This window comes from Pinus tabuliformis, chromosome 8 (genome assembly GCF_031772625.1).
Source record: "Pinus tabuliformis cultivar Carrire ecotype Pingquan chromosome 8, CPIR1, whole genome shotgun sequence".
In the NCBI taxonomy this organism is placed as follows: Eukaryota; Viridiplantae; Streptophyta; class Pinopsida; order Pinales; family Pinaceae; genus Pinus; species Pinus tabuliformis.
The window spans coordinates 1481257272-1481329360 of NC_142294.1; the positions used below are offsets into that span (position 1 = coordinate 1481257272).

At 35.8% G+C, this 72089-nt stretch overlaps 1 protein-coding gene across 1 annotated transcript; it reads left to right on the top strand.

Annotated features, from left to right (window-relative positions):
* The first annotated feature begins 10324 nt into the window (after window positions 1-10324).
* Window positions 10325-18255, top strand: LOC149241418 (uncharacterized). Its single transcript, XM_089367517.1, has 4 exons — window positions 10325-10645; window positions 13973-14119; window positions 14244-14369; window positions 17960-18255. The coding sequence occupies exons 1-4, from the start codon at window positions 10547-10549 to the stop codon at window positions 18155-18157; spliced, it is 570 nt and encodes a 189-aa protein (XP_089223643.1). The 5' UTR covers window positions 10325-10546; the 3' UTR covers window positions 18158-18255.
* Window positions 18256-72089: the final 53834 nt, after the last annotated feature.

A 72089-nucleotide genomic window follows, 5' to 3' on the forward strand; every position in this document is an offset into this window, starting at 1 on the left:
CCAGGTATTGCAATAGGTTTTGCACCAAATTTTATGCCAAGTTTTGTGTCATCCTTTACACCAGGTTTTGTTCCAGGTTTTGCATCAAGTTTGGCACCTAATTTTGTTTGACATACTTTTGCATCCTCATTTGCATCCACTTTTTGCACCTACACTTGCATCAACTTTTGCATCGACTTTTGCATCCTTTTTTAAATCATTTTTTGCATCCATTTTTTCATCCATTTGTGCATCCCTTTTGTGCCAAGTTTTACATCGTGTTTTGTGTCTAGTTTTGCATAAAATTTTGCATCTACTTTTGTTGCATCCACTTTTCCCTCTTGTTTGGCATCCATATTTCCATCCTCTTTTGCATCTATTATTGTACCCACTATTGCATCTAATATTTTTGTGCCACAATTAGAGCCTAGTTTGGCACCTCCTTTTGCACCCACTTTTGATTATAATTTTGCATCCACGTTTGCATCCTCATTTGCGTCTAGGTTTTCATCAACTACTACATCTATTTTTGCATCCCTTTTTGTATCCAATTTTGGACCGGGATTTGCATCGGGTTTTGTGTCTCGTTTTGCATCTACTTTTGCATCGACTTCTATTGCATCCACTTTTGCACACAATTTTGCATCCACTATTGCACCCATTTTAAATTTCACTTTTTGCATCCCTTTTTACATCTTCATTTGCATCATACTTTGATTCTTTTTTTGCATCTATCATTACATCCACTTTTGTTATGCCACAATTTGCACCATGTTTTGCACTCACTGTTGTATCCACGTTTGCTTCCAATTTGCATCCATGTTCACATCCTCTTTTGCATCAAATATTGCATCTATTTTTGCATCCACTTTTATGTCAGGTTTATGCATTGGGTTTTGCATCTCGTTTTGTATCTACTTTTGCATCTACTTACATTATATCCATTTTTTGCATCCAATTTTGTTTTGCCTGTTGCATCAATGTTTGCTTCCACTTTTACATCCATTTTTGCATCTTATTTTGCATATTTTTTGTCTATTGTTACATCCACTTTTGTTGCACCATATCTTGCGCCTACCATTGCAACCACATTTGCTTCCACGTTTGCATCCCCTATTGCATCCACTTATGTTTCATCCATTTTTGCATATACTTTTGTTTCCGTTGTTGCATCCACATTTGTTTGACCACAATTTGTGCCAAGTTTTACACCTACCATTGGACCCATGTTTGCTTCCACTTTTGCCTTCATGTTTGCATCCAAGTTTGCATTGACAACTGCATCTACTTTTGCATCCACTTTTGTGTCAGGTTTTTCATGTTGTTGTGCATCTACTTATGTTGTATCCACTTTTCATCCAATTTTACTTCTATTGTTGCCCCCATTTCTATGTTCGCTTTTGCATCCCTTTTCCAACACTCATCATATTTTCTGCATTGATGATATTCCTTATGGCATTGACAATTATGAACAATTGATGACAATGTCAATAATATTGACAATGATGAAAATGAAGATGATGGCGATGACATGAATTGTGATTATGATGATAAAGACGATAGTGGTTACAATGACAATGATGATGATGGCAATGATTATGATGATGACGATGCTAATGACTTTGGCGAATCTTCCCAATTTTAGATGTTGTCATTGTCATAATCATAAGCATTATCTTTGGTGTCATGATCATCATTTTCATCTAGGTCATCATCAAAAACAATAATGGCATGAATGATGATGATGCATGATTACAACAATGTCGATAGAAATTACATTAATGATGATGATGGGGATGATAAAAATGACAATGACGATGATAATGGTGGTGATGATGATGATCATCGATCATCTGTCAAAAATAGAGTTGTTATTTCTCTTACGTATATCAATGTGTCCTAAACAACCCTTTTCTAGCACTGATCACATTTTTTGGGTTAATGATATTTCTTACAACATCTACAATTATGAACAATTGCAAACAATGTCCATAATGATGATGATGATGGCATGAATGGTGATTATGATGATAATGTAATGATGGCAATAACAATGACAAGGATGATGGTGATGATGATGACAATGATTATGATAATGAGAATGACCTTACAATCTTATGGATTCGTGAACAATTACTAGTTTCAATACCATCTTCTGGATAAGTATTACTATCATACTTTTTAAATTTTCTGTCTCTCTTGAGGTATCTTACTATAATGGTGTTGTCAACACTAGAAAGATATCTTGTTGTAATGGTGGTTCTAATGTTAGCACTAGCAAAGTTTAGTAGGGAGGATGCTACTACAAGAGGAATTCCTTCTAAGTGACTATGGCATTCAAAATGAGGCTTTATGGGCTACTTGTTAACACATGTTCTCATGCTCATATAAAATTAATGTGAAAAGTTGCTTTAATTGGTTCCCATGCATAATTGATATTGATAATGGGGTGGTATAAAATTGTAATGGGCATATCCGTTAGTTAGTTATGATGGGTCAACAACATTGAAACCATCCAAGTGACATTTCACCTTGGAACAATCGTCGCTCGTGCGAAAACACGAAGTTTATGTAAATGAAAGTTGTTATTGTAGTGGAATTAAAACCATTGAGAAATATCAAAGAAGACGCTGCCTACCAGTTTTGAAAGACACCCAAGGCATTGAACAACTATTTGCGTTAGGATGTAGTGAGGGAATCGAAGGAAATTTGGCAGCCCTAAGTTGCCATTACTATTGCCAATCACACATTCAATAGTAACCATAAAAGGTAGCCACATATAAACAGAACCTCGAGGTGTTGACAGTCAGAATCTATTGTAATAGCTTTGACGTATATATAGTTTTGTGTTTAGATGAGAATGAAGTGGGCTTCATCCAGGGTTCGGCTCAATCCTCGTCCATTCCATGCAGTGGTGTTTAATTCGCCAAGCAAGAGAATATTACGTGAGTGTTCAGAGTTAAATCAACAGAAATCAAGGACGTGTGATTGTCAAATTATTGCTCCTCCCTTATGATTGAGCGCTTGATGCGATGGTCATTATCCTTGGGTGATACTTTTATTCCCCATTTTCTATTGAAAAAGTAGCGTTTTTCTGTTCGATTATGATAGGATTGGATGAACGCCGGTTTGGGTGGATCTAGACCCATGTTTTTTTGTGGTGATCTTCAAATGTCTTGAGGATAAGAAAAAGATCCTTGACCAAGGTCCATGGTTTTGGGGATGAGTTGGTCTTCTAGTGAAGCCATGGTTTCCCAACTTCAATCCTCTCACTATGTTGCCGATGACTACTCTAGTATGGGTAAGATTCCCAGTTTTCCCATTCACTTTACCCATCTAGATCTCTTAGAAAAAGTGGGCAATTTCTTAACACAGGGTTCAAAATTATTACAACAATATACTCATTAATCACTAAATATGTCATTTGTAGGAATTGCAGTTAGGTGGGGAGGATAACACTCCTATCCATTTTTAAAGCTACACCCAATTAATAAGTTCTCCATGTGCCACAATAAATGAAATTTTTATGGCTATAGTGACACATCCCTCGAGATTTCCTTCCACACCAACACTTTTATCCATGAACTAAAGAGTGACTATTTCATTATTATATTATACATACATGTTAATATAAGAATTAAAATTTGTATTCCTTTGTAAAAAATGCTAGTCCAAGAGATACATTTGATCACCTTGTCTTGTATCCAATATCCAATGTTGACCCCTATATCCTTAGATCTAGAGTGAAGGTTTCATTTCTAATGTTGTGTTTGAGCTTAAATTCTAATTAAATATTTGGGTTAGGCAAGGTCATTACTTAACTTAATGGCTTTGCAATATACAATGTATCATATTTTTTTTAAGTTCAATTGGTGAGATATGTCTGGGGGATTGAACTTTCGATCACTTGGATACACAAGGGCTTGCCAACATGCTTTTTTTCCAATTGTGCTACTACCCTAAGAAAATATACAATGTATCATATTAACATCCACTTAAACCAAATTGACTTTTGGGACACATTTCTCTTTGATGATGAAGGGAATCCAATTATGTGATGTCAAACACATTCCCTCACAAACACTCACAAAGACCCTACACTTTTTAGGGTTCGAACCTAGGTTGTCTGTTATGAAACCAACTCACAAAAAGATAGAAAAGATAGATCAACAAATTAGAAATCAGCCTCTTCGAGGGGGCAACCTCCTTTACATTACACACAAGAACAATTATTGGATGATACAAATGAAAAAGCCTCATTTCTATATATAGGAGTCTAAGGGGTCACAATATAATCAAAGTCAACATAAAAATAATAATATAAGGGCACAAAAATAACAATAGTGGGCTTCTATGGAGCACAATAATAACAATATGGGGAAAATAAGGGCACAACAATAACAATAAGGGCCACAATGACACTAGTAATGGGGGAATCACTAGTGTTATAGGGACCTAACATTGCCTATATGGAAACACTGTATAGTTTTGAATTTATTTATTGTAGATTTGTACATAGATGGATATTCCTTTCTTTGCATTTATCTTTTAGACTTCTTGCTTTCACCAATTGATTTAGAGCTTATGGAGTCTCAAGTAGCACCAATCCACTTGCTTCTATTGGATTGAATAACATGATTTCTCTTTTGAAATCCATAATATCTCATTCACATGCTTCCTATTTCTCCCATAAGACTTTAGCACAGACTCCATGATCATGTTTGTGTCCCTCTTAATAACGCACTCCTTGGAAGGGGCCATAAAATCTTTTATTAGGACTAAACTTGGATGTCTCTTCTTTCTTGCCCTTTGATTCTTCATTCAATCATACCACCCATCAACTTGTTATTTTTCGATTTTTCTTATAATGACCTTTGTTGTTGGGAAGGTTCCTTTCAAGTATTTTGTCTTTGCATATAGATACACATAAAGTATCATTATTTTAATCTAATGGACGTGGTTGTTAAAATCACCAATATTTAATTAAATATGCATTGTTATACCTTTGCTCAAGTCAACTTCAATTCAAATTCTAACACATGTGTGTATACCCTTCCTTGCTTAGTTTGTATATTGTTGTAAGTCCCCAATATATTTATGTTGGCGTTTGAAAGATCATCTCATCCCAAAATAAGTAGGGGGGATTCAATATTCAAATCCGGCAGAGTGGGGTTGAAGAAATGGATATTGAAAATGGATTCAATTATAGAAACTATCTTTTGAAAAAAGGTTAGTTTTGCCCCAAAAAGAAAGTCCCTCCTTTGAGACCTTGCCACAACTTCCATAGTTGTGAAATTTTACAATAATAGAACCTCTAGAGTAGAGGTTTACCATATGGTCGTCGATGACATCAGTACAACAGGTCAAAATATGTTGTTAAGGAACAAGTTGTACATAATGAGGAAATCAAAGGATTAGGATGTGGCATCCTTCCTCATGACAATCTCTCAACTAAGAGGCCATCTGTAAGGACTTGGGGAACCAATCATTGATTCTGAAGTAGCCATCTGTATACTAAATGCATTGCCACCATAATGGAGCAACTTTGCAACAAGCATCTACTCCAAGAAGGATTCAACTCCCTTTGATAAGTTGTGGGTGCAATGCATATTGGAAGAATCAAGGATCAAGGTCAAGGATGATATTGGATCAGATGGGCAATCTCAAGCCTTTCTAGCCCGAGTTAAGAAGTTGAAGAAGGGAAAGTTTGGCAAGGCCAAGAAGAAAGACATATCCAAAGCGCAATGTTTTGGATGTAACGAACTTGGACACTCTAGGAGGGACTTTCCAAACTAGCATAACAATAAGATAAAGGAAAGGAATGAAGCTCATGTGGCCGAAGCAATGGGAGAACCTGAGAAGAAGGCAAAGAAGGAAGAAGTGAAGGATCTTTACTACTAAAGAAGGTTCACTGACTGTCCGGCTCTCTGTGAAGTTTAATATTTATTTTAGGATAATATTTTTTGTTTAACATCTTAGAAAGAAGCATATGATAGTAGCATGTATAGAATTTACATGATTAAGTTTCTTTGTAGAGATCATCTAGATAGATGGATAGATAAACCATTTTGCATATTGACCATCCAAGCATTATCTAACATTATCTTAGAAGATATCATCCTGCTTAGTTGAATCATCATGATTCAGGAAAGACCATCGTTTTTTGAAGGTCTTTGGAAAAATCATCATGGCAAGGTTAAGTAGATATTCCATGTAATGTGGAACCAATACTAGTAAAGGGATGAAAGAATGCAATGGTCAGGATGTAGGCTCTTTGCGAGATATATAAATATCTAAATGATTGGATGAAAGCATAGGAATGCATGTTGGATCTAAAACTCTAGATAATATTCTTGTGTATAGAATCTTGTGAAAGAAAGTTGGTCATAAAATATGCTTATGTATATGGATATATGATGCTTGAAAGGAATATGATTTGGCTTACTTAAGGATGTGTAAATAATTTAAGACTTTCTCTAAAATATATGTATAACGATGATTAACATCTAGTCTAGTCCCTAGAAGAAAAATTGTAACTTGGTAATAAAGTTCGATCCTTCGGCACTTTGATGCATGAAGGAAGATTCATATGGAGATGGATCATGAGGATGTTGATGGAATGAGAAGGTCATCATAACGAGGCAAGTCTAATTTTCATTATTGTTGGTTATTTGGTTAACATATTATTTTGCTACCTGGAAGAATGTCGCAGGAATATATGATGGCAGTTGAGGCAAGTGCAATTGTATGGATGAAGAATATTGAGGGAAGCTCAATATTTGGTACTGGAAAGCTGTAAGTTCAAGAAATGTTAATTTGGAAAGGGATGGTAGAAGTATGATAAGATAACCTGAAGGTTAAATAATATCACATTTATAAGGAAGCCATGATCAAGCTTCAAGTTTGGGAAAGCTCAATGCAATGCCTTCATGTTGAATATGAAAGTGATAAGCAAGAAAGGTACCCTGAAACTTGTCACAAGATTGAAGAGAGAAGGTGGCTCCATGATATCTTGAAAGAAAGAAAGCTCGATGATGTAGAGGAAAGAGGGAGCCAGAAAACTATGAAGAACTGGTAGCTAATACTCTTATAAAGGCAAATTGTAAGGCTTGTGATGATGACTTCTCAAATAAAAGGGAAGTCTAGATCTCCTCTATTTTTTAGAGGGGGTTATTCTCAAGATTAAAGGAGAATAGGGATGTTGTCTTTGGTTGAGAGGGAGTGATGTGGGACATCACTTGTACATTATCCTCTTCAAGTGATGAAGAGAGAATGGCAAAGAATTGGATAAGAATTTGCGGTTTCCTTGATGATATTACATTCAAGAAAGGAAAGGGACCAACACTGTTTGAGGATGTGATAAGTATCCAAGTGAAGAGTGGTCGAAGAGGACTGATATTCTTTGAGGACTCAAGATTCGAGATCCAAGATAAGAATAGTCCTAATAGGACATATCTTATAGACATCCAGATGGGGTATGTGCCTTGTAGAGGTAGTGCGGTATCACACATAAAGCCTCCCAACATAATGCTCTTGATTAAAGAAGAGATTGTCTAGTTAGGCCTAAGAGACAATGCTGGTCATGATGATGATGCTTACAATATGGCTTATCAATCCGACTCTTTTTGTGATAACTCTTCAATTTGAGATATGATGTTGTACTGAGTGTACAATTATGAATACCTCCCTAGTTAAGAGGGATTATTGAAAATGTAACTAGTTTCGGTCTTCATAATTGTTGTACTCATTTCAATATGTATCCTATGTAACAAACAAGAAAAGAAAAGAAAATATATTATTATTAAAGCATGGGTTTCATGCTCATTATTGATTGTGTTTTAGGTAAAACATGTTCTTCATGCTTATAGGGTTTTTTAGGTCTTAGGATTTACTGTCTCGAGTCAAAGGAGTCAACATCATGTTTATAAGACCCTTATGGGCAAAAATATATTTGTAAAAATAATTATTTTTGAGTTTAGAAAATCCTGGAAGCTCCTAAAGTACAAGTCGACCCTGGGAAAATCAAGTCGGCCTAAAGGAGAGAATTCGACCCCTTGAGAAGGATATAAAAGGAAGCAATTCAACCTCATTTGGAAAAACTCACTCAACAAGTTCAATCTACAAGAAAGAGTTCGATCTATAGCTGGGAAGAGCAGGAAAAGAAGAGTGAAGGCCAAGAAAGCACAAGAAGGACATAAATATTTTGTTTTGGGTTCTATCTCTCTCACACGTGCGAAATTCTAGGGTTTCTTGGCTGCAGGAAGAAGTGAAGTTACAGGTCTGAGTTGTAGGAAGATGAAGTGCAACATCTTGTAACTAGAAGGAAGGATACTTGATCTAGAACTCATAAGGAGTTGTCTTGCTATTAGGAAGGTCCCAAGAGGAGGCTGCTCTAGGGTTTCCTTGGAAGCTTTAAGGTCGAAATTGCAGGGTCGAAGTTGCAGGTTGGGTAGCAGTATTGAAGCTGGCAGGTCAAAGTTGCAGTGTCTAACATTTTGGTGTAGAATCAAGGAAGGATTTAAGGAAGGGATGACTTTGTACTAGGAGAAGGATTGGTCTAGGGTTTGGGTCTTTGTATATCATTTGAAGCATATTTTAAGAAGAAAGCCAATATATGTGTCTATTGTTGTTATTATTGTTCTTGACATTGTTTGATGAATAGATCTAACTAAAGAACACAAAGAAGATAAATAAGATTCACAAGCAAATATCAAGTTAAAGGAAAATAAGTACAATAAGTTGCCATTATCGATTTTCTAACAATTTCATCCTGGACTTCTCGTGGGAAGGCGGGGGGGGGGGGGGTGGTAGTTGCATTGAAGAGGTAAACAACAATTAGGGCTTGCAACTGAGCACAGGGTTTGCCAAAAGGGCCTTAACCATCAGAGCCACGTCTCGACCACATCCATTGTTGAGGCACGGTGATAATGAGGCGAGTGAACCTAGTTGGTGAAGTCTCGAAAGACAAAAGGATTTTAGGGGATTGAAAACCAAAGTGAGGCCAATGCACAATGTACAAAATGAAGGATTTTAGGGATAAAGGTGGAAGGTAAACCAAAGCCTAAAGGAGTTGCAAAGGAATGGTAAAACCAAGACACAATGTGAGGAAGATTGTCGTAGGCAGGAGGAGCACAAGGCTACCTTACCCCTAGATAACACGTTGAACCTTCCCCAAAGAATCCTAAACCAAGCAAACCAAAGTAATATAAATGTAGCTGACCCAGTGGAAAAAATTAAGAGCAAAGACAATACTAGTATACTTGTTGGAGTTGAGCTCCCATAAACCTAGAAGAGTTTAAGTGCAGGTACTCCCACCAGTGAGTATGCGGGCCACATGCAACCTTGCCAATACTTGGAAAGTGTAGATAGTCTAGCTCATGAAATGGAGTGAAGGATGGAAGGCCAAACCAACATGGAAGAACAACTTGGACCTTCCACATTGCTTAAGGAACTACTATAGAAGCTGCAAAGGAAATATCCCATAGATAACCCGACAACACGACATTGACACCAAATATCATCAATTTGACCCCAACAATTGTAGGAAATTGAGGAAGTTTCAAAGATTTCCAAATTAAAACAGTGCATTATCATTAAATGTGGGTGACACTATCCCTCTCTTTAATGTTTGGGGTGACAACGGAATAACAAATCTGCTCAGTAACCTAACACACATCTCAACACCCCATCAAATTTTTATTTATTTTTATATAATTTATTATTATATTTAAATTTTTAATCCCCTATCCTTATCACTAATGTAAGTAATTCATAAGAGAGTATCAATAATCATATTAATCCATAAGAGATAAGATATCCCTGCAAGAACTTAAGATTACCGCCTCGCTTGCCCGGATGGTCACATAAAGAGTGGCCCTGTCCCCACAAACCAAAAAACTCCTCAAAAACAACATAATTTCCCCACCCCACACTAACGTCTTTCAAGGGAAATGGCAAAAGTTGAAAAGCTACTTAAGGCGGTGAAAATATTTTGAAATAAAGGGAAGAGTATCCCCACCTTCGAATGCTTATAATACTAGATCAGTGAGTGCTGCGATCCGATGTAGTGTAGGGTTTAGTGGTTCTGCATGAGGGTTCAGGAAGATTCAAGGGGTTTATCTCGGGATTTAAGCCTCCGACCGGATCAGTAGAGAGACTGTAAAATTGAGGTGCAATGGTTGTGTCTTCTTCACCTTCGACAGATTTCTCTTTCGAAGCCCAAGAATTAAGTTCGCTGTTATTGAATGCTTCCTCATCATCGTCTGATATTTTGAATTCATGTCGGGTCGTGGAATCCTTCATCGATAGGCACAGCTGGGATCAGACCAGGAATTTTTAAATAACATGCTTCCCCGTTCTGCTCCGCAAGATCTTCGGCTTCGAGGAGGTCTTACAGCCGTCCGGCATTGGCGGATGGATCGCGCAGACCTCTGAGCATTCCGCGAATGCGGTCGTAAATCTTCTCTCGCCGTCTGGAGCTTTGTTTTCGTCAATCTTTGCCGCAGACGAGGAAAATGTGGTTCGCTATGTGTTTCCATCCGAGCGCCTTCCGGCGTGGATTCGTCACATGCTTCAGTCGGAGAGGGGTTTGTATATCTTATCTGAAGTCTGCCCTGCTTTATTTAAAGACCGATTGAAGGAGGACGGCCATGGAGGAGGATTTCAGGTGCAGTTGAATGCATTTGAGTATTTTATGTTTTGGTTTGCTTATTACGTTGTATGCAAAGATAATGATATTATGCATCGTTTGAATTCGGATGAAATGAAATTGGGGTTTAAGAAGGCTTCCCGGTCTCGTTTCGAGAAATGGGCGTCTTCTCTGCATAGTTTGCACGGTAGCCATGACAATGGAAGGCTTGTGAAGTTCAATTCTAGCCCTTATTTGCATCTTCTGAATTTGTATCTACACAAATTTGTTCCTATATCTGATTTTTGTGCTCCCAGTGTGTCTGTACATCATTTTTTCGAGGAGAATCCATCGATATTTTCTCGCGCCAAGTTTGTTGTTCATACCTTTGTACAGTTTTGGTTAGTGAATGGATTTTTCGCCCTTACCTTCAAGGGTTTGCCAGTCTTTTGGTATTTTGTTACCTGTTAATAATCGATTTCATAGGTATGGTCTCCCCAGTGTAGAAATCACAGAGGCTGTGAAAATACTGGTCAATTATGTAAGCAGTACTTTGTGTTGGCCTCAAGAAGAGTTGAATTCTGGATGGAGAGCTGCATCACAAATGGATACCTTGAGATTGAGGTCATTTTCCTTGCCACGGAGTAGTTTGGTTGTGCCTGCTACATGGTCCCTTCTGTTACAGAGGCCTTTGTACATGTTTATATTACGAGCTTTCAGTTATTGGCCAGTAGGTGCTTGTCTGAAGAAGGCTACACACATTATTGATCTATGGTTGGATTATTTACAGCTTTGGAATATTGGTGAAGAAGGCGAAATGATGCCCGCTCTCGAAGAGGATCATTATTTGGAGGCAGAGAATAAGATGCTTAGGGATAGGGATCAACGATTGTCTCCACTTTCAGGTAGCTTGCTTCAAAAGCAAAAGACTGGTACTGATTCTGTGGGATCATTAGTAAAAAGAAGCACGAAAGAAAGTTGTTATGGATATAATGATCATTGGCAAAAGTATGTTCTGGCTAATTATCCTTTTTATAGCTCTAAAGATCCAATGGTGGATTAAAGGTACTTATTTCAAGGTAGGATCAACAATTAGGATTATTATACCTAGGTTTTGTATCTAGAAAATTCAGACATGAGGAATTTACTTTTGGAAGTGTGAAAATCAATTAGTTGGAACTTCCTCTTGCATGGGAATAATCACGTAGCAGGAAAGGAGAAAAAGTGTTGTCCTCCTTTTAAATATTGAATTTGCCTTGGTGTCAGTGCTATATTAACAGAAAAATTCAACATTAACAACAAATGATCCATTCCTGATAGATTAAGTTATGAGCAGTCTTCATGCATGTAAATGTAGGCTTGAATTTGATATAATTGTTTATTAGTTTAACAAACAAAAAATGTCCTTGGTTTATTTTATAGGCGTTTAAACTATCTTTCTTATTTTGCACTCAAATGCTTTGTATATGAAAATTACGTCGTGTTATTGAAACTTAATTTGGTTGTTAATTCAACAAACAAATAATTGTCTGTGGTTTAAATTAGAGACATTTAGATTAGCGTCTATTTTTGGATCTCAAATGCTTTGTGTCTGAAAAATACCTATCCAACTTATTATTTTATGTTGACAAATTCATTGTAGTTTAAATAGTTGTAGACAAGATTTCCAATCAAATAGCTAAGCACACCATCTATTTACAGTCTTTTGTGGAGGGTCATTTCCATAAATTATCATGTCTATTGCTTGAGAAACAATGGGTAAATTCAGCCTGATGTCATTGCACTGAAGTTACTTCTATTTGATAATTCAGCGAGCAATTTATATGCTTCATGTTTTGGACGAGTTCTGCAAAGAAGGATTGAGTTTTGCATTTTACATCTGATAGGTACTTCGCTAACTTTGTATAATGGGCATAGATATTGAATGGATATGGACAAACTTGTGATCCCAACCCAAACCTGGTTTGACTATGCAATTTTGAAGAAAATGTTTTTTGGTATATTCTTATGCACTGTCAAGGGTTCTCAACACAAATTGGGAGTGATCATGTTTGCTGTCTTTATAGTATAATTGGGCTAGGAGGCTCATTTTACAGCCCAATGTGAACGTGATGTGTAAGTATGCCCGTGCTGAACTTGGACTCTAGAGTTGACATGTGTCCCTCTTAAAATAAAAATAAAATATTCTCTAAATAGAAAAGTAATGTTGGCTATAATAAAAAAGAAAAAAAGAATATGCTATACATGTTTAATTAGTTATCCATTTGACCTATAATATAATTTCATGTAAAGTAATTAGAAGTAAAAAAAATTATGCGAGTAAGATGTTTAAACCTTATACTTTTCAAAAAATAAGTTAACACTTTATATAAATAAATTACTTGAAGATCTATATTAATAACTTGTGTGAATATCAACTTATGTGAATCTGTGCTTAAGATGGATCCATGCCGGTAAATCATAATGCTTTTCTGACCAAAAAATGTCCTGAATGTGTGTAGTAAGACTTGAAGATCTATATCAATAACTTATGTGAATATCAACTTATGTGAATCCGTGCTTAAGATGGATCCATGCTGGTAAATCATAATGATTTTCTGACCAAAAAATGTCCTGAATGTGTGTAGTAAGTCTGTTGCTTTCAAAGAAAATTGAAGTCCTAAGTTTCTCAAATCTTTCCCTATAACTGTCTGGATAATGTTGATATGCCAATAGTCGGCATTCGTAATCCATTCTCAAGTCACATAAGAAGTGAGTGCAACTCAATGTTACTTAGGTGGATCATGGTTGGGTGGGCAGTGGTCTTGCCTGAAACCTTGCGTTTCCTGCCAAGTTTGATGATTGTTTTTTAATGTCTTATTGAAAATGTTCCTGGATTTCAATATTTCACTGTTTTAGCTTGATCTTCTAACAAGTTCACTTCTTTGATAACGGTAGCAGTTGGTGGTTATTATTTCTAATTTGTTTCTTTTATCCAGATAGAAACAATACTTGAAATCCAATTTACATTCGTGCATTTTCGTTGTATATTCATGATCACTTTAATTTTCAACAGGTTTGGTATTTGGCTGAGATTTATGTCAGTTTATACTGGAGTTCATAGTACATGTATAATTTTGTTTGTTAATGTATTTTCTGACAAGTATATCAAATGGGATTCAAAAGGGTGGACTGTGGTTATTCACAGTTGAATTTCCATGCGTATTTCATTGTATCATTAGAACTGAGATATGTAATGGCAATAACATCTTTTTCTGAACGTGTCCTTTGCAGTGTTACCTCTATTCTTTGCTTTTCCAGAAAATCGGTTTTATAATTTGTTAAAGTCTGTTGTATTCTAATGTAATATTTTGTTTTCATCTGTAGGTATTAAGTGTTTTGGTATCTTCAAAAGAGCTACTGTGTCTTATTCGAAGCATAGATTCGACATACAATGATGTGAAGTCGGGAAGTGCGCCATGCTGTTTTGACAGTTTGCATAAGGTTGTGCCTGCCATCCGAGAGCAGCTACAGGTCTTCCCTCTATGACCTATATAGTGTTCTGACGTAGGCTACCTTATCCAATGCACCATTTTTAAAAAGGTTTTGTTTGGAAAATGCCTCATTATATTAAGATGTTTCTTTGTGACTACTACAGGACTGGGAGGGTGATTTATCAAATTTTGAGAAAGGCAGTGAAATTACTCACTCTCCTTCGCAAAAAGAAACACCGATGTTGCAACTTTTCAGCACCAGTGATAGTGGAGGCCATCAAATGCTAAAGGTAAGTTTTTTGAATAGTTTCTCTTTATCTCTTTCTTTTTGCAAGACTCATTTGGTTGATGGATAGGTTTATAATTTATTCTGCCCGTACATCAAAATTGGAACGTTACAAAGATAATTCCTTACAAACATTAATTCAACAAAATTTTTATTTATGCCATTATAAGGAGGTAACTGCATCAGTAATTGTTTATATTAATTTTCCCAGAGAAAGATGTTCCCTTAACTTGCCCACATATTAACTGTTCCAAGTGAGGAAGTTGGTACATTGTCAGAGTGATGGAATCCCCCTTTCTCCCTCCTTTCCCTGCATTTTTTTTTCTGGGTGAGGAATGGAATTGACTTCTAGTTGAAATACCAGCTGGTAACTGGACAGAACTACTTGGGAATAGATCCTGTAACCTCCCTGGGTATTATGCCTTCTGTAGAAAGGGTTGGGCAAACTGAGCTATACTATTGTGCTAAGTTGGGCAAACTGAGCTATACTATTGTGCTAGGGTTGGGCAAACTGAGCTATACTATTGTGCTAAGTTGGGCAAACTGAGCTATACTATTGTGCTAAGTGTTCATTACATATGTACAAACATGAAATCAATCACTATCTTTATTGGGATTTTCTATAACTAAAATGGAAATGAATTCTATAAATCTTCCATACAAAAGGTTAGAATGACTTTAAAGCTGAGGTAGCTGGACATTATTTTATTCAAGAGGAGAGCTGTGTTGGAGTAGATTATTCCCCAATTTTTTGACCACACTGCAGAGCTCATCTTCAGGGTATAATTGAAGTTTGATTAAATTTGGGCTTGATAAGAACATACTTTTAAAAAATTGATTTCTGATTAATCTTAGCTGGATAATAACCTAGTTGTGATTTAATTTTGCTAGTTGGAAAATAATCTGCCATGGTCTGGATCTTCAACTTGTCCTGACGATGAACCACACTTGTTGGTTTGGAACGCGTCGACAAATGATTTATGATGTGATTTATGCCGAAAAATCTTCTCAATAATTGAGTTTTTAAACTTTATAGATGATTTTTATTTTTTATTTTTGGGAGGGGGTGGGGAGGTAATTTAAAGGCCTTTTATTAACTGTTGATGATCACATATGATCCAACCTTCTGTATGCCTCTGGTCTGCCACTAGGGAAACCAGACCATTGGCAATACAGGAGGTCTGCTGTCCAAAAATATACATTTTAAAAAAATATACTGAGTTCTAAAAAAGCCTACAGTGCCTTGGCTTAACAGCCACAAAATATAACACATAATCCTACTATAATAGTAAAGATAGAAAACATAAATTTTCATGAGGAGACTAGGAGGTGGAAACCTCCACATCTATGGGTGCTTGATCACCTAGATTGTCTAGATGAGTTGGGCCTTTGCCATGCGGTAAGACTGCTTTTATCCTTGTCAAATGCTTGTCCATGGCTTTAAATTCCAACTGCATCATGTTCATCATCATCAGAATTTTGTTTTTAGTGTCATTTTTGGAAAGGGGTACCCTTCCCTGCAGCTGTCTAGTTGTAATGGGACTGGTACATCTACTCTTGATAGATGACCTTTCAGCAATGAAGCAGTGATACCTCTCAAATTTCCATTTCCATTTTCCCACCCTCAAATGCTAGTTCCAACTCACACGGCAATTGATGAGCTTTCGGGGTTATGTATGCCCTGAGGAGGCCCTGCTGCAGATAGAATCCACCTCAGAAGTGCGTGCCCCGGCCAACTGAGGAGTAAGGACTTGACGGGAGGAAGAAAATAAAGAGACCTGAGTAGGAGCTGATCCCAAGAGGAGGGTAGCCCAAGATGGTCTGGTCCCTCTCTCACACCACACCTCGACAAAGCCTCACACCACCATAAACAAAACTAGAAAAACCATAAAGCAGTAAGGAATAACAGAGGATGCCCTGGATTCAGCATAATCAGATAGAAATTTCCATTCATGAATAACATTTACCATCATGAAACAACAAAATGTGCCTTTGCAAAGCTTCCCAAATCTGAACTAAGACCTTGCAAAGATTTCTTTTCTCATGCGAGGAGTTTGGTGGAGAGTAAAAGCATCATCTGAGATAATGAAGGGACGTACAACTGTGTACACATTCTCATGAAGTGGTGTGGTGGGCACATCTACCTTGTTGGGGGTTAGATGAAGTTAATTTGATGTAAAGCATCAAAGAGGAAACATGACATCAATGACTAGTTAAATGTGTTGTTTAGAAATTAGACAAGGTTAGAGAAGGTTATATTGAAATTTCACATTAGGTTGGCCTATACTTCTACCCCTTTTTTGGTTTCTTCTCTTTTTTCAGCTTTTATTTTTTTACGCAAAGGAGAATTTGCATGTTTGCAAAATGATGCTTTCAAAAACATCTTCATCCATCTGACAAATCTATAATTTCTCCATAAGTATACAAAAATGGTGAGGAGTGCAGAGTTCCTAAACTACTGGTCTGTCTGATCTTCTGCTGTTAAAACTTAAAGTTAGCTCTAAGAGTCTAAACAAAACAATTTGATAATTAATTTTGTATGAATTGAAACTTCTGTGTCTACCTTAGATAAAATTTTACTTTGAAGCACATCGCTGTAGATTATACAACCTTTAGGCATACATATTTTCTTGATTATCTCTTCTATTTTTTGCCTCACACCAGATACTTCTAATTGATTTATTCCAAAGTGTGTTTCCATCAATAGTATCAATAGATTTTCGTATAGGGGACCTTGCTAAAAAGATCTTGCATTCTGTCCCTCGTACCTTATTTAAGAAATGCCACCCATTTCCAATGGAGTAGAGGCCACTTGTTTTCATTTTTATCTCTCCAAAGGATGTTTCTAATGATGCTCTCTAGATATTGTATAATTGTAGTAGGGGCCATTAGAATGTTGCTTTGATAGAGGGATATCTGATAGGATTGGCCAGTGTCCAGTCTCTTGCCGTATGTTTCAAACTTGACAGGTAAATAGGATAGGCCAATGGGATTGCTAACTTCATCAGTGTTGATGAGGTAGGGATGTAAAGATTGCCCTATCTCTTTTATTTAAGAAAAGCCCCATCTCTTGTCCGTCATGCCCATGGGGGAAGTTCAGTTTAGGTTTTAGCTTATTGTATAATACCAGTGTCCAGTCACTTGCCTTATGCTTCAAACTTGACAGATAAATAGGATGGGCCAATGGGATTGCTAACTTCGTCAGTGTTGATATAAGGTAGAGGCGTGAAGGTTGCCCCTGATAGAGGATATTACAAGTAGAGGAAGGTTCTCAACATGGCATTACTAAGTGATTGCATCCATCTAGAATTTGAAGAATTATATATTTTTGCTTGTCTCTGCATTAGATATGTCTACTAAATGCTTCCAGTTAATGGGGCATTGATTTGAGCATTCAATATATTTTTATTCTTTATCAAAGTATTCTTTCGTTGTATTTGTATTTTTCAATTTATGCCTTATGGCGTTTCCTTTGCAACATCTGGTGCAAATGCTAGTATATCTTACCTCATTTTATGGTTAACATTGTATAACAAAAACATGCGTTGTGTTATGTAATTAATACTAACATGTAATATTGATTTTTTTTGTCAGAATGCTATAGGTAATGATTGCCAAGACGATGATCCAAATTATGTTCAACATATATCAGGAGATGATGAGGATGAGGATGAGGATGATGGTGGTGAAGGAGGAGATGATGATGATAGTTGCGGTGTTGGTGATGATGTGGATCAGAGTAATGAGGATGGTCAAGATGATCATGAGGATGATCTTGGTGGTGGTAGCTAGGCATGCATATGCATTGTTTTTTATGAAGAAATTATTGTGTAGAATGACATTGTTATGTTTAGATGGGTGTTGTGAATTTACCCTATATCAATAAGACATTTTGATTTTGTAATCATACGATGAGTTTGATTTATGTATGTTGTTAATTTATCGTAGAATAACGATATTCATGAAATATTTTGATTTGTTAATCATATTTGAATTTTACTTGTTTTGATTAAAAATAATACTGATTTTATTAGTATTATGTTGCTATTTTATACATGTTTTGAAAATTGTTAATGACACATTGTTATTTTTTTGGATGGATGTTGTCAATTTCTCTTAAATTTCTTTACAAATGATTTTGAATTGTGATATCTGCTTTAATGATATTTAGAAACTATCATATATTTCACTATGAATCTATAAAGGGGGTCATATATGTAAAGAAAAATATACTCTATATAAGAAGTCAAATGCGGATGTAACCATGGATGCAAAATTGAAAGTAAAATTGGATGTTAAACTAGGAATTAATACAAAATGCAAACAATTGACATACAAAGTGTTTTAAATTAGAAGTGAAAAATTGTGCAATAGTTGACACAAAGAAGGGAACAAAACATATCATACAAAAGGATATCAAATTGCGCAATAACAAGGACACATAAATGGGCACTAAATTAGATGCAAAAAAAGACAACAACTAGATGTAAAATAAGATGCAAAGTTGAGCGTTAAAAAGAAGCAAAAAACGTTACAAATTAATCTGCCAAATGATGATGCAAATAATGGTGTAAATTTGGGATGCAAACTTGGGTGCAAAAAAGGAAAAAAAAAAAGATGTAAGAAAGACATAAAACAAGATGCAAAATGGGGCTGAAAAAAGGTGAAACCAAGGATGCCATATTGGATGTAAAAAATGATTCCTAATCACATGCAAATTTAGGCTCGAACTCAGACACAAAATTATATGCAAATGTGGACACAAAATGAGGCAAAAAAAGATGCAAATTCGGATGGTGAAAATGATGTAAAACTAGACACCAAAAAAATGCAAAATTGGATGAAAAAGTCGGTGTAAATAATGGTGCAACATTGGACACAAGTAGACACAAAAAATGGTGCAAAAAGGGGCATAAAGTAGCTTAAAGTTGGATGCAAAACTTGGTGCAAAAACAAAATACAAAAGTAGACGTAAAAAATGGCTCTAAATTGAATGTACCATTAGACACAAAATAAGATGCAAAGGTGGACACACCACATGACTCAACATAAGATGCAAATATAAATGCAAATTTGGATGCTCAAAATGATGTAACATTAGATGCAAGAGATGGTGTTAAAAATGATGCAAAATTGGATGAAACAAATGACGCAAAATATGGTGCAAAATGAGATGGGAAAAATGGAGACAAATCAAACGTAAATGTGGATGTAAAAAATGGTCCAAAAAAAGATGCAAAAATGGGCACAAAAATGGATGCAAAATTTGGTGCTAAATCAAATTCAACACATGGTGCAAAGATAGGCACCAAAGCTGGTGCAAAAACAGAAGCAAAAACTAGTGTAAGACTAGATACAAAACCTGGCATAAGACTAGATGCAAAAATTGACACAAAATGGATGCATAAAAAGACGTTAAATTGGATTCAAAATACAGTGTAAACTTGATGCAAATGATGGTGCAAAAATGGAAGCAAAGAATGACACAAAATAGGAAGCAAAAGAGAATGAAAAATAGATGCAAAAAATGACACAAAACTAGAAGCAAAACCTATCATAAAATAAGATGGAAATCTTGGTTCAAAATTTGACGCAAAAAATGATGCATAGTTTGGTGTAAAAAATGATGCAAAATCTAGCGTGAAAAAGGATGCAAAATCAGGTGCAAAAAAGGACGCTTTAAAAATTGTACAATAGAGCCAGATTTAGCGCCAGGTTGCTCATCACAATTACAAAAAAAATGCACTAAAATCTGGCGCTAAATCTGGCGCAAATCGCTGGTTTTGTTGTAGTGCTTTTACCTATGTCCCATTTGTTATCCCTTTCAATGCCAGAACTTATGCTTTGCGAGATTTCTTTTAGAATTTCCTAATTCCTCTCATAGTTATGGGTTCTTTCAATTCTTGCTTCTCTTATTGTTTTTCCCTCGCGACAACATACGTCGCTTAAACAACGCGATAGAGGCGTCTTCTTAGGTTTGCCTCCAGGGTAGGCTAGTTTACTGTTTCTCGCCTCACAGGGAGTCTTGGTCATGGACATATCTCCCAGTATCTAGGCATCACAATTATGACCATATTTTCTTCCACCCTTAGAGGTCTTCTGTTTCCCTATTTCCCTCTTTTCTCGGTTCTACTTGCTCTCTGAGGTTCTTCGTTTTTTCCTTCTAGTTTTCTCTCGGAGTTTCCAATGAGGGTCATTATGATCTCGCTCTTCCTCATTTCTTTTTGATAATTTTCCATGGTGGAGACCTTTCCATTCCTGGAATCTATTCCCTCCATTCCTAGCTTCCTCTCAAGGATTTTCATTGCCCTTTTTACAGTTTTCAGCCAACTAGGGTCACAGGAATTCCTGGGTGCCTTTCTATCAGACTCATACCTTCTCCTGAACAAATTTCCTAGATTAATATAGAAAGACATACTATGCCTTACGAATATAGGGGCCAGAGTATTAACATACCAACTTGCAGGATTGGCTCCGCTTATGTCCACATGCTACAACGTCATTCTTCGGCCACCTTTCCTCTCTTTGGTTCTCATCTCCTCCCTCTGCATGCATCTGTCTATGGCCTATTTTCCCTTATGCTTTATTCCCCTCCCCTTTCTGTCTTTTCCCTTTGCATCCACCTATATGTCATCATTCCCTTCACTAATCCCTACCTTGGAATGGTGACCCTCTGTCCTGATTTCCACCTCCTCACATTAACTCTCACACACTCCCAGCTTCTCTTATCATATGATCACATCCCTTGCCCTACCACATGATGGTGTCCTTCTGCCAGCCCTCCTACTGGCCCCCCTGCCATCCTCATTGTCCTCCTCATCCGTCTCCACCCTCCTTCTCTCGGGGTCTCATCCTTCCCTACCCTGCTCATCCACTTGCCTTTGCCCCTGTCCTCTCACTCTGTTTCCTGTGTCTGTCCTTTCGGACACTTGGGTTCTTCCTCCCCCTTCCCGATCCCATCTCCCCTATCCCTCTTCCTCCCTTGTGTTACACCCCGATCGGGGGATCCCCTCCCCTTCCTTGTCTTTTTCCAGGATTTTTACTAAGTTTGCCATCTCCTCCATCTGATGTAGCTCTTCCTCGTTTATGTCTACAATTCTTCCTACATGGCTGCTTCCCCAATTTGCCAAGTTGTTAGCTACCACATTGCCTTTCCTTTGTACATGTGTGGGGAGGATGTAGTCTATCTGTCTGGTTAGTTTACCGATCTCCTGCACTAGCCATGCAGTTCTCCAACTTCGGCTGATCTTCTCCCACTGAGTTCCTTGTTGTAGCTTTTTTACTATTTCGATCACCATTTTCGAATCGCCTTCAACCTGTAATTTTTGATATTTCTCTCTTATTGTGATTTCCAGCCCTTTTTTCAGGGCGTGAAGCTCAGCTTCATTATTTGTTGTGTTGCCACAGTCCATCGCGTAGATTCTAAGTGTCCTCCCCCTATCATCTCTAAATACTCCTCTTGTCCCCGCCTTGCGAGGATTCCCTTTAGAAGTGCCATCGAAGTTTAGTTTGATGAAATCCTTCTATGGTCTTCTGAATTGGTTTTCTTCCTTCTCTTTGATGGTTTGGTGCTTCCTAGAAATATTATGCAACATTCTTGCTTTCAGGTTTAGGTGGGTCATTATCTTTGCTTCCTTCGGGTTAGTTTTCCAGTTCTCCTCGAACCAATTCTCTGTCAAAGTAGTCCCTCTGATGTTTTGGATTATCTGGTTCCATTTTCCCGCTTTTACTCTGCCTTCATCCTTGAATATCAGTCTGTTTTTTTCTTTCCATATATTCCACAAGACAAATCCTAGCGAGAGTCTCCAAGCACGGTTTAGGATCGTGTTCTGGTATGGTTTTTTCCTCCAGTTATTTGTTGTTGTTTGCATGTTGTTTGGATTCTTGTCACTAATTTCAAAGAGTTGATGGTGTTGTTTCCATAGGTTATCTCTGAAATTGCAAGCATTGGTAAGGTGCGCCATTGTCTCTTCTTGTTCTCGGCATAAGACACATATCGATGGGCCTTGCAATCCTTTTTTTGCAATTGGTCCCATGTTAATTCTCGCCCATGGCTCAGGATCTAGACGAAGAAGGCTATCTTCGGCCATGTTTTTACTTTCCATATGCTTTCCCATTTATTTATTTCTGGATGTCTATTGTGTTATGCTTTTAATTGGTAGCCTTCTCCTATTGTAAACATTCCTTTGATTCTGTGGCCCCATCTTAGGATGTCTGATCCTTCTTTTATCGCTATTTTCCTGGTTGCCATTTCCTTGTCATAAAGCTTCCATTGGGATATTTCTGGTGCTTCTGGCCAATCTTGTTGTTATCTCCACTTTCTCCAATATCATTTCGGTTCCAAGCACCACAAGTTTTGTACTGTGTTTCCCCTGTGGAGATTGGTGAATTGGTGGATTTTTGCTAGTTGTGGCTAGTTGTTGAGTTTTCCCCTTTGTTGCCACGCTTCTTCCCAGAAGTTGGCTTTGTCCCCTCCTCTGATTTCCCAAAAGCTATGGTTGCTGATCAGATCCCTGTTGGCACTGGCTAGATTCCAAATTGTAGAGCCTTTCTTATCGTTTTGGCTTCTCAGCTTTCCTTCAAGGGACCTGGGCATATCATACTTTCTATCCCATAGTTTTTTCCAAAGATCTACCCCTCCTTGTATCCATCTCCACCATAGATTTTCTCCCATTACCTGATTCAGAATGTAGGGGTCACGAAGTCTAAGGCCTCCTTCCTTTAGGGGTCTGTTGAGACAGCTCCAGGATAGGAGCGCCCATTTTTTTACTGTGTTGGGTCCTGGCCATAAGAATTTTTTGAACATGTCTACCATTTTATGGTAGAATGTTTTGGGGGTCACTTGGCTGGTTAGTTGGTATATCAGGATGTACTGTAATACTGATTTTAATAGTATTATGCAACTTGGGATGTTTAACGTTATGAATTTCCAATTCTGCATTTTCTGTTGGATCTTTCCCAACAAGGTTTTCCAATTGGCCACTCTGTTCTGCTAGTCATTTAGCTGAATACCTAGATACTTTGTGGGGAAATTCCCTATTCTGAATCCCATGGATCTTGCTAGGAAAGCTTGGGAGGGTGCTGGGGTGTTGAAGAAATAGATATCCGACTTCTCTTTGTTTATCTCTGTCCCAGAGGCACTTGTGAAGTCTGTGAGGATTTCCATTATTTTTCTGGCTTCCTTGAGTGATGCTTGTCCATATAGTATTACGTTGTCTACAAATTGCTGGTGGGTTAGTGGAAGGTCATTCCCCCAGAGTCTTAGGCCCGTATATTGTTCATTGCATACTTTTTCTTTTATGTATCTTCCTAGACCTTCTGCTGCAAGGATAAACAAGAAGGGTGATAATGGGTCACCTTGCCTAAGCCCTCTGGTAGCATTGAAGGCCTCTGTAGGGGATCCGTTAAGAAAAATTGACAAAACTGGAGTGGTTACCATTGACATTACCCAGCTTATCCATCTTTCATCGAAGCTGAATGCCTTCAGTATTTTTTGGAGATACTCCTAGTTTAGTCTATCGTAGGCTTTGGCCAAATCTAATTTTACCAGCATTCCTTTGGTTTTTTATTTTTTAAGGAGTGGATTGCTTCTTGTGCCACCACTATGTCGTATGTTATTTGTCTGCCTTTGACAAACCCTGTCTGCTCTTGAGATATCAAGCCAGGTAGTATGGGTTTCAGTCGGTTAACCATTATTGTAGCCAAGATTTTGTATATGACATTGCAGAGAGCTATTGGTCGGAACCCTTGTGGTTCTTCCGAGTGCTCTGTCTTCGGGATCAGGGCTAGGAATGTTGAATTCAGGGTTGGGTGCATTCTTTTGGTGCATCTGGACTCCTCCACTAGTTTCACTAAGTCTTCACTCATGAAGGCCCAGGTTGCTTGGAAGAATTTGGCAGTAAATCCATCTGGCCCTGGTGCTTTGTTCTTCGCCATATTTTTAATTACCTCTTCCACCTCTGCTTTAGTTATTTCTCTTAGTAGAGCCAGGTTCTGATCTCTGCTCACCAATTTAGGGATATGTTGGGCAAGGTACTGTTTAGCTCATGGCTGCTTGGTCATTAAGATTATAGAGCTCCAAAACTTATTATTCACAAATTTAAAATATTTCTTTATCAATTATTGAACACAATACTCTAACTAAATAAAAAGACATTTGAAGAGGCCAAATCTATCTACATACTTCATAAAGAAGTTGATAGACTCTAGATTTATGAAGTTGATAGACTCTAGATTCATACATAATAGTTCGTGTTTTTTCTTTTCTCATGAGGAAGTCATTGAGAAACATTAAAGGTTGTATAGTTGCTTAGAAACATATATTTTTTCATAGTAATGTATTTAAACAAAAAGTTTCACTTAAAATTAATGTATTTTAATGAAAACTATAATTACTTAAAAAATTTATCAAATGCTTCGCAAGACAAGGTTCGTTAGTTGTTTGCAATGAATTTTACACCGTGACCCTCTTCGAAGCCTACTATCATGTTAATGGTGTCAAAACGAGTCACCTTTTTTAGAAAGCAATTACAGTTGAAACAATAAATTTATAAACATGAAAGCATAGCATATTGGTGCATGTCTTATGAAAGTGTAGATATAACAAGAAAAAGCTAGAATGCCTAGAAGGTATAACATATTTGTGGATGTGTTTTATGAAAGTATAGATTTGAGAACAGAAGGTTAGAATGTTGAGATGGCATAATATATAAAAAAATGATATTGCACTTGAGGTCAGTTAGAATGTTGAGATGGAATAATATATACAAAATGATATTGCACTTGAGGTCTCATGCTTATAGTGTAAATTTTAAAAGTGTATTATTATATAATATATTTATTGGTAAAATTTATTTTTAAACATAATTGTTAGTAGTTAAATTTAACTTTGTGATTCAACGCTATTTCAATTTAGGTTTAAAACTATTTTTTTGTTATAAAAAAATTCATGTTATATATAATATTATGATAAATGATAATTCAAATTACATCATTTTTTAAAAATTATCTAGTTTCTTCGGGGCTAGAGTACATGAAGAAGTGGGACATGAGTGGAATATTAATTCAAAAGAATAAATTAAAATATTAAAATATAATGATTTTTAATTTTTAATTTTTATTATTATTATTTTTAATTAATTTTTTTAACTAACTAAAAAATTATTTATTTTTAATATTAAGACAATATTTCAATAATACACTTCATCACAATTTCTTTATTAACCTCAATTAATATTAAAAAATTGATGATGGATTATATGTTGCAACACGTATATTCACAACATGAGCACCTTAGATTTGTAAAGAGGAATGTAGCACTCAATCATGAAGTTTTGGCATGACCATCTGGTTTATTTTTGGGCAGGTCAGCGTTAGATTCCATTAGGGATTGCAATGACTTTTTTGAATTATTTGTTCACTATCCCTTTTATTGTTATTATTTGTCTTTTAAATATATGGTCAATGTGGACATGTCACGGAAGAAATTGCTCGAGCACCGAATCAGAGTGTGTTTTCATTTTGCCTTACTAGGAAGGTGCGATCCATAACCATGGATAGCCCTTTTTGCAAGCAAGATGCGCCCACCTCAGAATGACAACTGAATTCTACCTGAATCTCCGCTGCACCTTCCACGAGCCCTAGACAAAATTAAAATTTGCAAATATTATAATTAGCATTCCAAGGCAAGGGATCATCAAATGGCTCCAAGTGTTTGGATCGTGGAAAGGCCATAGGTGCCTTTACAACTAAATCTCTTCCCCTGCATCTTCTAGCAGCCTTCCTTCGCAGACGCTAAATTCGTGAATGGTCCCCCGAGAAATTTAGTGGAAAAAACCGGAGAAGATTCTAAACATGGACAGACAGCAGACGCCGTCGACTGGCCTACAAACCGTCAGGAAGGATACGCGAATATGAGTTAACCCACACTCAATAGCTATATATAGTATTTACATGAGATGTGCTGAGCAGCAGGGAAATTGAGATATTCTGGTTTGAGTTGTTAGAAACTGTTATTAGAAACAGCAAAAGGCTCATTGCTTTTTAACGTTAAAGCAGTTTCTAATCTTAATGTGACCCGATCTAATCTTAAAGCATTTAGATTTTATCCTAAAGCAGTGTCTAATCTAAAGCATTAGATCTTAAGCGTTGAATTGGTATATGATGGACGTATCAGATTAGAGTTAAATAATATATAAAGGATTGGGTCCTCTCTCTCCCACACACAAGAGTTGTATTCTTCTCCATCAAGAAACACATAAAGGAAGTGAGGGCAAGAGGAGAGAAACCGAATTCTGAGAAGAAGAGTAGCAGCTGTCAGGAGACAGAAGACAGAAGATGGCAGCCATTACATCTTCCGCTGTTAGTCAAGGTATGTCATCTTACATAATACATCATATTAAGTTTTGTTAGTGAAATATTTGGTATTGATGATCTTTGGGCTGTCAGTAGAGAAATTTTACATTTGGTATCAGAGCTACAATCAATAACTGAATATTTCCTATGATTGCAATTGGTCTTCGTATACTGTTAATCAAGCGCTTCACGTTAGTTAAATTCTATGCTTGCTCACCGGTTCCGGCTATTTAAATTCTATACTCCGGCAGTGTATACTGTGTAAGTCCTGCGCATGTAACTTTTGATCCGTAGATTAAGATTAAGACTCTGTTCGTATTATTGAAAGCCATGGAACCCCACTTCTTATTAGAATTTGTTAAGATATTGGGGAGGTTTGTCTTGAACCCAAAATTGGCTCGTCCGATCCTGTTTTCATGAATCTGGAATGTTGCCGCATATGTATATATTATTCACAAGATGGTGTATTCGTTTTCGTCATTCGTTTTCAAAATTAAATACTCTTAAACCCTGGTCCCATGGAGCACATACGTCCTTTACATTTTCCCCTTGCGCTGAACCTGATGGGAAAAACGTCTGTCGTATATGCTAGTTCCATGCCCGCAGGGCAGAGTAGATTTACGTGGATAACGATAACTCAAAGCGCTGAGACCAAAGCCGGTTTCTTTGGGACCGGTGGGTAATTGAGGGTAATTTGACTTTACAGGAGCTGCTAGATTGGTTTCAAGCTAAAGGTTTACCTAGCCATAGCATATCGTGTATGCAAACCATACTTTATAACAAGATTTTCCCCAAACAATGTGAAAGACTGAATTCTTAGAACGTTTTTGGATTTTAGGGCAAGATTTATGCACTTTTGGCATTGTTTGAAATTTGGGCTTCTCTGGAGAATAACTATGAATCCCCTCAATATCGAAATGTATACTATAATCACATAAGGGTATTGACTGTATTGAATTTTATGCCCACCCAAACAATAATACTAAAGCTAAAGTAATGCGATATGGGGCCGATATGGTGAATAAATTCATCGTGACCATCGTTATTACTTGCCGTCCTGTCTCAACCGCCGTATTGTGATTTTTTCATCATTTTGTATTTGCTGTAATGGAATCTGCGAAACTCTAAGTTGTTCCGTGGTGGTTGAGTGGTAAAAATCAAGGTTTTGGTTGCTGCTAGCTTGAGGCGTAAGATTTTGGCCCATAGTGGAATCAATAACAGCATATAAATATCTTGATATAATCCATTATATATTTTGTACAAGAACATGCTCTATAGAATAATGTGTTGGAAATTTATTTTTTCCACAGAGTAATTGCGTTGATAATAGAAGTTATTGACGTTTGATTGTTTTGCCATATAATGATGGATCCATATAATGATGGATCTCTATAGTAATTGTTCTGTGACTGATTGTTTCGCATCAAGTATGTGTTATAAATAATTTATGCACATGAGATTTATGATTTTGTTAATCACCAAAGTGGTCAAAATCAGAATAATCATTTAGTGCATAAGTGACATAATGATTATTGATAGAAATTGCCAGTTATAAAAATACCAATTAAAACTGGCGTCACTAATGATAGAACCTGAGAACTTACCCAAAGGAAAGTCTTATTCTATAACTAGTTGACATGATGAGGCTTAATAGATATTTTGATTAAATAAATATTGATCATCCAAAGATGTTAGTTCTATTTGATTGAATATATTTATTACCTGCTTATGTTTTGGTATTTAATTATGTTAAGTATAAGATAGTATCTACCCAAAGGAGTGCTATATTATACTATTATGTCTACATCTGAATCGCGTTAGTTATGAGCTTATAGTTATTTCATTTTTAATTTGCAGGAGTTACCATGAATACACATGCTTCATCTGTTACATTGTTCACTGGTGTTAATTTTTCTGAATGAAAAGAACAAGTCAATTTCCATTTAGGTATTCAGGATCTTGACTTGGCACTCCTTGTGGATAAGCCTGCTGCTCTTACAAGAGATAGTACTGAGGCAGAAAAATCACACCATAAAGCATGGGAACGCAGTAACAGATTGAGCCTTATGTTTATTAAGATGACTGTTGCTAACAACATCAAGTCAACAATTCCACAAACAGAAAGTGCTAAGGAATATATGCAGTCTGTGGAAGAGCGTTTTCGTTCAGCTGATAAGTCACTCGTTGGTACTCTTATGGCAGAACTCACGACCATGAAGTTTGATGGGTCGCGAACTATGCAAGAGCACATTATAGAGATGACTAATATTGCAGCAAGGTTAAACTCTCTGGGACTTACAGTAGAGGATTCTTTTCTTGTCCAGTTCATCCTGAACTCGCTACCTTCTGAATATGGACCTTTTCAGATTAACTATAACACTATAAAGGATAAGTGGAATGTTAATGAATTGGCCAGTAGACTTGTTCGGGAAGAAGGGCGTTTGAAAAATCAAGTGAATCACTCAGTAAGTTTTGTGAGTAATAAAGCTGGTAAAGAAAAGAAAGGAAAATCAAGTCATTTCAAGAAGAAAAAGGCACCTGCTAAGAATGGGCAGGATGAGGAAAAGAAGGAACTAAAGGATGTTCAATGTCATTTCTGTAAAAAGAAAGGACATTATCAAAGTGACTGTCCGAAAAGGAAAGCTTGGTTCGAAAAGAGAGGTGATTATCTATCTTTCGTATGTTTTGAATCAAATTTAGTTGAAGTTCCTATTAATACATGGTGGCTTGATACTGGTGCTACAACTCATGTTTCCAACAATGTGCAGGGATTTCTTACGATCCGAACCATAAATCCAAATGAAGATCGTTTTCTCTTTATGGGAAACGGAATGAAATCTTCAATTGAAGGCATTGGGACTTATTGTCTAATTCTAGAAAGTGGATATGTATTAAACTTATACAGTACCCTTCATGTACCTTCATTATCTAGAAACCTTATTTCCGCAAGTAAATTGGATATTTCTGGTTTTAGATGTATGATTGGATCTGGTTGTTTTGATTTATATAAGAATACTGATAATGTTGGTTCTGGTATTCTAATTGATGGTTTATATAAATTGAAACTGAATGACACTTATGCGAATTCCTTGTTGAATGTAGTAAATAATGTTGGATGTAAACGTAGCATGTTGAATGAAAATTCTGCTTTCTTGTGGCATAAACGACTAGGTCATATATCCAAAGAAAGAATGATGAGATTAGTAAGTAATGAAATTTTGTCAAATTTGGACTTTAGTGATCTAGAATTATGTGTGGATTGTATTAAAGGTAAACAAACCAAAAATAATAAGAAAGGAGCCACTAGAAGCAGCCAGCTTCTTGAACTAATACACACTGACATTTGCGGACCTATGGAAACTCCAGCCTTTAATGGAGAAAAGTATTTCATCACTTTTATTGACGATTTTTCATGAAGCAAATAGACATACTAGAAGAGAAATAGTAGAAATAAAGGAAACAAGGGTAAATGTTACATTGCCTAGAATAGTTCCTCCATCTACTATTACTCCAAATGTTGTTCCAGCTGTTATAGAACAGCATGATGATAATGAACAACATATAAATGAAGAAGTACTTCGTGAAGGAAATGACTTACATAATGCTGATATGCATGAACCACAACAAGTAGCATTAAGAAGACCTCAAAGAAATCGTAGGTCAGCTATTTCTAATGATTATGTGGTTTATATGCAAGAATCAGATTATGATATTGGAATTGTTGATTACAAGGAGTTAATGAATGGAGATCTTGATGAGGATGTTTATATGGATCAACCTGAGGGTTTTTCTGTAGAAGGTAAAGAACAATTGGTGTGTAAACTTAAGAAGTCAATATATGGGCTTAAACAAGCACCCCGGCAATGGTATATTAAGTTCAATACCATTATTACATCTTTTGGTTTTAAGGAAAATACGGTTGATCACTGTATATACCAAAAGATCAGTGGGAGCAAGTTTATTTTTCTGGTCCTTTATGTTGATGACATCTTGCTTGCTGCAAATAATTTAAGTATATTGCATGAGACTAAGGAATTTCTCTCGACGAACCTTGAAATGAAAGATATGGGAGAGGCATCCTATGTGATTGGATATAGCGATTCAGATTTTGCTGGATGCATCGATACTAGAAAATCGACTTTTGGTTACCTGTTTATGTTTGCTCAAGGTGCCATATCATGGAAAAGTGCGAAACAGACTATCGTTGCTTCATCCACTATGGAGGCAGAATTTGTGGCATGTTATGAAGCCACAATTCATGCATTATGGTTGCGGAACTTTATTTCAGGACTTGCGGTTGTCGACACCATTAGCAAGCCGCTGAAAATTTATTGTGATAACTCTGCAGCAGTATTTTTCTCAAAGAACAACAAGTACTCTAAAGGTGCCAAACATATAGAACTGAAGTATCTTGTTGTGAAAGATGAGGTTCAGAAACAAAGAGTGTCAATCATGCACATCAGGACAGAACTTATGATTACAGACCCTTTGACGAAAGGGTTACAACCAAGAAAATTTAAGGAACATGTTCAAAGAATGGGTCTTGGTTGTATTAATAATAATTGATGTGTGACATTCTGAGCTCTTTTATGTGTTTCTGATATACAATCATGTGTTTCTTGTTTTAATGTAGTAGTACGTATTTTATGGAATTTTAAACAAGAAAGAGTCTTATAAAGATATTATGTTTAATCATTATGATATAAGACATTATGTGGAACATTATGCTGTTTTATATAAATTATGAGTATGAATTGATGGATTGCTGGTATTGTAGTATATGGAAGGGAATGCATTGAATTAATAATGCACAACCGCCATAACTCTCAGCAATTTATCATAGTATGATGTTCAACACTTAATATTATGAATAGTCGGGTCAAGTGGGAGAATGTTAGAAACTGCTATTAGAAACAACAAAAGGCTCATTGCTTTTTAACGTTAAAGCAGTTTCTAATCTTAATTTGACCCGATCTAATCTTAAAGCATCTAGATTTTATCCTAAAGCAGTTTCTAATCTAAAGCATTAGATCTTAAGCGTTGAATTGGTATATGATGGACGTACCAGATTAGAGTTAGATAATATATAAAGGATTGGGTCCTCTCTCTCCCACACACAAGAGTTGTATTCTTCTCCATCAAGAAACACATAAAGGAAGTGAGGGCAAGAGGAGAGAAACCGAATTCTGAGAAGAAGAGTAGCAGCTGTCAGGAGACAGAAGACAGAAGATGGCAGCCATTACATCTTCCGCTGTTAGTCAAGGTATGTCATCTTACATAATAGATCATATTAAGTTTTGTTAGTGAAATATTTGGTATTGATGATCTTTGGGCTGTCAGTAGAGAAATTTTACATGAGTACTTCTGAAAACCGTTACAGCAATTTAATGTGAGTAACACCTTGCTTTAACGGCATCAGTTGTTCCGGAAAAGGCGATATTAACTTGAATTTTTAGGGAAAAAGATTGAAGTTCATGTTCTAGGGAACACTGGAGTTGTCCTGTATTTGTGTTATTCTGATGGTCTCATCTCTTCTGCGCGTGAAAAGAATCGTTATGAGCTCCAGCAATCCCAGAAACGTGAGGAGATTATCCCCAAGGCGTTCTCGTTGGTGTGAGAATTACGAGCGATTCAATAACGATGACGAGGACGAAATACAGAACGATGTTTTCAATATGCAGCCCAAGAAAATTCCACCGAATATTTTCAATAACATCGATGATGTTTTCAATATGCAGCCCAAGAAAATTCCACCGAATATTTTCAATAACAGCGATGATGAAGACGAAAGGCATATTTTTTTCCTGTGTGTAATCATAGATAAAAGAAATAATGACCGGATGTGGCTGGTGGATAGATTTTATAAGAAGATCACCTGGTGGGAATTCAATTCAGATGTCTTTTGCTGGGGACGTATTACCCTTACTCAACTTGTAATCACTCGGTTGGGAGTTCACTGGGCCCATTTATATCATCTCCCTTACACTATTATCAAATATCTGAACCGTATTATGGCACAATATATATGGTTTGGTGCGACTCACACAAACATATATCATTTGGCTAAACTGGATTACATTTCTCTGCCCAAACAAATGGGTGGCTGGGGTATCTTGAACCTGAGACGGTTTGGGGTGGGGGTAGTTGCAGAAGACATTGTAGAGGGAATTATTTGGGGTTGGCATATGGGGTAACATTATCAGACATAAATACGTGAAGGATAGGGTCTACTTCGGGATCGGCAATATGGTTCAATTTGAACAAAATTAAAAATTTGTTTTCCTCCAACCTGTGTTGGAGGCTTGGGGCAGGGCATCAGGTGGGCCATATTCTTGGTATCTAAAGGGATATTAACATATCTGAAGATCTAATTCATATCTGAAGATCTAATTCAGTGCATTAATAGTCGAGGTATATTCTTTTAGAATCGGGTCATTCCAAAATTATATTCCAATATGGAAAAGCTCAAGGGATTTGGGATTGGAGGACCGGATGGCACAAGAATGGGAGCAAATCAGGACAAGGGATATTAACATATCTGAAGATCTAATTCATATCTGAAGATCTAGAATCGGGTCATTCCATAATGGCATGGTTATATTCCAATATGGAAAAGCTCAAGGGATTTGGGATTGGAGGACTGGATGGCACAAGAATGGGAGTAAATCAGGACAATGATGAAATGATGGCACAAGAATGGGAGCAAATCAGGACAATGATGAAATTAGTCTGTGTTAGACGAGATGCCCGCCAGGAGGATCGAATTACATGGGCAAGCAAGATGAAGGAAGGAGGCCTAGTGGTGGCAGATGTATATAATTCTCCAGATGTATATAAATGTCTTTGTTATTTTTAGACTCACAACATAGAAGTATGTTGGTTTTATAAATTTTGGAAAACTAAGATGCCCATTAATATTATATTATTTCTTTGACTTGTTTTGAGAAACAAAAATCTAATATGGGAAAATTTTTAAAAGAGGAACTAGTAGGGACTTGGGTTATGTTCATTATGCAGGAATGCAGAAAAAGATAATGTACATTTTTTTTAAAATCTCCGATAACTATACAGATCTGGCACTGATGATGTTGGTTTCCTTTTCAACCAATATGATAATATCAATGCTGGTTTGAAAGGGTGGAGCAAACAGAAGCCCACTTGGCGTATGATTCCTCTTGCCGTATTTTGGCGTAGACAATCAAATTATATTTGAGGAATATATGGGAAATGATGTGCAGATGATGGATAGAATTATGAGATGGTATTCTATCGGAATTGTACAAGACAACGGCCCTAAAAAAAAATAGTGAAAAAAAGGGTCTGGGGCTCAATGAATTATGAGATAGTGAAAAAGGGGTCTGGGACTCAATGAATTATGAGATGGTATTCTGTCGGAATTGTAAAAGACAATTGCCAAAAAAAAATAAAAAAAATGAAAAAGGGGTTTGGGATTCAATCGCTGGTTTCTTTGGTGGTACTACAAGGGTGTCTGTCGGTGTGGTTTTTGGATCATAATAACAAAAGAATACAAATTCTGGGTTTTTTAGATCATAATAACAAAGGAATACGAATTCCGTGTTTTTGAATCATAATAATAAAGGAACACGAATTCTGGGTTCATTGGGATACGAATATGAAAGCTGAAGTGATGGCCCTATAGGGCCTGCTTTGGTTTTCATCATTTCTGAACATTCTCACCATCCACATATATGGAGATTCTAGGACCATCATTGATCATGTACTAATGAGCATCAAAATAGATCAACCAATGCTACAAGGATGGCTCAGTTAGATTGAGAACTTATGGATTCTTTAAGTGACTTAACAATACAACAAATTGAATGAGAATATAATCAAAATGTAAACCACATGTCCAAAATGAGACTACAGGATGAGCTGGATAAAATGCACATTGAAATAATGATGTGACACAACAAAGTGGAAGCTGGGAAGTTGGGATACTTCCCACAACAAAGTGGAAGCTGGGATACTTCCGCTTCCTGGTTAACAACAATATTCTCATGGGATTCAATACATGCCATTTTTTGTTTTTTCAGACACCCAATTGGTGAATATGGTAAATGTTTTTATTTTTTTCTGCTATTTTGTTTTTCGTACATAACATATATAATATGTAGATATATGGAGGATAGCTAGTTTATGAACAAAATGAACAATAGTTGTTACACAATATATGTTTTATCTATATCGGGTTATATATTGGCATATTACTTAGAATGTACATAAACATAGTTGCAGGCATATGGTCCAGAAACTATGACAATATTTGGTAGATTTAGACGGTATTGGTATATTTCAATATCAGTTATATATACTATTTTTAGTAGAATACATAAAACAGATGTTTTTTCTTACTGAAAAAAATCAGAGATAAACGCCCAGACTTATTTCTCGATATGTAACGACCTATGAGCTTTCTCCCGCATTAAAAAGAACCATATAGTTTCACTTGCAGATGGATTTTCACAATGAGATTTTCATGGTAATTATCATTCTGTTATATAATTTGAGTAATATTTTGGATTTGTGGTTTTTTTAATATTTGAAGAATTGATGTTAGCTGCAAAATTGCAGGCGAGTCGCGAATTGTATTTCACTCCGAGAACATAATGTTCATGGAATCTATCTTGAGATATCAACCTTAACACTGTAACATAGATCTATGTTAATCTGAAAAAACAACGAGTAAATTATGTTAATTGTAAATTTATCAAACAATGAATAAAATTAAAAGGAAAAGGAAATTGCAAATCGGCCTAAAATTTTATTATCGAAGAGAACGATTTATGTTAGTTTACCTTCTTTGACATTATGATAATTAAGTAAAGGGTTGTCTTTTTTTCTTTTAATATTATTTTCAAGCATATGGGAATCTCTGTAATTTGGAATATTTCATGTTCTTTTAAATTATTTTTAGGTTGAAATACATAAATAAATATATATGTGGGGAATATATATATGTATAATTTTGAATTTATTATGTGTTTATAACGATTAAATTTTTCGAAATATATTTTTTTTTTCAAATTACTAATTTAAAATAATTAAATCTAATAATATTAATATTAATTTTTTAATAATAATAATAAATTTAATGATATTTTGATACTATAATAAAATAATTTTAAATTCAATTTTACAATTTTGAAATGGAAATATTTATATTTTTAAAGATTTTAACATATCTATGGGATATGATTTTTCTTTTAAAAAATTTATTTTACAAATATTTCATTAAAATAAATATTAAAATATTATGGAGTAGTATTGTCTATTTATTGTGTGTTGAATTGTATTGTAGCTTTTTTTTATTTATATGAATATTTTTATTTTATAAGTGATATTAATTTTTTTATTTTTATTATTGTTTTATTGGAAAAGTGACATACTTACACATCTGTTCATACAAAATTGTAGAATGCCTTCTTAAACACAAAAAATTATATATTAACAATATTATATAAAAATTATGAAAATAAAAGTTTAATAACTTTATTTATTAATTTTTTAAATAATTAAAATTCAAAATTAATATGTACATTTTAAAATAAACCTTATAAGTTATATAATATTAATTATATCAATAAAAATAAAAATAAATAAATATATATATATATATAAATAAATAAAGAAGTGAAAATAAAAAATATATACTTAAAAAAATAACTATAATTAAATTAATAAATATAAAAAATTAGTAATTAAAATTACTCAAAACATTTTATAAAGTTATAACATCTACATTAACAACGTCCTTATCATTAAAATGCTATATTATTTTCAATGTATGAAGCCATGGTAACTTCTTCGGTTTGTTACTTAACACCATATTTATAAAATCTCCCTATAAAAAGCCTTTTGGAAATGGAAATATGAGATGAATTCATGAGTTGCTGAATAGAAGCAATAAGCTCTTCCATGGAAAAACCTTAAGCTACTGCCATTGATATGCACTCTGTCATTAGTTATCATAATTTTATTGTTTTCAATCTTCTACTTGTGATTATTCAATATCTAAAAATTATAATATAATTATACATCTATTTATCCAAGAATAAAAGACGAGTTTGACCATGTATAACTTCAATGACATTTTCATCATTATTCCTAATTTACTAATATGAATAGACTTATTAGAGATGAAGTGGAGCTTTTAATCCCTTGCTTTATTTTATTTTTTTAATAACAAGCTGAAAGAAATGAAAACAATTTTAAAGGTTACTATCATTAATTTTTATTGATTTTTAAAAAAAAAAATTTATTAAAATATAATATAATATATAAAAATATTTATTAAAAATAATAAATTAAAAAAATAATCAATCTAAAAAAATTATGATTACCGTCAACACCTTCATAATAACATATCTTACAACATATTTTAAATAGATATATTGGTGTAATCTTGAATGCCAGTGGTTGTTGTACTTGTTCCCCGTACCCTAACGCACAAAAAACTATCATTCAATTGTATATATGATAAACTTGAAGTGGAGATATATTTATTATTGCAAGATTATACAATTACACATGATGTAAAATCTAATTAATAGATATTAATAAATAAATTGGAAAAAAATGATCAAGAATTTTTTTTATCAATATTTTATTAGGTAAATATGTAGATATTAAAGTTACGTTTATAGTGCATATTTTTATTTTTTTTTAAATTAGATGGATCTTCTCATTAATTAAAAAAAATGCATATAGCTTGAATTTCCAAAGGAAGACTAAACTCCAAGGGATACTTTAGATTAACAAACTACCTGCCCAAAATAGAAAATCAAAAAATGACATTATTCTTAAGGCCTATTTTTTTTGGCTTCTTTGTCTTCTCTAAAGACTACTTGAAATTCATCATTTGAACCACAAGACTAGAGTATGAGGAACTCCAACCCAAAAATGGGTCTTATATAAAATCCTAGCCTCATAAGTTGGCATGACTTTCACGTCTTTTAAATCCCATTCTTCTAAAAAAAAGACTTTAATCATGGGTCATCCAAATACATATGTTCCGTTTCAACTTCTTTGAAGGACACTGAAATTTAAATGCATTCGTAACATTAACACTTTATGTAAAGAGGAATTTAAATGCATTCATAATATTAACACTTTATGTAAAGAGGAATGAAGCACGCAATCGTGAATTTTTTGGATTTCCATGAAATCATGTGTGGATTCCCAATTGGTTTACTTTTGGGCAGTTCAACATTAGATTCCATTAAGGTTTGCGATGACTTGCCTTCTCTATTTTTGTAACATCCCCCAATTTTTTTTATCATGTTTGTCATGCTGGGGCTTCTTATATTGCACATAACTCTGGCACAATGGTTACACGTGTATTTGGTTCTATGATACAACTCAATTGTTACCAGCTATTCTATATATTTAAAGTGTTATGTAGTGTAAAATTATTGTATTGTTTTTCCCAAAGCAGTTTCTTAAAATTCCCCATATGCTATGAGTGGTGCGTTTTGTTACTTATTGGTAAATATCCACCCACCTAATCTGGCCTTGGTTTACTGTTTAATGTTGTTAAAATGTCTTCCAAGAGTTCTTTTAGAGGTCAACAGTCATGCATAAATTTGGAAGCTAACTCCACTTGAACTATACAATTAAATCTTATGTTTAGTTGTGAACCTATTGTCCTAGCATGCATCTTTTAACTATGATACCATTTTCATAATGTTTATCCCAATATATTTAAACTATGACGATAAACATTAATATTTCAACCAATGCACTTTTGATTACTATATTTCAGACTTCTCATTTTTCTCTTACCATTACTTGATTCATCACCTCATTGATTTAGAGAATTTTGATCTGTTGATTTTCTTGAAGATCCATGATGTTCAATATATGTTGCATTCCTTACTGGTGTGACTATGTTCGGTGTCTTCTCCTATGATTATTGTTTCTCTTTCTCCGCTACATCCTCTTCTTCCATTAATTCCACTCTTGCATCAATTGTCTTGTCTGTACTCCCATTCCACGACTTTTGTTCTTTGATCACAACATCTTTGCTGATTACGATCTTCTTGGTGATTGTTGGCAACTATTTTTGTCCCCAATTTTTTGCCTCTCATCCCTACTTTCACCATCTTTTGCCTATGAAAGTACTCCTATTACCTACCCTATCACCTAAATCACTCCCTAAAACCCACTAGTAATAAATCAAAGGTAAATGCAATTAACTCACAGCGTTTTGCTATTTATTATTGAATGTAAGTGAATTTTGAGTTATGTCCCTATATGCTAACTATTTATTCATGGGTTTAGCTGGAAGCTTGGTGACAGGATTGACAGGTCCGCATGAATGGAAGGATGCCTCATCATCAACATCAACCTTAGCTATCATCTTCAAACAACCAATCCTTGACTGAGTTCGAAATAGTTTGGCCAGGTGGGCTGCTAATCTCGTTTTGACCATCAAAATTACACAACAATTTGTGAGGACAAGTACAATTCTTCAAGGATTGATTTAATATGTTAAGTGTGATAATTCCAAGGCCTAAGGTCCTCCAGATCAGAATCAAAGCAAACTACTCTCATAATGGCATCCAATTACTCTAGAAGGAAATCGTTCCTTCTAAGTAAAGTTAATACAATTTGGAGCAGATCGAACAATGCTTAGATTAGTTTATAGTTTCGAAGGTTGCCATAGTTAGTTAAATTTCTATTTTTACAGTTATACAGTCACTTTTAAAGGTCGTTGTAATGCAAAGACAATGCTAGTCGAGCTAGCTGGTTAAGAATCATTGTTGTTGATACATTGTGAATTATGTCAATTGGTTCTCAAACTCTGTTTTGGAAATATATATGATCTCTTTCAAGTTGTGATCCGAAAGCATTGTTATCGTGGTTGATTACGAGCTATATCTTTTATGTTTTAGATATTTCTTCTATTACAGTGGACTAGCTTACTCCAAGTGTGGGAGGGCCCACCACCTCTGGAAATAAGCCCCATTTATAGTTCAGATAGCTAGGTGTGTGCATGTGATTTCATAGTCGAATCTTGTATGTTACAGTTATGAAAACTGATATATGGTTTCATGATATTTGTGGTTCGCTGCTTTACAGATTACATCATTTAAAGATTGCTTCTTGTGTTAAAAAGCTTCGATCCATTATCTAACTTGAGTTTGTATTTCAATACACATCCATGCTCTGCTCTTTCATTCGAAATCGCATTCATGCATGTTTATAATCAGAGTATCCATGATAGGAAAAGAAATTGATTCTTGAAGCTATATACCATGATCTATGTGTGTTTATCTCGATGTGTCTGTCTCGATAATAAAGTTTATGATGAATGGTATGAGTGCCAATTTAGATTGCCTTGTGTATGATTGAGAGATTGATTTATGGTGTGAGGTTTTGATTGTGATTTCAAAGGAATTTGAGTTTAGTAAGCAATAGGTGTTCCATTTTCCATTTCCACAATTTGAATTGTTTGATTCGTTTCAAGCCTTATGATTTAGTTTTCACAGTGTGGTTTAATTTTAAAAGCATTTCATTCAGAGCATCGATTTGAGTTATTAAATTATGATAGGATATTTTAGATATATTCTTGCATAACAGAATAAGATTGATTTTCATTTCTAGTACTGTAGTATAAAGATTGATTTCAAGCATTGAACTATGTGATTTATATTCCTAGTATGATTTGATTCTTCGCATTTCTTTGAGTTGTTTGAAGATAGTTAATTCTAGGATAGATTAGATTTCCATTTTAAATGCAGTAGCATAGGATTTGATTTTATAGCAGCAAGCTTAGATAACTCTGTCAAAGGTTTCATTTTCGTAGAGTCAGTCTCTGTAGCAATTCAAAGTGAAGTTTGGAAGGTGTTTCATTCCCAAGTAAAAGTAGTTTGGTTTGAATGGATTGAAGATAACAGATTAGGATTTGATCTTAGAGTTACAGTTTGGCCTCCTTATCATATTTTGTTACAAGTAAATAGATGCTTGGTCCTTTTAATAGCTAGAAGTTTAAATCCTCGCTTAAGATTTGTAGTTGGAGTGAATTTCATTAAGCCTTTGGTTTCAGTAAGATTGTCTTTCGATTGTAGAGATTTAGAATCAGGAACATAGTGGATTGAGTTAAGTTAATTTCCTTCATATTTCTTATGTTTTCTTAGAATGAGATGAGTGCTAGATTACTTAATTAGTATTGTTTCTTTTCCATCATTTTGTACTTAACGATAAAAGGAAAATTACATACTTTGAATTTAATCTTGAACCAAAAACATAGTACAACTCGTGCTTACAAGTCTTGGTTGAAAATTAAATATCAGGAGATTTAATCACTAATTAAAACTCTCAACATTTTGGCATTGTTGTTGGGGAGTTGTATTTTGGTTCAAGTAAGATTATTATTACAAAGTTTCAAGGGTATTGCAGGAAATCAAAGGGCGGAGAGAGTACGGTAAGACGTGAGTGAAGAGCCACACATCCACTATTGTGGGGTTTCTCCAAAGTCTGATCGTCTTTGCTTATCTTTGAACTTTTATTTCCTTTTCTTTATGCGTAGAAGTAGAAGTAGGCCTAGGGATAGTCAAGGCAGATTTATTGCTAGTTTAAAATTTCCTACAACTTTTGGTCCAGAAACCACACCAATTACTAATCATAACAATCGGTATGCAGGAATACAACAAGAAGAAGGAGGTGTTAACAACAAGGTGGCTTTAGAGATAGAAATTCTTATTCAAGAGGAGGAAACAGTTGAACACATTATTTTTGGGAGTATAGAAGTAATTGTATTAGAAGAACTAGTCATGGATCTAGAATCAACTAATATCGAGGACCATCCTTCAATACCTCTTTCTGACTGGATAACCATCAACAGACATCTTCAAGAACCTGTAGTAGACATGGCCAACTAGGGAGGAGAGAACAGAAACAATGAGGAACATCTGGGAGAAGGAGAAGGTCAACGTCGTAACATATTTAGACGAAACAATGACGAACATCAAGGGGAAGGAGAAGGCCCACATCACAACCCATTTGGAAAGAACCATGAAGGAACAAGGGGAGGACTAGAAGAAGAAGAAGAAGAAGAAGAAATCATTTTTGGGTTTCCTATTCTTGATGTAACCAGGAATATCACTATGAAAAACATACCAATAGCATCTAATCCGCTCTTCTACGGTAAGTCCTCCGAAGACCTAGATGCCTTATTATTTGAATTCGACATTTTATGTAGGGGTTATAATTATTATGAGGATGCACATAAGCTCAAGCTATTCCCAACCACCATGAAAGATGCAGCCCTTAGATGGTTTATGAGTCTAGGTGAACATACCATCTACTCTTGGGATGATATGAAGTCCGTCTTTCTCAGGAAATACCAAGACTTATGGAAAAGTAGGGATGTGAACGATATTCTTAGGAAGAAACAATTGGAAGACGAGAACCTAGAAGAATATCTTGAACATTTCTCTTATAATTTCCATAAATATCAGGGGGCACATCTATATGAGAAGACCATCATAACTATATTTTTAAAGGGGTGTAGGGATGAATGTATTGAAGCCCTAAATATTCTAAGTGGTGGGGATATTTATAAAAATCATTTTGCTGAAGTGGTTGAATTATGTCACACTTACTCATGAAGTCAAGCTAAAGTAGGCAGGAAGATCCATGACAATTCCTGAGATTATGTGCTAAGAAATCATAAATCTGTAACCAATGTTGTTACTAGAGTGGAACTAGGAAACTTATTGGAAAATTTCAAAATGGATATCCTAAACACTATTGGTAACTAGCTTGACACAATAACAATAAAAAAGAAACAAGAAGATGAGAGGGTTGCCATGGAAATATTTTGTCCTAAATGTATAAACAAGCATGTTGAGAGGGAGTGTCCCATTAATGTTATTGAGGTTTGTGGGATCTGTGCTTTAGAACATGCAACTGAGAAGTGTCCATCTCTTCCCAGTTTATAGGCTATCTATAAGGGTAATGCTGAAACAAATGATTTTCCATAAACAAACAAGAAACCCTCTTGGAGGAGCCCAAATCAAAACATGTTTCAAGATCCTAATTTTCAAGCCTATGGTCAAAATAAACCCTGGCGTTTCTAGCCATCTTATCCTCGGTTTAACCCTCAATCAAAAAACACTCCTTGGAATCAGTATTGGAGGGGAGATCCCTAAGGAAACACTTTCCAAAACCAATCCTATCATCCATACTCAAACATGCCTAGTACGTCCTACAATCTGAACATTCAACCTTATCAGTAGGGGTACAACCCAAATCATTATCAACAACCCTCACTACCTCTTCCTCCTTTCCACCAGCTTTTACCTGCACCGTCTAACCCATCATCCTCACAGGCACCACCATCATTGAACATGCCTCGCCCTTCTTTGTTGGTTGTGCAACCCATAGATAATCCCAACCATAATAAACAACCTCAGCCTATACAAAATATAAAAGTACAACCTTTTCCTACCTATATGATCATTGTTGTCGCAATAAATGAGATTCAACTACGATCTGTGGAAACAATCAATATGGAAAAATCAACTGTCATTATTCAAGAAGAGGCCCCTCAAGAACAAACTGAAAATCACATTCAACAAGAAAAAAAAAAAAAGAAAAAGAACCAAATGAACCTCCTTACCTGGAAAGAATACTTGCTAAGAAGGAATAGGTCCCAATCGAATATGAGTTAGAATAATAATTAAGGAATGTTTTTATTAAAATTCCTCTATTACAAGCCATTAGGGACATTCCTATCTTCACTAAAATCATTAAAGACCTCTGTATTAAGAAACCAGGAAGGAAAGGACACAAGAACCAAAATGTAAAAGTCATGAGTGAAATGTCCAGGATGATCTCAGATTTACCATTAAAATATAGTGACCTAGGAAATCCCATAGTGACCATCGAAATCAATGGAGTACTTCTGCCAAACACCCTTGTAGACTTAGGAGCAGTGATTAATGCTATGAATTTTGAAACCATGACATCTTTACAATTGCAAGGGATCAAACCTACACCTATTATTTTAGAATTGGTAGATAAATCCATTATTAAACCCATGGGAACTCTAGAAGACATAGTAGTCACCATTGCTTCCTAGAAATATCCCATCGATTTCATTGTCATTTCTCCTAAAAAACCATGACACCCCATAGTTCTAGGATGCCCTTGGTTATCTATTGTAGATGTTGTGATAGGATGTCGAACTGGGGAAATGGTCATTTCCAATGGTTCATATAATCAAACCTTGCCAATTCCCCCCCCCCCCCGCTCAAACTGCTGCTGAAGTACCCTTATGTCTAGATAGCTCTTATGGAGATGAGGATTGTATGTTTCCTTTATTATCATTAGAACAATATAGAGGACTCCAGGAACAATCAGAAGATCATATTTTGCAGCAATTTTTATCTGATCGTTCTTATATTGATTATCTATTTCTTTTACTGGTTATCAACATGTTTTCAGTAATGAGTTTCAAGAAGCTTGTCATCCAGCTATATTTGTCTCATTTATAGCAATATAGGACATCAATGAGCTCACTACCGAACCAGTTGAAATCAATGAAGGAAATTTTTTGTAAACTAAATGAAGAACAGAAGCAACAATTGTTGAGCATGGTTCAAGAACAATCCAGAGCTTTCGCCTGGGACTATTTGGACATGAAAGGCATACACCCATATACATGCATCCACCACATCTACACCAATGAGGAGATGAGACCAATCTGGCAACCATAGAGACACATGAACCCAACCTTGAAATAAATTGTAAAAGATGAGTTGCAAAAGTTATTGGTTGCAGATTTTATCTATCCTATTTCAGATAGCAGATGGGTGTCACCTTTGGTGGTGGTTTTGAAGAAGAATGGTAAGTGGCACATATGTGTTGATTACAGGGAGTTAAACAAAGCCACCCTACAAGATTACTTTCTGCTACCATTTATTGATCAGGTACTTGACACACTCTCTAGTAAGAAGTATTTTTCTTTTAAATATGGGTACAATGGGTATAACCAGATTCAAATAACTGAGGAAGACCAAGAGAAGACCACCTTCACTTGTCCTTGGGATACCTATGCCTATCGAGTTCTTCCTTTGGGCCTTTGCAAAGCCCCAACCACCTTTCAACGAGCCGTCCTAGCCATTTTTTCTGATTTGATCCATGACTATGTAGAAATCTATTTGGAAGACTTCACAGTATATGGAGATGATTTTTCCCAAGCTCGAGAAAATCTAGAAAAAGTGTTGATTCGATGTTAAGAATCTAGCCTAGCCCTTAGTAGTAGTAAATGTAAAATGATGCAAACTAAGGGTATAGTCTTATGCCATCATGTTTCATTTGAAGGAATCAAAGTTGATCTAGCCAAGATTGAGGTAATCTCGCATATTTCAATTCCTAGTACACAAAAAGAGGTAAGAATATTTTTGGGACATGCGGGTTACTATCATTGATTTATTGAAAAATTTACAAGAATTGCAGCACCTTTATTTAAATTATTAACTAAGGATGCTGACTTTGTTTGGAATGATGATTGTTAACATGTTTTCTAGGTATTAAAGGATAGGTTGTCCACCACTCCAGTATTGAGAGGACCAAATTGGTCCTTACCATTCCACATTTGCACAAATGCTTCAGATACTACACTTGGGGGAGTTTCAGGACAAAGGGATGATCACTCTCCTTATGATATTTATTTTGTTAGCAAGAATCTTTCCCCTGCTGAAATACACTATATAGTTAATAAAAAGGAATTGAGTAGTTGTTCATGACATTAGCAAATTTAGACATTACATAAACAATTATGAGACTTTTTTCCATACCGATTGTTTTTCCATTAGATTTTTGATGAGCAAACCTATCACTAATGGTAGAATTACTAGATGGTCGCTACTTTTGCAAGAATTTAATATAACTGTGATTGATAGGCCTGGGCGAGATAATTTGGCAGTTGACTTGTCTCGAATGAATGTCATGTAGGGAAATGTACCAAATCTAGTACTAGATGATTTTCTTGATGGGGGGCACTTTGCAGACAAAAGGACTGCATACAAAGTCCTTCGCACAAGGTATTATTGGCCCTCGCTTTTCAAAGATGCCAAAAAGTTTTTATCTAGTTATGATGCTTGTCAAAGGATGGGGATGCCAGTTCCTTCAGATGATTTTCCCCTTTAGACAAAGATATCAATATAACCTTTCAAGAATTGGGCATTAGATGTCCTAGGACCTATCTCCCCTGTTTTGAAGAAGAAAAATTATATTTTAGTTTTCACCGAATATGTTACGAAGTGGGTGGAAGCTAAGGCTTTGTATGATGCAACAAAGAAAGCAGTAGTTGAATTCATTTTTGAAGACATTTTCACTAGATTTGGAGTCCCCCAGGAGATTGTTATTGACCAGGGTACAAATTTCACATCGAAATTGGTCAAGGCTCTTACTGAACAGTATCGAATCAAACATCAAAAATCTACTCCTTACCACCCCCAAGCTGATGGGCAGGTGGAGTCCACAAAGAAAGTGTTAGAATCCATCCTAACCAAGTCTGTTCAGTTACATCATAGGGATTGGGCTAACAAGTTGTTGGACGCATTATGGGCTTATCGCATAACTTGGAGGAACGTGACAGGGCACACCCTGTATGATTTAGTTTATGGTAAACATGTGATGTTGCCTATTGAGCTTTAAGTGAAAACATTTTAAACTGCCACTCAACTCGGGATGAATCCTAATGAAGCCCAAGAATAAAGGTTAATGCAGTTGAATGAGTTAGACGAGATTAGACAAGATGAACTCCATCAAACCATGTTGGTGCAAGATCAAAGAGCTCATTGGCATGACAAGCTTATTAAGAAGAATATTTTCCCTCCAGGAGATTGGGCCTTGGTTTATGACAATAAGTTCAAACAGTTCAAAGGAAAATTCCCCACTAGGTGGTTAGGTCCCTATGAGGTGCATGAGTTTTTTGATAATGGCTCAGTCTGCGTTAAAACTATTGATGCCATTTAGACCTTTTTTGTAGTAAATGGCCACCGACTTAAGATTTATCACCAACCGCTCTCCCGACAACAATTTTTGCAGGAGGTAAGAAGAGATCCAGAGATGGAGTTGGTCCATGAAAATGACCAGCCTCTTGCTGGTTCATTTGGTTGATTCCTTATATATATATATATATATATATATATATATATATATATACATAGCGAGAGAGAGAGAGAGAGAGAGAGAGAGAGAGAGAGAATAATCAGTGGGCTGTCATTTTCCATATCTTTAGGTGTTTCTCTCCATGACCCATGTAGAAAAAGGGAGAAATCTTTCTTCGGTAGGTATTCCTTTAACCAGACTTGACAGATTAATATGGAAAAGAAGCCTTTCAAAGTCTTCTTTGGATGTTTTCAGACTCTCAAAAATTGAAACTCCTGAGAAGTAACTAATCCTGGCTCATAAAAACTACATGGAACAGTGGTAGCCTAGGGATTCCTTGAGTACAACTTTATTCTTTAATGGCCTTAAGGAAATATTTATAGAAGAGAAAACCCCTTGGATTCTTCTTTGGGTGGTTCAGACTTTCTAATATGACAACCCCGAGCAGTGGCTGCTTTAGGCTCATTAAAATTATAGAGAAACAATAGTTAGGGATATGCTAGGCATAGAATTATTCTTTTCTAGTCTCAACAAAATACTTACGGAAAAGAAACCCCCCTAGAGCTTTCTTTTTGGTCATTTCAATCTCTCTAAATATGAAATGCCTCAGGCAGTTATCATCCCTAGCCTAGTTAAAATCTATGGGATGGTGAGGAGGTTTACCATGTTCTGAAGGCAACATTCAACAAATTTCATGACAACACTCAAGGAGAAACTCTTAGATTTTGTACTCCAAATTTTATGTACCTAGCAACTTTCTGTACTCTAATATGTAAAACATAAAGTTTTCTACTGTGAATGTATTTTGGGAACAAATTTTTTTTTAGAGCACATTTGGTGTTTATGCTTCATTTTCATAAGAATTTCTCCATGATCAGTGTCTACTTCTACTTCAACCTAAGATGGCCGATCTCTACAAGCTCAACACCCTATATCCTTTTGAGTTTGTAAGGCATGTGAGAATAGTTTGTTTAGGTTTAATTATGATCAGTTAAAATGTTGTCAAGTGATATGCGACCTCTGGTTCCCCAATCATTTCTACCCTTGGTTTCATATCCGAGCTCTTACACTCCCTGTCCTATAATCATTACCTTATCCCTGTCATCATTCCATAAAACACCTTTATCAATCTTCTTGGCTCATGTTAAATCCCCCCCATCGTCCTAATCATTATCAAATTTCCCCACTTACATCACATCTGAATCATGGCCATTATCACACCTTCAGTCTGATACTACCCTGCCGTCATGAGAACCTTTCCTATGGAGCCACAATGAGGGTGAAATCATTGACACGATGGGGGAACTGCTCATCAAAATCAAGGCAACTAATTTTTTTATCAATCATAAGGGAATTCTATTCTTATCTCAACGTTGTAGGCAGGGAGATAAAATTTCCAGTTGGATTCGAGAATTATGTTTTTACACAGGCATGGGGATTGATCACCATGAGACTACCTTTGGTCAATTTTCCCACAACTCTGAGTATCAAAAATGAAAAGGAATTCTTGAAGAGCGAGGATGGTTGCCATTTTTAAGAAAATTTCAAGGATATAATGATACTGTAGCCCTTGCATTTGATTAGAATTTCGATGGATAGCACGTTAAACTTGGTAATTTCAATTTTAAGGTTATAGAAGAGTCTCTTAGCCATGCTATAAAACTACCCTCGATGGGTGAACCATACTTCAAGGGTGGGCAATTACATATTCCAAATTGTGGCTCATTCGCCAAACCGACCTATCAGTCAATTAGCGGGACGAAAGGTATACTATGGAGTTGTATTGAAGAGAAATGACGCTCTATGATCACCATGTTGCAGCGCTTTTTTACCTATGAGGGAAGGTATGCCATTGTGTTTTTATATCATATTCACTTGTTATCACATTTTGCAAGAGATAGTAAGATCAATTTCCCGCATTTCTTGAGGTTAAGCTTGCACAAAATGTCAAAAGGGGTGCAATCAATGAGTAGGAACCCTGAGACAACATTATATCACCACAGTTTGATTAAAATGGTAATTGTTGCTGAACTTACAAAGTGGTGGAGGTCTTGGGAAGACTTCCTGATTGAAGATTTTCCTAGAGAAGAGACTCAGTTCAAAGGTCGGCAACAGTTGGTGGGACAATCACTTAAGCATAGGAGGGAGACCTTGTCACAACATTTCCAAATGTTGCCTAACCCTACAAATAACTATGTCCCTCTTATTGTCGAAACCCCTCACGAATCGACACCCTGTTTTAATACTATGGAGGAGGGGACATCTTCAAAAAGACGAAGGGTAAATAAGAGAAGGAATAAGCAGAGAAGGAGTAGTAAAGACCAACTTGAGCCAACTGATATTTTCAGATTGAAAGGTGAAGAACCTGCATCAAAAGCTCCTAAAGCTCATGGAGGGATTGAACCAAAACCTAAGAGGAAGAAAGATCTTTTTCCAAACCCAATACCGTCAATATCTATGGCAGAGACTTCAATCCAAGGCCGCTGAAGAACTAGAAGCATGAACAAGATTAAGACTCCTAAGGTTACAACTTTTGAACATATTGATTTTATTTCCTCTCCTGACTCAAATGGCAAGGAATTTCATTCTTCCCCTGAAGAAATTCCTGTCTTAGTATCTACAACAAAGATCCCCTTCGACATTTCACAAGATTTGGAAACACAGTCCCATGTTCAGTCTTTGCCCAGCAAGAATCTTAGTCAAAAGGTTAGTAGGGAAGTTCAACAAGATTCCTCATGAGATAAAGGTCATAGAAAAACTATAGGAGGTAGTGCCTCTCAACAATTGACAACACCCATGAAAATTCTGATTCCTATCGCAGAAGAAATCCTGAAGGTTCGTTTAGGGAAGTTGCAGAGGAAAGTTGTTAAGCTTCGTAAGAAAGAAAAGAAGCATGGAGTATTATTTCAGTATGTCAGAGATGTTAATGATCAGATCATCGAAACTAATCTTCTGTTGTATTCCCGGAATGACGAGCTGAAGTGGAGGATCAATCAGTTGCTACGTTGGAAAATTTCTCGGGTGAAACCCATCAAAAAGCTAAATGCTCAAGAGCTTGCTCTGTAGTTTAAGAAGTGTAATGTTCCAATTAAGCATGGGTTAGAGGTCTTGGTTAAGGCCGTTGGTCTTTGACCAGAGTTTCTTTTGCTACCACATCAGTACTATTTTTGGCATACTATGGCAACATGCATGAGGACATGCATTCAAATCGGCATGGGGGGATGTTGGTACCCATTTTTGTCCCCAATTTTCTGCCTCTCATCGCTACTTTCACCATATTTTGCCTATGAAAGTACTCCTATTACCTACCTTATCAACTACATCACTCCCTAAGCCCCACTAGTACATAAATCAGAGGTAAATGTACTTAATCGACATCATTTTGCTATTTGTGATTGAATTTAAGTGAATTTTGAGTTATGTCCCTATATGCTAACTATTTATTCATGGGTTTAGTTGGAAGCTTGGTGACAGGATTGACAGGTCCGCATGAATGGAAGGATGCCTCATCATCAACATCGACCTCAACTGTCATCTTCAAACAACCAATCCTTGACCGAGTTTGAAACAATTTGGCTAGGTGGGCTCTTTCTTCTCGTTTTGCCCATCGAAATTACACAACGATCTGTGAGGACAAGAACGATTCTTCCAGGATTGATTTGCTATGTTAAGTGTGATAATTAAAAGGTCGAAGGTCCTCCAGATCAGAATCAAAGCATACTACTCTCATAATGGAAACCAATTACTCTAGAAAGAAGTCATTCATTCTAAGTAAAGTTAATACGATTTGGAGCAGATTGAATTGTGCTTAGATTAGTTTATAGTTTCTAAGGTTTCCATAGCTTGTTAAATTTATATTTTTACATTTATACAGTCACTTTTAAAGGTCATTGTAATGCAAAGAAAATGTTATGAAGCCAGCTCAAGAAAAAGATAGAAAAGATAGATCAACGCCTTAGAATTCAACCTCTTCGAGGGGGCAACCTCCTTTACATCACATAAATGAACATTCTTGGATGATTCAAATGACAAAACCTCCTTTCTATATATAGGAGTCTAAGGAGTCACAATATAACCCAGCCGACCTAACAATAATAATATAAAGCCACAAAAATAACAATAGAGGGATTCTATGGGGCACAGTAATAACAATATGGGGACAATAGGGGCACAACAATGTTAATAAGGGATACAACTACAATAGAAATGGGGTAATCACTAGTATTATAGGGACCCAACATGCCCCTCTCCTTCAAAAAAGTGTTGTCCTCAACGCTTGAGTAGTTCTGGATGCTTCTGTATAAAATTCTCATCCTCCCATGTGGAATCTTCAGCGGATAAGTTCTTCCACTTGATAAGATACTCTGAAATTGATTGATTTCGTAACTGTCGAGTTCTTGTTTCTATGACTGCTTCTGGTTCCAATATAATTTTTCCTTCCTCGTCAAGTTCTGGCAATATTGTTTGAACTGGGGCTTGTCGCCTATAACCTTCTTTAAACATGAAACATGGAAAACTGGGTGCAATCGAGAAGCTGCAGGAAGCTCCAATTTGTATGCCATAGTACCAATCTTTTGCAACACCTTGTATGGACCATAATACTTTGGTGATAATTTATTATCCTTCTTAGCTTGCTTGAGGGACATTTGCTTATATGGTTGTAGCCGTAGGAATACCCAATCACCTACATCAAAACTTCTTTCGCTGCGATGTTGATCTGCCTATTGTTTCATTCTATTTTGTGCCAACACGAGGTTATCCTTTAAGAGTTGGAGGACTTGTTGTTGATGTTCGATGTGATGTTCCACTGCTTGAACCTTAGAATTTTCTCTTAAATATGATGTGATGGATGGTGGCTGATATCCATAAAGTGCCATAAATGGGGTCATTTTTGTTGCTGTATGGAAGGAAGTGTTATACCACCATTCAGCCAGAGGCAACCATTTGACCCATTGTGTCTGTTTATCAGATACAAAGCAACGAAGATATCCTTCCAAACATTTGTTTACTATCTCAGTTTTCCCATCAGATTGAGGATGATAAGATGAGCTATGAGCTAACTGAGTACCAAGACAAGAAAATAATCTTGTCCAAAAATTTCCAGTGAAAATGGGATCTCTGTCACTTACAATAATCTTTGGGTTTCCATGTAGCTTTTGAATTTTTTCCATAAATGCAGTAGAAACTGTACTGGCTTTAAATGGATGTGATAATGCACAAAAGTGTGCATACTTGGTAAGTCTGTCAACTACCACCATGATGACACTCTTTCCCTCAGACTTGGGTAAACCTGTGATAAAATCCATTGAAACCTCCTCCCAACGTTGGCTTGGAATGGATAAAGGTTGTAATAGACCCGTGTCTTAATTGTTTCAACTTTATTTTGTTGGCAAACCAAACATTCTGCCACAAACTTTTGAATATCTGATTTAAGGCCATCCCAAAAAAATTCCTTCTTAAACCTGTGGTAAGTTTTTAAAAATCCTGAGTGCCCTCCTAAGGGAGAAGTGTGCAATTCCATAAGAATCTTTTGTTTTAGCTGGGAATTCTTACAGAGGTATAAGCGATCTTTGTACCATAACAAATCATTTTGCCAGCTAAATGTATCAGACATACTGGAATCTTGTTGTAACTTTCGAATAAGTGCCCACACTTCTTCATCATTCTTCCATTCCTCCCTTGCTTCGTTTATCCAATCTGGTTGGATAATAGAAATGGCACACAACAATGCTTCCACATCCTCATCCTTTCTTGAGAGTGCATCTGCCACCACATTTTGCTTCCCTTTTTTGTAGATGATTTCAAAGTCATAACCCAACATCTTTGTGACCCACTTTTGTTGCTCTTCAGAGGATAATCTTTGTTCTAAAAAGTATTTAAGGCTATCATGATCCGTTTTTACCTTGAAGTGTCTTCCCATTAGGTAGGGTCGCCATTTCTTAAGTGCATGGAGTATTGCCAACATTTCCTTCTCATAAATAGCTTTGTGTAAAAACTTTCCCTTGATTGGACGACTTTCAAAAGCAATGGGTCTTTCATCTTGCATTAAAACAGCACCAATTCCATTTCCTGAAGCATCACATTCCACAATAAAGGTTTTTGTGAAGTCTGGTGTAGCTAAGACTGGTGCTTGGCACATTGCCTCTTTAAGATGTTCGAAGGCCTTTGTTGCTTCTGGAGTCCATGAAAATGCATCTTTCTTCAATAATGTTGTTAGAGGTGCTGCTATTCTCCCATAATTCTTAACAAACTTGCGATAATACCCTGTCAACCTGAGAAATCCTCGCAGATGCTTTATGGATGTGGGAATTTTCCATTCCTTAATGGCTTTAATTTTTCTAGGGTCTACCTTAACTCCTTCATGAGATACAATATGACCCAGATATTCCACCTCTTGTACTCCAAAGAAACATTTGGATCTTTTTGCATATAATTGTTTCTCCTCCAATAGTTGTAGCACCCTGTCAACATGTTCAACATGATCCTTCCAAGACTTGCTGTAGATTAGTATATCATCAAAAAATACTAACACAAATTTTCTAAGGAATGGTTTGAAAATGGAATTCATCAAACCTTGAAATGTTGAAGGTGCATTGGTAAGGCCAAAAGGCATGACCAAAAATTCATAATGACCCTCATGAGTTCTAAATGCTGTTTTCGGAATGTCTTCAGTCTTCATTCTGATTTGATGATATCCTGAACGAAGATCCAACTTGGTGAAGTAAATTGATCCATGCAATTCATCCAGTAATTCATCAATGACAGGAATGGGAAACTTATCTTTAATAGTGAGCTTGTTGAGCTCCCTATAATCCGGACACATGCGCCATGATCCATCCTTCTTGTGCACCAATACTACTGGAGCAGAGAAAGAACTTTGACTCGGTTGAATTATACCAGCCTCTAGCATTTCTGCAACCATACGTTCAATTTCACTCTTTTGGGCATAGGGATATCTGTACGCCTGATGTTTGGAGGAACACTTCCTGGAATCAGATGAATAGCATGATCATGATCACGAATAGGTGGGAGACCTTTGGGAGTCTCAAATACCTTGGAATGATTGTCCAAGACTTTTTGGAGATCTGGAGAAATAGATGATTCCAATGTGGAAACATCTAGCGAACATAATTGTGCAATTACACCTCTTTGTTCTTTTTTTAGAAGCTTTGTCATACCGTTAGAGCTGATTATCTTTCCCGGTTTCCCTGCAATACCCCTTAATTCAACTTCCTTTCTTCCACAGAAAATTTCATGAAAAGTTCTTGAAAATTAAAAGCTATTGTACCCAAGGATTGTAGCCATTGGACTCCTAGTACAACATCAGCACCTCCCATTGGAATGGAAAGCATTGGGCTAGTCAATACATATTCTCCCATGGATAGCTTGATATTATGGCACTTTCCAGAGCAATTTATTGTTCCTCCATTTGCAACCATCACTTGACACTCTGGTGCTGGATATAAGAAGCAATTCAATTCTTTTGCTACCTTACAATGAATAAAATTGTGGGTACTTCCTGAATCAATCAACACTATTACCTTTTTCTTCTTGATTTGTCCTTCTATCTTGATGGTTTGAGGAGTGGTAATTCCCGCCAATGCATTACAAGATATGGTCGGATTCATTTCTTCTTTATCTAGGCTTTGTTCCTGGAGTATATCCTCTTCTTTTGACCTTTCTTGCTCCTTTTCTTCTTCCTCTTCACAATCTATGTAGAATAATTTCTTCTCAGCACACTTATGACCTTTAGTGTATTTGCTATCACAACTGTAACAAAGCCCTTTTGCTCTTTTTTCTTCCAATTGTTGTGGTGTCAACCTTATAGGTTGTGGAAGACTAGGGGCAACAACACTTTCATCTTTATAGTTGTGAGTGGTATGCTTCCTGGTTGCCATAATTTTTCTTTCCATTTTTCTTGCTAACCTGAATGCCTTCTCTAATGAATCAGGTTCCCAAAGGCAAACATCATGTTGGATATTATCCTTTAAAGTCCCTATGAACACATCAATCCTATGCTCCTCTGGAATATTTTTTACCCTTATGTTCAATTTTTGGAACTCCTCAATGTGCTCCATTATTGAACCCTTTTGTTTGAGACTTATCAATTGGCTAAAAAAAGTGTTGCTTTTTGTATCCTCATAATGTGCTGTCAATTCTTCCGTAAAAATTGCCCAAGTGATAATTTGTTTACGAGAGTAAAGCCATTGATACCATACAAACTGATTTGGTTCCAAATATAAAGTTGCAATACGTACCTTTTGTGTGTTTTGCACATTATTGAGATCGAAAAATTGCTCCATCTGTAATATCCATGTTGCCGGATCCTTGCCATCAAACTTCCTCATATCGATTTTTGGAATATGGTGTGTCTTCGATCCAAAATTAGAGTATATGGAATCATGATTGAGATTTATTTTGTTCTCATGATGCGTTTCCTTTACAACCCTTTCACCATTAGTGACCATTTCTTGTAGCAACTTATTCATATTTATCTTCATTTCTTCCATCTTATCATCCATGCCATCAATTTTAGCGTCCTTGCCATTCATCTTAGCTTCCATGCCATCCATCTTAGCTTCTACGCCTTTCTTTGAAAAATCCATCTTAGCTTCTACACCTTTCTTTAAACCATCCATCCTAGCTTCTACATCTTTCCTTAAACCATCCATCTTAGATTCTGTTGCTTTTTGTGCAAGTGACACTTGTTGCATTTGGTCTCGTAATTTTGATATATCATGTTGCATTTCTTCCTCTTCTTCATAAGTCATGCTAGAGCTTTCAGGTTGCTTACTAGGTTTTTGCATTTTCTTTCCTCGGGGTATCAAATACCGATTCAAACTAATTTTTCAAGCCAAGCTTATGCAAAAATTTAAAAAAACTACACACCTTTTTTCACTTTGTAGAAGCTTGATATTGAATCTGATGTATCTCTGTAATTTTGGATCATCTAGTTCTGAAATTGCGATCTATAGTAGCCCTTTGTGTCATCTTTCCAATGCCACCAGTCTGATCCAAGTTGGATTCTCCAAGGAAGAGTTATGCACAATCTCCCAAGATGACCTGATTATATACTAGTTCAGTAGAGCGAACTTGTACGACATGCCACGAGTCATTGTTTTGACCTTTTGATCTAAAGTATATACACAAGAAACTACAGTCCGTCCTCTTTCTGTACCTTCTTACGAAATTTCAATCCGATGCTCAGAGAGAAAGTTATGATGATTTTCCCCAGGTCACCTGTTTGGAATGTAATTCAGGAGTCTACAAAAAGACCAACTTCCTAAGATCATAGCTCCGCAAATATAGCGCGAAAAGCTATGAAATTCGGACCCGAGATTCAGTGCGATTTCTTCTCAAATGGGTTTTTTTTAGCTTCTGAAACGTCGCAGAAAAAAAGTTATAGTGAAAATTCCACAATGACCTATTTGGAGCAGCGAAACCCTAGAATTCAAAGCTCTGATACCAAATGTTATGAAACCAGCGCAAGAAAAAGATAGAAAAGATAGATCAATTCCTTAGAATTTAGCCTCTTCGAGGGGGAAACCTCCTTTACATTACATAAATGAACAATTCTTGGATGATTCAAATGACAAAACCTCCTTTCTATATATAGGAGTCTAAGGAGTCACAATATAACCCAGCCGACCTAACAATAATAATATAAAGCCACAAAAATAACAATAGAGGGATTCTATGGGTCACAGTAATAACAATATGGGGAAAATAGGGGCACAACAATATTAATAAGGGATACAACAACAATAGAAATGGGGTAATCACTAGTATTATAGGGACCCAACAGAAAATGCTAGTCGAGCTAGCTCGTTAAGAATCATTGTTTTTGATACATTGTGAACTATGTCAATTGGTTCTCAAACTCTATTTTGGAAATATATATGATCGCTTTCAAGTTGTGAGCCAGAATCATTGTTGTCATGGTTGATTACGAGCTATATCTTTGATGTTTTAGATCTTTCTTCTGTTACAGTAGACTAGCTTACTTCAGCTGTGGGAGGGCCCACCACCTCTGGAAATAAGCCCCATTAACAGTTCATATATTTAGGTGTGTGCTTATGATTTCATAGTTGAATCCTATGTGTTACAGTTATGAACATTGATATATGATTTCATGATGTGTGTGGCTCATTGCTTTACAAATTACACCATTTAAATATTTCTTCCTGCATTAAAGAGCTTCGATTCATTATCTAACTTGAGTTTGTATTTCAATACAGAGCCATGCTCTATTCTTTCATTCAAAGTCACATTCATGCATGTTTATAATCAGATTATCCATGATAGGAAAATCAATCGATTCTTGAAGCTATATAACACAGTCTCTGTGTGTTTATCTCGATGTGCCTGTCTCAATAATGAATTTCATGATGAATGGTATGAGTGTGAATGCAGATTTCCTTGTGCATAATTGAGAGATTGATTTATGGTGTGAGGTTTTGATTGTGATTTCAAACGAATTAGAGTTTAGTAATAAATAGGTGTTATGTTTTCCATTTCCACAATTTGAATTGTTTGGTTCGTTTCAAGCCTTATGATTTAGTTTTTGTAGTGTGGTTTAATTTAAGAGCATTTCATTCAAAGCATCAATTTGAGTTATTAAATTATCATAGGATAATTTAGATCTATTATCACATAATAAAATAAGATTGATTTTCATTTCCAGTACTATAGTATAAAGATTGATTTCAAGCATTGAACTGTGTGATTTATATTCCTAGTATGATTCGATTCTTTGCATTACTTTGAATTGTTTGAAGATAGTTAATTCCAAGATAGATTAGATTTCCATTTTGAATGCAGTAGCATAGAATTTGATTTTATTGCAGCAAACTTAGATAACTCTGTCAAAGATTTCATTTTCATAGAGTCAGTCTCTATAGCAATTCAAAGTGAAGTTTGGAAGGTGTTTCATTCCCAAGTAAAAGTAGTTTAGTTTGAATGGATTGAAGATAATAGATTAGGATTTGATCTTAGAGTTATAGTTTGGCCTCCTTATCATATTTTTTCACAGGTAAATAGATGCTTGGTCCTTTTAATCGCTAGAAGTTTAAATCCTCGCTTAATATTTGTAGTTGGAGTGAATTTCATTAAGCCTTTGGTTTCAGTAAGATTTTCTTTTGATTCCAGAGATTTAGAATAAGGAACAGAGTGCATTGAGTTAAGTTGATTTCCTTTAGATTGCTTACATTTTCTGAGAATGAGATGAGTGCTAGTTTGCTTAATTAGTATTTTTTTTTTTCCATTATTATGTACTTAATGATTAAAGGAAAATTACATACTCTGAATTTAATCTTGAACCAAAAACACAGTACAACTCATGCTTACGAGTCCTGGTTGACAATTAAGTATCAGGAGATCTAATCACTAATTAAAACTCTCAACAGTGACAGGGATATAAATTCTGTAATCTTTTGGTTGTTCACTATAATTAGTAAATATACATTTTTCTTGTATCATCCAAATTTACTCTTAGCTCCTTAGGCACATGAGCATACGCTACACATCCAAACACTCTAAGATGAGATACACTGCAAGACATACCTTGATTTTCCGATCACTTTGGTTCTCTTCTAAGGCTTTGAATTATTTGAACTTTGAAAAAGCATTAGAATTTTACTTCAGGAGGTAAACCCGTGTCTTTTTGCTATAATTATCAATGAAAGTGAGGAAGTAGCAACTTCCACAAATCCATTGTGGCCTCATTTGTCCACACAAGTCTGTATAAACCAACTTTAGTGGCTTCTTTACTCTGTATGCAAATACCTTTGGAAAACTTTCATGGTGTTGCTTTCCCAAGATTCAACACTAAAAAGTAATACAAGGTTCTTTGATGGGAGGTAATCCTCTAACCATTTGTTTCTGCTACAACAATCATAAACCATAGCAGTGCAAGTGTCCAAACCAAAACTGCCATAACCGATAATCATTAGAACATGCAACAATAAAAGAATTGACCTAATCATTGTACTTCATGATTAGAGGAAAGAGTTTGTCCGTCGTCATCTACACCTTTGCTATCGATTGCTTTCTTGGGGGCTTTTCATATATACCACACTCTTGTCCTTGAAAAATAACTATGTATCCCTTCTGCACCATTTGACCAACACTTATCAAATTATGCTTGATACCAGGGACATTATATACCTCTGCGATTGTCTTTGGTTCCCCTTCTTAGTCAAAATGTTGACCACTCATTTCCCATCTACATCCACAGTCTGGTTAGTGCTCAACTTCACCTCTATCTTCATAAATTGATCCATATTTGCAACAAAATTCTTGTTACTTGTCATATGGTTACTGCAACCACTATTTAATAGCCACACATTATCAGAAGGTTCCATGGTATGGAAAGCTAGGAACATGGAGTCAGTATTCTTTGTACTGAAATTAGCTCTCTACTTTCCTTGATCAACTATCTTCTTCCTACAGTCACAGCCACAATGACCAAATTTATTACAATAATATCTCACCTTTGATTTTTCATCTCTTTTATGGTTGTTGAAGCTTTTTCTATTACTTCCAATTTCTTATTCCTACTCTTCTCTGCCATCTCTTTAAGCACCATGTCTTCTACCTCATTCCCTACCTCTTAATATACCTCTACCTCAACCTCTGTGTTTTGAAATAGAGATCCCATTTTCAAAGTAGTTTCTAAGGTGGAATCCTTATTTTTGTCTATCCTTTCCTCATGGGATAGAAGTGATCCCATCAAATCATCAACTATTAGAATTTCCAAACCCTTGGCTTCTTCTATGGTTGCTACTGCAACGTCAAATTTGGTAGACAAAGATCTAAGGACCTTCTCAACCAACTTTTGATCTTCTATGTCATCACCATAAATTTTTAACTGATTTACAACAATCAAGACCTGATTCATGAATGAATCGATGTCCTATGTTTCCTTCATCTACAAAATTTCAAAATCTATTCTAGTATTCTGCAACTTAACAATATTGACTTTGGCCATAATTTTATAGCTTGTTGCCAAAGTCTCCTATGCTTTCTTTGATGGATACATGATCATAATTTTTTGGAACATTGCTCAATCCAATTCTTGTTGATACGCTGCAACGCTTGCGCATTCTTATTTTTTTCTTTCTTCCATTGTTCCCCCTCGACACTATTGAGGGCTCGTTTTTTTGCTTCATTCTTAGGTTTTGGAAATCCATTCGTCACTTAGTATCAAACATCATGAGCCTTTAACGTGGTCTCCATCTTAATAGCTTACACATGATAATCCTTCCCTATAAATGGTGGAAAATGCAGTTGGAAACTGGATGAAGCCATATCTCTTCAAAAAAATTACTCTTCAAATAAAACCCCCCTTTTTTTTATAAAAACCTATTTTGTTTTGTTTTGTTTTTGTTTTTGTTTTTGTTTTGTTTTTTTTTTTTTTTTTTTTTATATATATAAAAAAGCTTTAACAAATCCCACATAACACTTTTTAAAAGAGTTGTTAAAAAAACTTTATAAATCTCACAAAAAGACTTTAATTAGCTCCGCACTTTTTAATAAAGATCATCCGACCCCAAATCAGTGCACCTTTTTACACTTCTAACGTGCGTTGGTTGCACTTTACCTACGCGACAATTTTATAATGCAATCTATTTTTTTAATCGCCGACCTTCTTTATTTGGTCCTTTTCTCATTCACTCAACAGGCTTTATGGATCTCATATTCCTTCTTTGAATCTGATACCAATTTGTTGGAAATGCAAAGGATCACACAAAATAACACAAAAAATTCACACATACAATGATATGAGTTGCAGCTCTTCTATTGATCACACAAAAAATTGATGTTTATAATGAATCTAGTGAGGGGTATTTGACCTTTTCCAACTAACAACTCACCTAAAATAACTTTGACATGCAACCACACACTAAATTCGACTTGACCTAAAATATGACTTAACTCGATTTGACTCAGCGTGACTCAATTAAGTGACTCTCTAATTTGAGATAACTCCATATAAGAGTAATTAGCTACCTTTAAGAAAAACTTCATAGTAATTATAATTTTGTTATGTTTTAGTGTTATTATGAATATGTGGATTTTTAATCTTCGAAGAATTGTATGTGGTTGCCAATTGTATTTCAATTTGAGAGGATAAGGTTTATGGAATTTATTTTCCATATCAACCTTTAACAATATAACATATTCATGTTAGTTTTAAATTTATTAAACCATTAGTAAATTATTTTAATTCTAAATTTACTAAAAGAGTAAATTTAGAAAGAAAAATGAAATTTTATCCAATCAAAAATTAAAATTTATTGTAAAAACGTGTGTATGTATAATTATTTTAATTCTAAATTTATTAAACGAGAGTAAATTTATAAAGAAAAATGAAATTTTATCCAATCAAAAGTTTAAATGTTTTGTAAAGACGTGTATGTATATATAGATAATACATAAACATATATATTGATAATTAAAGAAATGGTTGTCTTTTTTTCTCATAATTTTACTTATAAACCTACCAGAGTCTATGTGACATGTGCGACTTCGAAGATTCGTGTTTCTGCCTTTAATTTCACTTATAAACCTACCACAGTCTATTTGATATATGCGACTTGGAAGATTCGTGTTTCTGCCTTTAAAATATTTTTATGATCATATATTTGTATATATAAAAGTTGAGATGAAAATATAAAATTTATAAATTAAATTAAATTTAAGAATATTATTTAAAAAAAAAGATATTTAATAACACTTTTTTTTCAAAAAAATTTCATTAGATTTTTAGGAAAACAATGCTCGCAAAATATGCCTTAAGCGTTTCTTTCCTCTCATTTCCACCAAACTTGTTAAGAATGGAGATCGGAGGATGCCATAAATGAGTCTTTACAATCTTTATTTTTGACAAGCTTTGTATCCATACCATACTAAGGAAAAACAAAAATGGCACCGTAACTAATAGTAGCATATCAAGGAGGGGGGTGGGGAGGGAGAATAAGGGTAGATGCAAAGTATCCAACATGACTGTGCATATGCAAATTAATGTGTTCCACTTGCGCTTCCAGATTGCAGAGGTGGTCATTTGTGCAACGGTGGTTGCGGCGAAGGCTATCCATTGGTTCCAAGATTTGATTTTGAATAAGTTGAATATCATTTATATAAGCCACTAACTCATTGTGGTCATCATACCCGTGTTCCTGAAGAATATCCATATTAATTTGGATGTTTTGAAGCTACTCTGCTATGGATTGCATGGTTGTTGGAGCCACAATACGCCTTGGGAACGAGCAAGAGAATGTTTGACCTCCCCCTTGGGTTCCAGGCTGGCTGAGTTCCTGGAGAATGAGTTATGCCTCAAAGCTGGATGACCCACATTTTTAAATGACCTCCCCCCGCCCCCTCCCCGCGGCCACGGCAGGGCCTGCCTCATTGGCAAGGCATTGCATGCACTGCCAAATGGTTGGCTGGCGGGATTGTGTGGTAACCTTATGAGAACCTGTAAGGAGAAGGACATTCACCAAAACCAGGATACCAAGAAACAAACTTGAGACGCACTGGAACCCAAACACAATGGAATTTAGACCCGGAAGAGAAAGCTTCTCCTGAGGCCGAAGAACTGTCCAGGATAGAAAAAGCTTGCCAACCCACATACTCTCTGATTAAACTGACAAATCCCTAGGTGGGCTGAGAGCCTCACCCTTTAATACCAAACTCGAATTGACACTAGTGCAAACAACAACAATTACTATGATGGGGAATACAATGACCTAACATTAAATAAACACCAGAGGCGGCTTTTAGAAAGAAACCAGTGGCGGGACACCCGCAAGAACCCAACAATTGAGATCTCCAACTAAGGCTAGGAGAAGGGAAACCATAAGGAGTTATGGAAACTTTCACACAGAAGATTAGCCAATTCATAATAATTCTCAGCCTAAAACCCCCAGAAGAAGCTAGGGTGGCTGAAGAAATCCCACTTTTCTAAGAGTAGACAATAGGAAACGGTTACCTTTTCCCTCTCGGGGGAAGAGAACTCCAAGAGCTTGCGGGCGAAGCTTCGAGACAGAGCTGTGGAGCCAACTCCAGACTCCGGCCAAGGAGGTTCCTGGATCCTAAATGCAAGGTTTTAGGCCAAATTCGAACTAGAACAAGGCAAACCACACTTTCACTTCACATCTCATCTAAGACCATGATCCTGGCGAGTTTCCATAGACCCTGTCTCTCATGCTACAATACTCCTCCCTACCCAAATTCATTGCCTGAAATACCAAACTAGAACAAAACTCTCACTTGCCCTTTAATAAAACTAATACACTAGTGGGATAGATCATCGCGTGAGTGGAGTGAATGAAGACATGAATCATTAACTCAAACATAATTATCACATGGAGGAGGGAGAGACCCAAAACCGTCTCAATGGTCACTCCATGAGAAGAAATTTATTTATCAATTTATTAAATAATTAAAATTTAAAATTTAAAATTATATATATATATATATATATATATATATATATATAATTGAAGTCACCCTGCAAAGCATACTAGTTACAACCTAAACCTATATTAACAATTCTTTTATCAATAAAATGCTATATTATTAGTGTCCGGAGCGATGACATCTTTTTCAGTTTGTTGCTTAACGGCATACTTTTAAAATCTCCATTCAAAATTAAAATCTGCATTCAAAATTCCGTGTGTAAATGGGAGTCTCAAATGAATTTATGTGTTGCGATGCAAAAACAATAAACTTTTCCGTGAGTGAAGCAGAAGCGACTGCCATTGCTATGCACACACTTTGTCATTTTTTCCACAATTGTTTGCAAACCAGTATTGATTGCTCAATATCTATTCAAATTACGATATAATTATCAATAAGAGATAAAAGAGTTATTATATCACATTTATACATCTATCTAACGATGCATCAAAGACGTGTTTGACGATTTATAAACTCCCTTGCATTTTCATTAATATTTTCATTTTCATTTTAAAATATTCCACTACTTGGCCAATTACGAGTACCAAGTGTGGCTTTTATGAGTAACTTATTATACATATAATACCTGTAGCTTTTGATTCCTTTGTCATGTTTTAATGAAACTTATTCCATGGAGAACGTATTCAAATATGTTTTACATTTTGAATATGGAAAATATATAAAATATGCAAACACTTTTAAGAGAGTGTATGATTTTAAATACTATATTATATAAAATATGCAAACACTTTTAAGAGTGTATGATTTTAAATATTAATATTAATAATTTTTTTGTTATTAAAAAATAAAATTTATTATAAAATATAAAATTATTTATAATAAAAATAGACAAGCCTTACAACATTAACATCTCTCACAACATTTTTCAAAAAAAAATATTGATGGAATCTTGAATGTTCGTGATTGTACTACTTAGTTATATATGAGATAAATTTGCAAAAATAGATTTTGTATTGGAAAATTATGTAAATATGAAATTTGTAAATGGTAAGAAGCAATATAATACAATTTTGTAAATAATAAAAAAATTAATAAATTGATTTGAAAAAAATAAATTGATGAAATTTTATTATCTATCTTTTTTTATAGATGAAGATGTAGATATGAAGGGTATGTATATGGTGCATAATTAATTAAAGAAATTTTTGTAAATAAATGTAAAAATTAAGAAATTAAATTATTCTTAATAGTACTGACAAATCAAAGTTTTAAATATTATTATTCAACAATTTCTCATTCTATAATCATTATAGAATGGATGATATGGTAAATAATATTTAACCTTCCACCCTCAGATATCTTATTTGTTCAAAAGTTAAAGAGTATATCTTTTTGGTAAGTTGACTCTAATTATATGCGGTAATGCTTAGAAATTATAATGTATCCCATCCTTACCGTTTCACCTTATGTTTAATTTTATAGCACAAAGAAACATTGGAACACCCCTTTTTAAAATATTGTCCAAGAGTTATTATTGTAATGGAATTATAGCCATGGTGTTTGGTTTAGAGATTTAATCGTTGCACTTTTCCATGTGTTTGGGTACATCTATACATGGTGTGGTAATATTCTTGACTAATACATGGCCTCTCCTAAAAATCCTAGGTGTGACTTAACCATTCAGGTTATGAGGTTATACGATTTCCGTGCTTTTCTTTTAATGATGCTTGTTGCACTATGCCTTGGGCTTTGAAGGTTTCATTCAGAAATTATCACGTTTGCGACCTTTACGTGAGTGCATGTGATCACTTGGATCATTTTCAATGGTAGTAATGGACTTGGGAAACTCAAGGGTTGAGTTCTATTATTATAACCCTAATCATTCAATTCGGTAGGTCCTTGGTCATTATGCTGCTTTCTTTGTCGCCTTGTTTTCCTGGTGCCTCTACAACCCTGTTCTGGAGTCATTTGTCAGTGCATGGTTTCCAGACAGCTTATAGGGTTTACGAAGGTAAAAGAGCTTCACTCCCACTGCCCTTCAACCCTTTATGTAAGGCCTCCGGGGGATTGTGCGACGAACACCGGGAACGGGCGCACAACGGGCACACGACGGGTGCGCGACAACCGATTGTGCGACGGGTTTGCGACGAGCTGCGGTAGAAGTGCGACACAATGCGACAAAATATGCGACGTTATGGAGTACACGAAAAATGACTAAGTGTCATTTCATACTTGAGCGCATATGTTATGAGGACACACGAAGGTTTATATGCGTGGAACGATGGACAACAAAACATACCCAAGCCGACATGGTAAACAAGGACTTGAGGGCGTTCATGATAGAATTTGGAAGGTCGGCCCAAGGAACTACGCATAGGTGATATGCGTATAAATAAAAGGAAGCTGCACTTCATTTGCACCAAGCAACTTCGCATTCTTATCTACGCATAGGGGTAAAACAACCTGCGCAGGGGTAAAGGGGAATACGCATGGTTCATGTGTAGTTCTTCCCTTGTGCAGAAATGGAGTTTTGATCCGGGTTGAGATGTGAAGGTTCGGTTATGCAGATATTGTGTGCAGGACTTGATAGAGAGTGATAGGTGGCTCGGGTGAGCACTCCTCTTTGTGCAAGGGTGCACATGATTGTAAAAGGCTGTTCTATGCCTTGATTGTAAAATTATTCTAAGTATTGGCTTGGAGCTTGCCAAGCATTACTTGTATTGTATTATTGAAGAAACTGATATTCTTAATAAACTGTTGGGCAGACTTTTAGGGAGTTGCCCCTCCCTTTATACTTGTTTGCAATTGTTGTTGTTCTCGGTTAATTGCATATGGATAATGAATGAGTATGGGCTTCATTAAAGTATAAAGGATAATGCTTTTACTTGGTTGCGAAACACAAACTAAGTATGTTAATGTTGGAGTAGGCGTAGTCCACGAATGTTAGTATTGTTAAAAAGAAAGCGTTCGGTGGTGCCGGACCTCGCTACAAGCGGTTGGAAGACTACCGCAGATGTAGGGGCGTGACACTTTAGGTCACATTTGATGTCTTTACTGGGTTTAATCATGATGCTTTGCTTATATGGTACACCGCGAAGATATTTTAGATTCTTTTAACACTCTGTGCTTTTTCTCTATTCCAGGTTACTTCCTTTCTCCCGTTGTTGGATATATAGCTTTTTTTTTTATGGCTTTGAAACTTCGTCCCATAATAGTGTTTCCTTTCCTAGTTCGTCTGCCACTCACTTCAGGTAATTACTTGTGATTTGGTCAACCATTTTTGTGCTACGTTGTCGTTTCCTTTTCGACAGGAACATCGTGCCTCATTTGAAGTTTTCCAACTCTTTAATGGGTATATTAATTATGCAAGAGTTCTGATAGGAAGTCGACAACCTCCTTTAGAAACCCTTTGCAATAATTATTCGACGCTATCTCTCACTCATAATTTAATTTGGATTCAATTTCGCAATTTGGCTTGTCTATCCCATTATGTCCAAATTGTTACATTTATGATGTTTTTACTTTCTTATCAAATCTTTTTTCCGTTGACGACGTTTAAACATAGTGAGTTCTTTCTTCGTTCCGAAAGGCGAAAACAACCCCAAATTACTTCTCCAGGGCCGAACAAGTAAAGTTTGATTTTTCCCCAAATTAATTAGTCTTTGCATCATGATTACTACCCTCGAACTTTGTTATATATTAATTCATACCATTCTCCTTTGTTTGACAGGTACTTAAAAATGATCTTATTACGATTACCCTTTGGGGATATCAAAACCCTACAATTATCTCTGACACTTTCCCTCGTGGATGTTTATTCCAAGTCAGTTACATTTACCCTACTGGGGTTTGGATTTGTACCCAGTTCTGCTGGTTGGTTATGAATTGAGGGCTTTCTCCATAATACAAGCCCGATGTTTTCTTTTTCCACGAATATGGAAGCTCCTAGAGTCGAGAGAATTCCTATCCTGGAATTCTTGTCTTTTGATTTGTAACCCCGTTTCAGTATTTCTCTGTTATATTTTTTTGTTTTTGTTTTTTCCTAACTAGGTAAACTCAAAAGGCCCTAATAGTTAAGGGTGTAGACCCCCGGTTACCAGGTTATGAGATTAACTCACTCAGGTTGTAAGAGACTTATGTGGATTTATAAAAAATGTGCCGACAATACTATTCCAAACTGTCTAGAATTTCAAATGTAATATATTTTATATCAAAGTTTATATAAAATAAGTGTGCATGTATTCATAGGATTCCCTTCTCTCATTTTGCTTCAGCTACCGAATTGATATTTTGTTTTTACCATAGTAATCATAGTTTTATTTTCTTCAAATTAACATAATATTTTGTATTAAGATGAACTAAATAATTCTTTCCTTCTCATGGTTTTGCATATTACTTGTTAAGAGCACCTCTACAGGAATTTCCATTTGTTTTCTCACATGGTATAAGTTGTGCTACTGTGTACAATATCTCTCTTTTGGTTAATACCACAATTATAATCATATTTGTTTGTAAAATATAACAGTAAATCATACAGCTGGTCATTTGGCTACTATAAATATTTAACATAGCATGCTATTATTATTTCAACCTCAACAATTAATTCATCTCTTAATATAGTTAAATCAACATTCCAAGGAATCTGGTTTTGATTCCAGTAATTGAATCACTGTTGTCTTAGTTTTTAAGCGATTTCCTCCTTTATCGCTCTTCCTTCCCATCTTTATCTTAACTATTATATCTACTACATATAAGTTTCGATTTATGCTCAGATCTCTTATCTAGTTTATATGTTTCTACTACAACAAAAAATCAACTCTTATAATTACTCTCTCTACTCCTGTTCGCAGTAGAGTTTTGTGTTATAGCTGGCAGTGTGCTACTGTTTTAACTCTACCTCCCATTTCTACATTATTAACATAAAATGATTAATTGTGGCATGTTAAAACCATATCCATTTTCCAGATCCACTAAGTTATAGTGCGGAAATAATAATTACCGCGTCTTCTGTCCTCCTAGCAAAACAAGCTTTACAATGGTAGAATTCTATCTATAACAAGGGAAGCTGCGAGGCAGCAAGTCCCTGCATTAAGTTTAGCCTGAGAATGCACCTGCACCTGCATGAAGAAGGCTATGGAGGACAGCAGAGAAAATTCATCTACAGGTTTGCCAGTGTGCGGCACTGCTTCGAGGCCATCTGTTTAGAGGGATTTACAAGTGAACACATTTGGTTCTATATATTTTAGTAGCAGATCCAATCGTAGATTTTGGTGTTTAAGTTGTTGATTATGTTGTTGGGTGAATAAGTCAATATAGATGAAGCAGTGGTTTATGCGGTTATTGATCCAGCTTATCCACCACCTGTTTCTCCAGCACTAGCTTATCCACTAGCACCAGCACCAGTAGCAGTAGCAGTAGAAAAGCTAGCAATAGAACCACAGAGCATCAGTAGAACCAGCAGCAGTGGGAAAGGCAGTACCTAGAGAAAAGTAACCTAAAGTGAAGACTAGAGAGGCAGTTTCAGCTCTTCGAAGCTTCTTTAACATTCTGGCAGGTTTCTGTGCAATTTTAATCCTGTTGTAAAATTGCAGAAAACAAAAAGTACATTAATATTTCTTTACATATGAAGCTCTGATGCTCTCAGAAATCCTGAAGTTATCGCAGCATTATTTGCATTTGCGGTGAAATTTAAAACCTCGAATTTTGTGAAGTATCGGACGAGTTGGCCAGATAATTTTGCTTGAAGGTAAGAATTGTAATCAAATTTGGTTTGTGCGTTGTAGATGAAAGATTGATTTTTTTCTTTTCGAAAATTTGGAACAAGAAATTTATTTAGTGAAATTGGTTAAGTAGGCAAGCCTTTACAATCTGTGACAAGCTGTGCGGCTTAGCTAAATTCAATTTCAGTGTGAGCCACTAAGATTTCAACAAAGAAGAGTTCAAGTAAACAACACAGAATTTTTGCTCAGCAATTGGATAGTCATTCGTTACAGCCTCAATCACGCCCTGGTGATTCATGTGCTTGTTTGGCTTTAACAATTACAGCTCCTGGTACGGTTTTCCCCAGACTGCGATTTTTCTGGAAGGACATTTCTTATGACATCATGCCGTTATAATTTACAGAATTTCTGGAAAGATATTTGCATTTACAGAGCATTTCGTTATAATTTAATGCCTTTGTGCTATACTCTAGATGCAACAAGCGATAATTTAAGATTTTGTTCGAGAAGAAAATTTCTTGAAAGATATTTTGAGTTTAATTTAATGCCTTTGCTTTGATAATATTCCAGATGCAACATAAATAGAAGCGAGTTTAAACATGAAAATCTTGTAAGTTTAGAGTCGGATGTAAAACTTATTTATGTTTCTTGAATAGACCTTTGAATTCATTTATAAAGCCTCGAATATCTAATATCTTACGACAAACATTTAAATTTCCAGAATACGCTGCGAGAAAAAACCTAAGGCATTTAGTTGGTTATTAGCGATGCTCATTCATTTCTTCTTCCACGTCAAGCAAACATTTCTGTATACACTACAAACATTTCTGTATACACTACAGAATAAGAGGATGGGACATGTGTCATACATGCAGGTGGGTCACACAAATGGCACTATGCATGGTGATCATGGCGACAAGTAAAATGGGGCCCGCAACAAGTGGAATGGTAAAATAATGATCATGGCGACAAGTAAGGTTTCACCACCACATTGCACTTTGCATATTCACCACCACAGGGAGCCGTTTCTATCCTGTGGCCATGGCAGATGACCAAATGAAAGTAAAGGTGTCCAGGGTTTCCACAGTTGCACCCGCCATCGCTACTGCCAAGCATAGTATGTTCCTGTCCGCCCTCGATATCTTTTTAGAGCCGGAAGTTACCTACCAGTACTTTTTCCCATAAACACCAAATGTTACAGCTGAGAAGGATTTTCCTGCAATCGTCGTGAGTTTTGGTGGATTTTTATCCATTTGCAGGTCGGTTGGATATGAAGGGTGGAGAATCGGGTCGGCCCCATATTGAGTGCAACGATGACGGAGTGGAGTTCGTTGAAGCAACCATTGACGTTTCTTTTGAGGATGAGGAAGTAGATGATTTTCAGCACAAAAACTTCTTCAAGGAAGTTGTCTGGACCCGCCATGGAAATGACAATGACTTATTTCTTTACATATCAAGCTCTCATGCTCTCAGAAATCCTAAATTTATCGCAACATAATTTGCATTTGCGGTGAAATTTAAAGCCTCGATTTTTGTGAAGTATCGGACGAGTTGGCCAGATAATTTTGCTTGAAGGTAAGAATTGTAATCAACTTCTGTTTGTGCGTTTCTGTGACAAGCTTTTTTAAGCTGAAAAACATGAAATAGATATATCTATGCTTTTATTAACCCTTTCCTAGATAAATGCTTCAACCTTTGAAGCTCATCGTTCCATTAAAATACGTGTTTCTCTTTAATTAAGTTGTGTCCTTTGATACAAATATATTTTTCCCAGCAGAAATTCAAATGTTTGATATTCAAAGAGTTTGAAAATGTGTAAGAACCTGATACAAACGGATTGCTGGCTGGAGTACATATAGTCATACAGTCATCACAGCATACATATTGCCGTCTGCCCTTTTTCTTGATCTTGTCTGCTTTATCCTTGCCCGATGCGGACAAGCGACTACATTCCTTTTTGAGTTGATTTTCTGCTTTATATTGTTTCATTTTGTTACTTGCTCTACTTGAAAAAAGGATATGTTTATACGATGACTCAAAAGATGCAGTCGCATCATATTGATCAAATAGAAGACTGCACCATACATAAGACTGCATAATAAGATTTTTCTGAAAATTGAATTCTATGTAAATCCATTAATTCTTGATATTGATCTCTGTGACAGGGCTCTTTGCACAACAGTAGATGAATTGCGGCAGCAATTTGTTGTTTCAAAATGCTTTCATCTTCAAGTCTCTATATCAATCTTCAAGTCTCTATATCAATCCGTTAAGCGATAGGTGGTTTACTTGTTTAACTTTCGACATGTATGGTTTCGTAATGCAGGTCAGTAGACGTGTTGGTGGCCTCAATTACTCCAACAGCCCACAGGAGTACAACCAGAGTACAGCCAAACGGTGGAGTACTTCATCAAAGTATTAGCAAGGGACTGGACTCCATTATTATGTAGAAGACTCAGGGACTCCGAAGACTCAAGGACTTTGGCTTATAGAAAAATCTCCTATGCATCTGGCGAAAGGGACAACTGTTCCAGTTTATGGAATGGCACCTAGATTGAAGCGATGGTACGTGGCAGACATGCCAAGTCTCTGACCTTGCCGACCTTGCCGTGAATCTTATGAGCTTAGAATTAATTCAATTCAGTTTCAGTATAACACTTAATGTTTTAAACTAATGCGTAGCATTAGTTTACTCTGCTACGCAAAAATTCCAAATGCCAACGGAAAAAAGAATATAACCTATGTTTTAGCCCCTCCCGCCTCGGGAAGAGGCTAAATAAGACTATCAAATTAATTTTTCAATAAAAGTTTGGTTATTCATAATAGTCGCTTGTCATTTGTAATGGTAAGTAGGTGAAATTAATGTTAAATACCATCTTTTCGATTCCTATAGTCCATGGGCATTGCTAGATGGCAGGGACTAATAAGAAAAATTCAGAGAAAGTATGCAATATTAATAATTAAGGGAACATGTAAACTCTAGAATCACATAGAGCGTACAAACGTAAATTAATAAAAGCTATGTTCACAAGATCCCACTCGCTTGACTACAAAGCGAATTCTAATTACAGTAGCTACCT

Coding starts and splice junctions, on each gene's coding strand:
- LOC149241418 (XM_089367517.1), top strand. CDS start 10,547: ATGCTTCAGTCGGAGAGGGGTTTGTATATCTTATCTGAAGTCTGCCCT. Junction 14,120..14,243: donor CCATCCGAGAGCAGCTACAG/GTCTTCCCTCTA, acceptor TGACTACTACAG/GACTGGGAGGGTGATTTATC. Junction 14,370..17,959: donor GAGGCCATCAAATGCTAAAG/GTAAGTTTTTTG, acceptor TTTTTTTGTCAG/AATGCTATAGGTAATGATTG.